We start from the raw sequence: 72,089 nt of genomic DNA, 5'->3' as shown, positions 1-72,089 counted from the left end.
TCAAGTTACCATTCAAGAATTTCACTATTTTCATATTTGAAGCTCATACTCTACTTTCTTCCATAATCCAAGTCTTTCAACCACTCAATATCCTTAATATCATGAAATAAGTGCAAAACTTACCTTGAATATGTAGGAATGGTCTTTGGATGAAGATACTTCACTTGAGAGAAAACCCTACTTCAATTCCAAGGAAATTTCTAGCTTCCATGAACCCTAGTTCACATCCTTGCACTTGATTCCACTAATTATTGGTATTGGAACTTTGATTTATCTAGGATTTATACTAGAGAAGTGTGGAGATTATTCTAGAGCCTTCAAGACTTGTGAGGAGAGTGAAATCTGAAAAATAAGAGCATGGTTCGTCTATTTATAGCTGACACCAGAAAATTCCAGAGAGGCGGTTCAATGAGCAGGTCGACCGTTGACAGGCTCCGTCAACTTGCACCTGCAAATACCTGATCGCAGAAACGCAAGGACGGTACATATCGACTGTCCGTCGACATGTCGACGGCCCGTCGACCGTGACTGGTGCCTGCAGACTTTTCCTGATTCAGTTGAGATTTCACCAATTTGATCTGTTTAACCTATAGTCCTGTAAATTACCAGGAATACCTGCTGATACACTTGTACACGAGGTAAGACACTTTCTATCTTAACTTTCTCCAACGAGCTTTCTTCTCTCACCTCAAATGTCTTTTGAATCATAATTTGAATCATTAAGCACCCCTTCTTACTTGTAGGAACACTATATACATCTTAACCTATATTAGTTTATTTACCGCACAACGACATGAAATTTTTAGAGGTGTAACAGTTTGGTACCTAGCCTTTTCATTTGACTAAAACAGTAGTAGGACTTTAAAAGAGAAGGGTTTTTGCTCATGTGTGCTATGAACAGACTGCTTTCCTAAAACCAAGTTGTGTGTGTGGTCTGGGCTATTGTTCCAATGGTATCTTACTTGTCCCCTTCCTCCTAGTTTGCCTGAGTGTGATAAAGTCTGTCTCATTGGGATATAATCACCTAGTACACTGAAAATCTGGGAAGCAACTTAGAATAAAAATGAGGTTTTGTGTCACTTTGCTTTGGTTTTCTTTGTTGTGATCACTTAGCTAACACTAGAAGTTAAGAGAATTGATTTGTGCTTTGGTTGTTTCACCGTCTGTCCTTGTCCTCCCCTTTTGTGCCTTTTGGTTTAGTCTGCATTCACAACATAATCAGGCTGTCTAAGTCAAAATGTTGATCAAGTTTGAAAATTACAAGAAACAGTTTTTCTTAGATGTTTGCTTTGTTACTGAACTTGCAAAAAGAAGTTGTTTCTTTAAACTTGTTTGGTTGACAGACCTTTTTGTGATATCTGTGTTCTTTAAACCTACCTATAGATTAGTCTTGAGTTATGAGGCTGTTTCACTCCAGACTTCCCTTTTAGATAAATTTGATAAAAAATGAATAGGTCCTCACTGCCATAGGCCTAACATAGACTGTAAGTTTTTTTTTTTTCTGAAACTTGGCAAGTCTTATAGTTGTGATTTGGTCCAAGTTTGGTTTGTGTCATGGAGTTTAGTGCCCTTTCTTTACAATTGCTTGACCTCACTGCTGTAATAAATTAGCCACTTAGGCTGAGGTTTCCTGATGATTGACCTTGCTTGGAATTTGATTGAGGTGTTTGTGTGTACACTTTAGGCTAGAAAGCCATTTGGACTCAGCAAAGGGTGTGATAGTTCTTGCATTTTCCTGGAATAAAACTATGTGTTTGGCTTGTGGGCTGGAAAGCCATTTGGCCTCAGCAAAGGGTGTGATAGTTCTTGCATTTTCCTGGAATAAAACTATGTTCTTGCATTTTCCTGGAATAAAACTATGTGTTTGGCTTGTTGTTTTCTCGTACTTTTCTTGTTTAAAGTCTAAAGTTCCTGTTACACCACGTAGTTTTGTACGTTGAGATCCGTTAGGTGTTAGCTGTTCAATTGTAGACACTGGAGTTATTTTCTAGGACATATGAGATTATATGCGCTAATCTTATGGTTATGAGGGTTTAAGTTCATGTAATAGGTCCTGGAAGGATTGGAGAACAAGGGAATTAAGGAAATTAAGTTTGTTGAAACTTTGGAGAAAATATGGGCAAGGTTTCGTACGATAATTTTAGCCTAACTTGCGAAAGGAATATCTCCTAGGATATCTGGAGATTTAAAGTAAAACAAAACCCTAAATTGAAGTTTAGGAAGTCTAGTTTCCAACACAACAAACCTGCGCGTCGATCCGACATTGGAATCAAACGTTATGAGCATTTAAATATGGACTGCCAACGCAGGAATTAACCGTGCGCGAACGCTCCTGGGAGTGGCGCGAACGCGAAGGGCAAAAATTGAATCAGTGCAAACCGACTTTAAAACAATATAAAAAGGGGGTTTACCCCTTATTTTCATCCATCTACCCCTCACACTTAACCCTAACCCCCTGGAACATTCCCTTAACTTCCACCTATAAAACTTTAGCCCAAATCAAGTGAAATCTCGGGATTTAGGTTCGGATAGCATATAGTTGTGATTATAGTATCGTATTGCGGTGAATCTTGGCTTGGACTTAAGGTGAATATTGAAGATATTGCGGTTCTAGTAAGAACAAGGTATGGATCTTTCCTTATTGACATTGATTTAGGGTTACTTACGAAGATAGAGCTATTAAATAGTCGTATAATAAATTGGTTGGTTGAGAAATCGGGTAAACATCGTGTGGGATGTTCTATTGAGTATATTGGTATTGATGATGATGTTGTTGATGTTAGTGTTGTTGTTGTTGTTGTTGTTGGCTGTTGGTATTGCGATTTCGGGCTAGGGGTATAAACAGGGGAGACGCTGCCTGAATTTCGGTAGATTCTAAAAGGAATTAATTTGAAGGCTTAAGACAAGCGTATGACGATAAACCTAACAATAGTATGAATGGTTTTATAAGTAGATTATGAGACTACAATTGATCTTGTGTAGATTGCGAGACAGGAAATAGGTTGGAAAGTCGAGAAGTAAGCTTCAGGTATGTTAAGGTTGTTCCTTCTTTTCTTGGCATGATTCCATATATGGTAGGAGCATAAAGAACCTTATGACTAGAGATTTGTCAGAGTAGAGCTTGTCATATTGTTGCATAGTTTCCGAGTGTTATGTTATTCTTTTTGAGGGGTCATATTCCGTCCCTACGTCCTTGAGTTTATAAATAAACATAAAAGACATATTACAGTATCCATATTTTTCAGCATATGCATGAGATACCACATGATACATACATATATATATATATATATATATATATATATATATATATATATATATATTTTCTTTAGCCTGGCCACTTGGTCAATGAGATAGATTGTCTGACCCACGGTCAGTGAGACATTTTCTTTAGTTTAGCCACTTGGTCAGTGAGATAGATTGCCTGGCCTACGGGTCAGTGAGACAGATTGTCTGGCCTACGGGTCAGTGAGACAGATTGCCTGGCCGACGGGTCAGTGAGACAGATTGCCTGGCCGACGGCTCAATGAGATTTTACAGTTGACTAGCCATTTGGTTAGTGAGATATATAATAGTATGATATTGCATCTCATATGAGACAGGTCAGATAAGATATTCAGGGCATCCTTTGGTCTCCAAATTGAATTGTATTGTTTTCAGTTCAGTTTCAGTTATCGTTTGCCTTACATACTCGGTACATTGTTTCGTACTAATGTCCCTTTTGCTAGGGGCGCTGCATTCATGCCTGCAAGTATAAATCGACAGATTGATAGACCTCCCCAGTAGACAGGATTTGATATCAGCTAATCGGTAAGCTCCCTTTTTATTCGGAGTTGCCAGGTCCTTGGAGTCTCTCATACAGTCACCCATTCCCTAGAGGCTTGTAGACGAGTGTTGTAAATAGTGTTTCTGTGTCATAGCCTTGCCGGCTTGTATATGTCTGCTTGAATACTGTTGGCTTTGTACAATCATAGCAGTCTCGTCGGCTTGCTCAGTTGTGTACATATATTTTGGGTGTATGTGTGCCCAGTTCAGACGAGATAGTCAGTATTTATTTATATATATCCAGTTTGCAGCTTCACCGGCTTGTTGGTATTGTCTGTATGTAGGTAGACCTTGTCGGTTCAAGTTGGGGGTTACTCCCCAGAGTTCAGGTTTAGAGTGGTTCGCTCGGGCCTAGTTTGGCATCGAGTGCCGGTGATGCCACTCCTAATTTGGGGCGTAAAAGTTCCTCCTTATGTTACATGGATTTGCATCCCTCAAACTGAGAATGCCTCCCTTTTTTGTGTGACTTCTTTGGCTTTTCAAAATCTTCAAATATATTTTGTAGTCTCCATGTCCCACTTGATATTGGATTCTGTCTTACTTGTGTGGCTTGATTCTGATAAATAAAATATTGTGTCCTCTCTTCTGAATTCTGTTGTCATTAGAAAAAAGAGTTCCTTCCCCCCATGCCTTTTCTAGGTTCAGTTTAGAAGCGTTAAAGACTGATTAGTTTGATCCCTCCTATTTTGTGACTAAGAGAATGCTTGTGCTCAGTGCTTGTATTTGGATTTGATGTCAACAGTCTCTGAAACCTTCATCTAGTCCACATGAACTAGTTAGTTTTCCATTGCTTGATATGGTGCCTCTGAGAAGTCTACCCCTAGCATTTACCACTAATTTCAGTCATCAGTAACCTATAGACCTGGACCACTGGGTTTGTTTAAGAAGGAAGGTGTGATAGGGTTGAATGTGTGTAAGCCTGCCTAAAGTCCCTAGTGTTGTCACTGGATGATTAGGGTGAGTATATTAAGATAAGGGAAAGGGTTTAGGAAAGAAAAATGTGAGCCTAGGAATGAGCTAGAGGTAAATGACCAGTGGGGCCCAGGATTCCTTTTTGCTAAAAGGAGACTCAGGAAATGGAGATGGGGGAGGTGATGACCCACCCTATCCTGTTTCCCTTTCAGGGGCCTGAAACTCTTGCTTCCATTTTCTTGAACCTTCCCCCCATGATCTTGGGACTCACAGAGGCTTTAGGTAGGGGAGAGTGGTTTGACTATGCCTTAAAGGGAAGGAAAAATTGCCTAGGATTGAACTATTCAGGCTATTTGTTGTGTGACCCCCTTTGCTCTTTTTTGTCTTAAAGGCCTTTGGTCTGCAGGGTCTAGGGGCTCCTGATGCTTTTTTTTTTTCTTGTTGAAACTTGTTGAAGTATTGTTTGAATCCCTAACTATCCATGATTGTATGTGTTGCTCCATGGCTGTATCTTGTCTTGGCCCCTCCTCTTGCATTAAGTTAAAACTAAGCTGTCCTAAGTCACTAGCCTGTTTCTAGCATTGTGTCCTACTGCTCCTATAACTATGTGACACTGATTTTCTAAACTTTCCTATTTTACATCTGAAGAGGAAACCTTTCTTTATTATGTTGTGATTTTGTTGGGCTGCTGCATTAGTGAGTGTGATTCCTGGACCCCAAGACTTACATTTGTCTCATGTCTGTTAACTTCCCTATTGGCTTGGCTTCTACCCTTTCCCATCTCCGGTGCCAAGAGTAGCTTCCCACACCACTTTGAGCCATTGGTCCCCTATGTGTTTTACATGACTTTCTTGTTTACTTGTTTCTTGTTTCTCTTCCTTCTGGAAAAAATAATTTTGCAAGTTCGATCATGAGTGATCATTTCTTTTTTTATTTTTCTTCAACATTACTACCTATATGGGATCATGTACACCTCTTTTCACTTTAATATGTCTGCTGGACATTGCTAGTCTAAGTTTGATTTTATTGAGGTTTAGATTAGTTAATCACATGTTGGGTATGAGATGCTTACATAGGTATAGTTTGAGACTGGTTGTCATTTGGCTAGACTATTTTTGGGGCCTATACAAGTTTTGGTTTGTTGCATTTTTTCCTTGGAAATTGCTTGTCTCCTTCCTCTGTATCTCTATCACAACTGCTGGATGGTTTTTTTCCCATTTAACAGTAGTTGTATTTGATTTGGTCAAGTATTGTGTTGTGATTTCCTCTAGTAGAATTGCCTCAATGTATATGCTTGTACAATGCCCATGATTGCTCCCTTAAGCTATTGGCGGATTATCTGTACACCTACAGCCTTTGATTTTATACTCTCTGTGTCCACTCCCAATAAGGCCCAAATAAATCTAAGGCCAATGGTGGTAATTCGGGGTTGTCTTAATCTCCCGGTGTTAGCCCTGCCTGGGGTTCTTTGAAACCCCTTGGAACTTATGCGACATCGGATATACGGGATCCAGACCTAGTCCCCATGCCATGCCTAAGTCTTAGGATAACTTGAGCTTTATTTAGAGTAGACAAAAAGGGAAAGTATGGAATAAGTGCGGGCTGCCTTATACATATGTATATGTGTGTATATTCTACATCATCCATGCGTGCGTATTTAATTTTAGTTATTTACCTTAGTGATAAGTTCAGCGATTATAAACTAACCGGTGTTTTCTTTCCTTTTCCCCCTCTCCTCCTATCACGCGACTACTCGGGTCAAAAATGCATGAAACCACCCTCTTGGTCCTAAGGCCCAAGTAGGAATACTACTTCAAAATAGAGTTCGAGAAGACAAAAGAAAGATAGCAAGGCACGCAGAAGGCCCAGTCATGGGTGAAAATGACCAAACTGGGGGCTTGGTACGCCCCTAGTCTAACCCTGTCTCCTTACATTTTGCGAATTTATTTTTTATTTATTTGATGTATTCATAAAGATGTGTATGTAAACCCGTATTATGGTGGAAAAACTTATAGTTGGAATTCGACGTCTTAGGACAACGGTTCTTATGCCGTTTAGTCGATTTTAGGTCCCCATGCGCATTTTCAAAAATCACGGACTTGACATAACGTTTATATAACTGAGTTTAAAAATTGGAACTTAGCAAAACTGTTTTCTTCAAACAACAAACTGATTTTACTAAAAAATCTCAAATGGCCGTCACATTTTATAGCAAAAGTTGTTTTCAAAACTAAGTTATTTAACTCAATCAGTTTTTACCACAATCAAGGGATTTTTCCACCTTAGCTTTCAATAAATGGGTCCAATGCCATCAACTTATACTTTTTCACCCTAAAAAACAATTGGTAAATTTTTTACAAGAATTGGATCAGTTTTAATCTGAAACCAGGTGTTCTTTTTTTATGAAATTACAAAATCATTTTGTTTAATTATAAAAGGGACTCCTAAAATACGATGTTGTTTTGGTCCATAGCAGGCCCAAATAAATGAGTATTTGCATACGAGATATACTCATTTTTAAGTATGAAAACGCCTTTATAACGTATAAAACCAATTCGTAATACATAATTCCGGATAAGGCTGGACGTACCAATACGGACCAACCCGAGCCAAGTGTATGAGTATAATAAGAACTTAATTTATAAAACCAAGACTCACTTTTACATTCTGTTTTTATAAACATATACTCCTTGTACATAAAGGAGACTATTTCTACACGGATGTTATAAATCCGGAACTACGATACCCTATATATAAGGGGAATATATTCAAAGTTGTTTCCAAAAAAACATGATATGCATGACAGTTCTTTTTGAGGGAAAGTAAAAACAAAATAAGCGGTTTAAACAAATACTTATACACTGAAATTCGAAGGTCAACCGTATAGTACGGATCCTTAATACTGGAGTGCCTAGCACCTTTCCCAGGGGATCATCAGAACCCTTACCTAGAACTCTAGATTACGAAGGTTTTTTCACTGCATTTGAATAAACCCTTCGAAATCGGTTTTTCTAATTTTCTAAAAATTAGGTGACGACTCTTTCTTCAAAACAAGTCTGAAAGACCGTCAGGGAGTTCGTAATAGCCTTCTTGCACCCTAAACCTGCGCAAAAAAGCGAACCGTTACAAAAATTTCAGAAATACCCAATATCAACTTGGAACTCTAGATCTCTATGCCGCACGTCAAAATAGGACTTTTGGCGACTCTGAGCCGTTTTCAAACGCTCATGGATCAATTTGACTTTCTCTATAGCTTGATTGACCAAATATGGTCCTAACAACTCCGTTTCACCAACTTGGAACCAACTAATTGGCGATCTACACCTTTGCCCATACAAAGCTTCGTATGGTGCCATCTTGATACTAGTGTGGTAGCTATTACTACAAGCAAACTCAATGAGGGGTAGATGATCATCCCAATTACCTTTAAAATTGATAACACACGTCCTCAACATATCCTCAAGAGTCTGAATGGTACGCTCTGCCTGGCCATCTATCTGACGATGAAAAGTTGTTCTGAGTTTCACTCTTGTGCCTAATCCTTTCTGAAAGGATTTTCAAAAGTCTATTGTGAACTGAGCACCACAATATGAAATTATTGACAAAAGAGTCCTATGTAATCGGACGATCTGCAAAATGTATAACTGAGCATAATCTTCTGCTAAATCTATAGTCTTCGCTAGCAAAAAGTGAGCTGAATTGGTAAGTCGGTCTACAATTACCCAAATCGAATCATGCTTCCGAAATGAGCAAGGTAAACTTTTTATGAAATATATATTTATCATCTCCCATTTCCAAACGAGAATTTCTATACTCTGAGCCAAACCACCAGGCCTCTGGTGTTCAGCATTCACCTGCTGATAATTTGGAGACTTAGCCACAAAATCTGCTACATTTTTTTTCATGTCGCTCCACCAATAAATCTCCTTAAGATCATGATACATGTTTGTATAACCTGGGTGAACGTAATACCTGGAATTTTAGGCTTTATACATAATCCGCTCTCTGAGCCCACTTCATCTAGAACACATAGTCTGGCTCTGTACCTTAAAGTACCATCATCTCCTCTTTATTCAAAAGTCATCGTCTTGTGTTTCTGAATCCTCTCCTTCAATTGTAATTAGTAGGGATCACAGTTTTTCCTTCACTTCGACTATTAAAGAGGATTCAACCCTATTCTGAACGACAATACCACCATTTTTCGGAGTCCAGAAGTTGAACTCCTAGACTTGCTAAGCAGTGGACTTCCATCTTCATAGTTTTCTTTTCTACCTCAACATGAGCAAAACTTCTCATAGAACGCCGACAGAGAGCATCGACTAGCACATTTGCTTTCCCTGGATGATAGAGGATATCAACTTCATAATCCTTAAGCAATTCGAACCACCTCCTCTGACGAAGATTCAGCTCTTTTTGCTTGAAGATGTACTGAAGACTATTGTGATCTGTGATAATATCAACATGAACTCCATATAAATATTGCGCCAGATTTTTAGTGTGAATACCACAGTGCTAACTCAAGATCATGAGTCGGATAATTCTGCTGATGAGACTTGAGCTGTCTAGACATATAGGCTATAACCTTAACGGATTGCATTAACACACACCCTAGGCCAATCCCTGAAGCATCACAATAAACAACGAACTATTCGGTCCCTTCCGGACTGGAGCTGAAGTCAACCTCTTGTTCAACTCCACAAAAATTTTCTCGCAAGCATCTGACCACTGAAACTTGACCTTCTTCTTAGTCAGTATAGTCAAAGGGGCTGAGATAGAGGAAAACCCCCCTATAAAATGCAGGTAATAGCCTACTAGACCCAAGAAACTTCTTATATTTGATACAAATATGGGTCTAGGCCAATTCTTCACTGCCTCTATTTTCTGAGAATCCACTTTCACGCCTTTGCCTGTGATGACATGGCCAAAAAACGCTACTAATTTCAATCAGAATTCACACTTAGAAAATTTCGCATAGAGCTTGCAATTCTGAAGTATCTGCAACACTATTCTAAGATGTTCTGCATGATCAGCCACACAACGGGAATACACCAATACATCATTGATGAACACAATAACAAACAAATCAAGATAGAGCTTGAAGACCATATTCATAAGGTCCATGAAAGCTGCTGGTGCATTCGTCAACCCAAAAGACATCACCAAAAATTCAAAGTGCCCATAATGAGTTCTGAATGTTGTTTTAGGAATGTCAACTTCTTTGACTTTCAACTGATGGTACCCTGATCTGAGGTCAATCTTAGAACAACACTGGGCACCCTGAAGTTGGTCAAATAGATCATCAATTCTGGGGAGAGGATACTTGTTCTTGATAGTAACCTTGTTCAATTGATGGTAGTCAATGCACATACGCAAGGATCCATCCTTCTTTAGGACAAACAAGATTGGTGCTCCCCAAGAGACATTTGGCCTTATAAAACCCATATTTAGAAGATCTTTCAATGCACTTTTAACTCTCTCAACTCTGCTGGAGTCATTCTATATGGTGGAATAGAAATAGGCTTATTGCTGGGAAGTAGATCAATTCCAAAGTCTATCTCCCTATCGAGAGGGACTCTGGGAAGATCCTCTAGAAAGACTTCTAGAAACTCTTTGGCAACGGGTACTGACTGGAGAGTTAGGGTCTGGGTATCTATATCCCTAACTCGGATTAAGTGATAAATATACCCCTTGGTGATTACATCAAAGCCTACCATATCCAACTATGCTAAGTCGGCTATGATACTGCAGTGATAGCCTAAAACTGGGAAACCCCTATAAATACATCTAGCTATAACTGACTCTCCAACTAGGGTGGACATTTTAAAGGGTTCATGTAACTTTTCTGGCTCTATCCTAAATTTTTTAGCAATAAATGGGGTTACATAAGATAAGGTGAATCATAGGTCAATAAGGGCGTAAACATCAAAAGTGAAAATTGTTAATGTACCTGTGACAACATCTGCGTGTACCTTTGTATCCTGACGACCCGCCAGTGCATACAAGCGGTTTTGAACTCTGCCAGTATTATTGGACTTTGCTGCACCACGCCCTGGTTTGGCCTGAGAGTTACTAGAGGCTGCTGAATTAGTGGACTGAGCTATATTACCTTCATTATTCTGCTTTGCTGATGAACAATCCCTCAAGAAGTGACCCTACTGACCACATCCAAAGAAATCATTTGTGCCCGAACAACACATTCGTGGGTGCTTCTTACCACACGTGTTGCAAGTAGGGTACTTAGGGACTCTGTAGCCCACACTAGCCTGTGACTGTGAGCCTACTGCTCTGAAATTCTGGCTTCTCTTGTTAAACTTAAACCTCTGAACTGAGGCACTAGCAGTAGATGGAACAGGTCCTAACAACCTATTCTTAAAGAACTATCTATTTCCACCTCCCCGAGATGCCTCATGACTGAAACCACTTGCAAACTCAGCTCGCTTACTTAATTTTCTGTCCTTTTCTTTTTGTAGCTTCTCTTCTTTCTTTATTCGATCTTCATTACCTTGAACAAAGGCAACAATCTTTGTAATGGTCATCTCTTTGTTTTGAGCGGCGCTATTGGCATCACTATACATGTCGGGTATAAGTCCCAACACAAATCACCTAACTCTGGCCCTTATATCAGGGACCATATACGGAGCATACTTGGCTAAGGAAACAAACTTGAGGTAATAGTCATTCACACTCATATCATTCTGCCTTAGTCTCTCAAATTCGTAGGACCTCAAGTGGCTGGAAGTGATCAATGAAGGCATCTACAAGCTCATCCCAAGCTACAAGAGACGCATCCTACCCGCAGGACTGTTCCTACTTCTCATACCAAATGTGGGCAATATCTTGCAACTGATAAGCTCCTAACTCTATTTCCTCCGTCTCTGAAACAAGCATAACACGAAAGACCTTCTGAAGCCCATCAATGAAATTTTGAGGGTCTTCTCCCTTAACAGTTCCTGTGAACACTGAAGGCTTCATATACATAAATTTATTGGTCTTAGAACTGTACGACCCTCCACTAGTACCTGCGCCAAGGGCCATTTCCTGACGCTGAGCTTGCGTAGCAACAATCTGGGTGAATAATTAGATAGCTCCCCTGATATCCATGTCTGAAGCACTAGGCTGAGGAGTAACGAGGGGACGAACCTCCGCAAGCCTTTCGGTAGGTAGGGGTGCAGAAACTATTGCAGTCGTACGAGTCTGAGGCTGCACTTCTGGAGCAATATTAGTAGTATCTCTCTAGCTGGTAGCTGAAGTCCTCTTGGTGTACTTTCTCTTTATAGGCATTTTTTGAAATATGTAATTCGCATAAGTTAGAAGAATTTCTGAAAGTACTGCTCTAACTGCACGATCTAGAGTATGAAAGAAGTCAGACAATCCTATATGTCTTGGTGGTCAACTATTTACATGTGTGGCGCGCACACACACATAAAAGAGGCTTCACTGGATGCAGCTTCATAGACTCCCTAGGACTCTGGAACCTAGTGCTCTGATACCAAGCTTTGTCATGCCTCGAACCATAGCCTGGGCATAACAAGGCACTCGATGCCTGACTGTATGTGACCAAACCAACTGGCTGGCTGAATCAACCTGTGGTATACACTGAATGCGATATATAACGCATTTGACCACTTTATATGACACACCTATATAGCGCTAATTTTAGATGCGTTTTGCATGGTGTATTTATGACGTTTTTGAATGACAACACTGATTGACAACACAATGCACATATTTGACCATTTTATATGACACACCTATATAGTGCTAATTTTAGATGTGTTATGCATGATGGATTTATGACGTTATAAACACAACGATAATTGTATGCATTGAGGTAATAAAATCCACATTTTCAGAATGCCTAGAAATATTACATTCAATAGTTCGTTTAGAAATAGACAAAAAGGCGAAGGTAGCTCAAGGAATCCCCATGGTAGGACAGAAACAAACACAATTGAATCTTATTTTGAAAAAGATATATTAAGATGTTTTCCTCATCAACTCCATCCGCATATGAAAATTCTTCTCATGATGCTCTGTTGCATCTGCCCACATCTAATTGTTCAGTGTGGGCTTAAATATGCCTTCTAAAAATTTGCCTTCAAGTGCCTTAAACAATAACGATGGTGGGCAAAGTGCAGCTGCCACCCATGCAAGGCCCACATATTGTTCAATATGCCAACATTTCTGTTTGATATAATGCATATACCCATTCAATCCTTAATAACGTGTTGCCTCAAATAGGTAAAAAAAACCAACCCCATGTCTCTGTGCTCTCATTAGCTGCAATTACAAAAGCCAAGGGGAATATAGACTCACTCGCATCCATTACAACTGAAATTAGTAGCTTGATGTCATATACCCCGTACACATGTGTGCCACCTGTTGATATTACTGGCCGACAACGTGTAAAACCATCAATGCATGGTTTGAATGCCCAAAACACAAACTGAAAAATATTACTAGCCACACCAGGTTTCGACTTGAGCTTCCATTCAACAACAGTACCAGCATTGAAGTGTTGTAGAGCTGCCATGTATCTCGAAAACGTCTTGAAAGAGCTGTCCCAATTGCCATAGATAATCTCATGTGCACGCCTACGCCAAAGATATGCCTTTCGCCTACTTATGATTTTGTGATATACTTTCAGAACGACTGTAATGTAGTCTTTAATTTTGAACATGGAGAAGTTTGAATATCAGCATTTAGCAACGAGGAACCTCGTATTAACATCAAAATTAAAATAAATTGAGCGAAAGTGGTACATTGGGCTTTGTGCATTGTCACTAACTAGCACAACATCAATGTTGTTGATATCTAGATTGAAATAATCATCTGGGCATTCACCCATATCACAAGTGTGCTTTGGGTAGAACTCTGACATCTTATCATCAGTCTCCTTATCACGAACCATCCATTGACAACCTTGATTTTTTCACCTACAAACCAATCGCCAAATTTTCGAGTGGAATGATCAACTTTAAACTCCCTTATCTTTTGGATGTAAAAAATCTTAACATTCCTTTGCAATGACTTTTTTGAGGTGGATATCATGCATTGTTCAATATAAACATCCTCTTTTACAAAATCGTTTAGCTCTTTCCACAATCTTTGACGAATATGATTATCATCCCTAGTGAAGACAAAGGCATCAGGCAACCTTGAAGATGATCAAAATAGAGAATCTCCTTGGAATGCCACTGAATCGGGGTTGCATCTAGCATCGATTCTTGCTGCCGAAATTGGCTTTGCAGCATCGACTCTTGCTGGTGAACTGGGTGCGAATTCAGTTCTTCCTGGTATGACAGATTTTGCATCATCACTTCTAATAGTTGTACTTGACTTTGAGGATTAATATCATCCTCATCCTCATCCTCACTTTCGCTTGCTGAAAAAGGGACTTCATCCTCTGATTCCTCCGCATTAGGTATGTCGCACTATCACTCATTGATGATTCTATATAATTCAGATAATCAACATCATCCAGTAAAAGTCTTTTTCCACATAAAATAAGTAAAATATATTAACTACCAAACATCAAAATATATATATTATTTAATATAAAAATGATGGACCTACCGATAAGAATTAACATTGCATGGGTTTGAGGAATGATCCACATTTGGTGCCACGAGCTCATTTTGTGTAAAAATTTCCCTACACAAGAAAGTAGAGTATCTTAACTACTAAACATCAAATATAATACTATTGGTGTTCAAAAAGTTGACCTACCGATAGTAATCAACTGCACTGAAACTTGAGGAAGGAGCATCATTTTGAATAGTTTGATAGGCTGAAGATGTTCCATCTTGATTCATCCATCCTAATTGAGAGGACTGCCTGATATTATTCATATCAGGTGTATAACCCCCAAAAATTACAATCAACATCACTATTATAAAACAAATAATAATAAGGCAAAATACATCAAAACACCCCTGAACTATACCCGAAAAGTCGATATCACACTTAAACTATACAGACGATCTATTACACACCTAATATATTTTAAAGTGATATTTTTTGCTCCTTAAAAGCTGATGTGGCACAATATTTTTTTTTTTTAAAAGAGAGGCGCGTTTTAATTATATATTATTTATTTTTCCTTTTTTTATTGTAAAATTCAATTTTTTTTAACCCCCACCCCACCCCTCATTTTCCCCACCCACCAAATTCATCTTCATTTTTTCTTCCATCTCCATCTTCCTTCCCTCCTGCTTAGCAAAGACATAAACCAAAATTTTAGATAAATTTGTTACTCCGTGAAAACCTTTTGGTGGGCACAAGTTTATGAAGAAATTGCACGAACAGTCCTTCAAATGTTCAGATTGTTAAAGTCATAAAACAATACATTGTTTAGATTTTACAAAGAAAGAGAGAGTACGTTTATGGGAAATTGCGGAGGAAAATATATAAACTTATGAAGGAAGCTAGTAGTTGTTGAGGATAGGAAGATACGAATATTTCTGGCAATTGCAAGGAAAGAAAAGAAGCATCAATAATTGTTGAGAAGATGCTTTTGTAGAAATTCTGGGCAATTGCAAAGAAAATACTAGGAGGAAATCATGATTAGTGAAACTCAGAAAACGAGAAAACAATTAAGCAAAGGCAAGTGAAGGACTATTCGTGCAATTTCTGTGGGGGTAGGGAATGAAGAAGAAATGGGGTGGGGGTGGGGATGGGATTAAAAAAATATGAATTTGGAGGATTGGTAGTGGTGAAATATGAATATGAGGATTGGTGGTGGTGAAACTGGTGGGGGATTGATGGTTCCGGTGAGATGGGGTGGTGGTGATGTTAGTGATGGGGTAGTGGTTGAGGGGTTAGTGATGGAGAAGAAGAAGAAGGGTGGCGGGGGGGGGGGGGGGGGGGGGGAGGGGGGTGTTATTTATATTTTACCATAAAGGAAAAATAAATCAACTAAAAGAAAAGAAAAATAATTTAAAATTTAAAAGAAATCTGATTTGGCGCTAACGTGGTGCTAACGTGGCAGGAGAGTGTATTACACTTTCCATTGTGCAAGTGGTCATCAGTTTGCAAGGGGTAAATAATTTCAGTTTTTAGATGTTAATGTGTGTAATAGGTCGCTCGTATAGTTTAGGTGTGATATCGACTTTTCGGATATAGTTCAGGGGTGTTTTGATGTATTTTGCCTAATAATAATAATAAACATAATGAATATTTACCACTATCCATCAAATTGCTGGCTTAAAGCTTCCAGAGACATTTTGAATACTCATGTCAGGATAAGTGCTAACATGAGTAGACTCCACATCAGCGACTTCAGACTGAATTTCCAGGCAAATTCTAGACAGGACTTCCTGATGAGTTCTATTTGGGGCTTCCCGAGGAGCTCTAGCCGGGACTTCAAGACGATTTATGGGAACCTTCTCGACATACATCTCAAGGACGTTCAAAGTGATACATTCCCTATAATCATCCGGCACCTTCAAATAATCTGTCAAATAGACATCGTCTATGATATTACACATGCCATAACTTACTAATCCTTGCAGTGAAAAAGATATTGGATATCTCCCTATTACAGTTAAATCAAATTCTCGCCTACTAACTTTAAGTCTACTATACAAGGCTTGGAGTAGTCTTGAATATTTTAGGTCAAGTGGAAAACTAACATGGTATTTTGGGGGGAATATCATAACGCAAACTATTAGACTCATAAATAATTTCTCTGTCCCAAAACAAAGAAACCCTAAAAGTTGGAATATCCTCCATTTTTTACTAATTTAGAAGTTGGATGAATTTTTGTGTTTACCTTTTGTCTACAATCCGCTTTATGTAAGGTTTAAATGAGTTTAAAGGTGTCATATAACGCAACAAATTATTGGGTCATGCAACTTTACGTCAAATCAAGTACGAATGGACAGTAGAATCTACTGAAAAATCAGTGTATTGCCTTGTATAACGCAGGAACCTGCGTTATAGATGTCAGTATAGCGCAGTAAATTACTGCGCTAAAGGACTTAATTGAGCCGTTACAGTTAGTCCTTTAACGCAGTAAGGATACTTTGGTACCACTTTTTTTTTCTTCAGGTATTTTGGTTCATTTCTTCGTTTTTTAGGTCATTTAGGTTCCGGACTCATAGTTTCACTCATTTTGAGCCTGTTTGGATGAACTTATTTTAAATGGCTTTTAAGCATAAGCCATAAGTTAGGAATTGTAGCTTTTGACTTTTGACTTATTTTGATTATTTTAACTTAAAAATAAGTATTTAAAAACACATTTTTACTTTATCCAAAACACTATAAAATGGCTTAAAAGCTATTTTAGCTTAAAAACACTTAAAATAAGTCAATCCAAACGGGTTCTTTATCCCCTCAAAAACCCACAAAACTGTCCATTTAAACTCCTTTTTGATCTCTCAAAACTTTTTTTAGTGTGTCCCTCTCGAGCTTTTGACCAATTTCATCCCTAATGTTTCATTACAACTTTCATTACATCCTTATGCTATCTAACTTAATCAAAAACATCCCTTAAGTTCTTAAAACTTGACAAAAAACATCCCTCAGTTAACTTTTCCATCCATTCCTAACAGTGCTTCCTTCTCTCATGCACTTTTTTTTTTTTTAAAGTTCCATAATGTCATTAAAGAAAAGAAATACAATAGACTTCGCAGACCGCAGTAAATCAGTAACAGCGATGCCTTCTTCTCTGGATATTCCGACCCAAAATCTTGTATGAGATTAATTTTCTCTCTCCTGCTCTGTTTTAGGTCGAGTCAATGGTTTTCTTGGTTACACTCCTCATCGGAAAAGAGATTTCTGGAAATATCAACTGTAACATCGTCATTTACTTCTCGATAATTAAAGACGAAATTTTTTTATTACAAAAAAAAGGTTAACAAGAAAACAGATGTTATTTCCAGGAATAGTACTGGTCATCGGCTTCGGCTATCTCGGGAATCAGCCGATACGTAATGATAATCCAGCACGGTCTAATCGGCACATTTTGTTGTAGGAATTGAACACTCTCTTACAGAAAATGAATCCAACATCAAGACTTTAATTTGAATCCCAAGAAGAAATCTACACCAAAAATCACATACCACTTCTAATTGTGGGCCTTCCTAAGTTTAGAACTCAAAGTACTTCACTGTTGGGTGTTTGGGTAAGGAACAACAAAAGCACGTATCTGTCTTGGAAATTAAGACTGTCTTTATACCTAAATTGATACAAAGCTTTGAATATCAGCGCACATGTCCTAGGAAGCCATCACGAAATAAATGTTTCAAGAGGTGAAACAAGTCTAACATGTTTTTGTTCTTTAATCCAGCGAAGAAGGCATCGGTGTTAGTCTGTTACTGATTTAATGTCGTCTGCGAAGTCCATTATGTTTCTTTTCTTTAATGAGATTATGGAATTTAACTAAAAAAAATAGTGCATGAGAGAAGAAAGCATCGTTAGAATGGATGGAAAAGTTAACTGAGGGATGTTTTTGGTCAAGTTTTAAGAACTTAAAGGATGTTTTTGGTTAAGTGAGATAGTATGAGGATGTAATAAAAATTGTGATGAAACAATAGGGATGATTTTGGTCAAAAGCGCTGTGCCTCTCACTCACTCTGTCTCTCTCGTACACATCACATATAAATACACAAAACAGAAAACAGAGTTGATAAGATTATAACTTTTGTTTATTCCTAGTTATATATATTACTAGTACTAACTAATACTATTATACCAAGTTGTACTCCTGAGTTTCCCAGTATCTGGCTGTTTTTATGATGGAGAACAGTAAAAACAGTGCTGGTTTTTCTTCTCCAAGAACTGATGCTTTTCCAGCTGGTTTAAGGGTTCTTGTTGTTGATGATGATCCTACTTGGTTGAAGATTCTTGAAAAGATGCTTAAGAAGTGTTCTTATGAAGGTTAAAAGACACCCTTTTTACCCTTTTTTTTTTTTGGGTTGTTTTATTTTGTTGCATCATCTTGTGTTTTCAAGCTTGAATTATGTTTTTACCACTTGAAAAAGACACCCTATATATCATTTTTTTTTTTTTTTACTTTGTTGTATGATTTTGGATTTTCCAGCCTGAATTCTGTTTTTACTACTTCAAGAAGACACCCATTTTACATATTTGTTTTAGTTTTGTTGGATGATCTTGGATTTCAAATAGTCCATTTCCTTATCTTGATTTTAAGGCTATATTTCACAGTTGGTTACCTTCTTTTTTTTTCTGTTATTTTTTTTTTTTCATTTCCAGAATTTTGATGCCCTTCTATGTGCATGTGAAAAGATGTCTAGTGTTCAGGGCTAGAAAGTCCTAGAATCATGTACTCCTGTATGAGGTTCCAAAGATAAGTTAAGTTATTACAGTACTCATATGTTGATTGTTAGAATATTTTCCATTGAATCATTAGAATGGAAGAGTGGATCAAAAAGTAAAATATGCCTTGTATGTTTGAAGTTCACTTTTGGTTCTATGCTGGTTTAGATTTTTTGTTTCGCAAAGTTTAATTACTACTTCAAATGAACATTTTTTACCTTGGGGAAAGCTCATGGATGCATCAAAGAGAATGGGGGAAAAGAAGATTAAGAAATTAATTCTTAGGATTTTCAGACTGACAGTCAATTATTGACATTCTATTTCACCTCCAAATCTATTACAAGTAATCATCTTTGTCTAAAGAAACCTTTTTGATGTTATTTTTAGGCAGACTGTTGAATATTAGATTTTGTTTCATAGCTCCATGGAATTGTTTCACCTCTTTGGGGATGTAAATGTATCCCTTCGAGTTCTGAACTTCTTCTAATTCGTCTATGTGGAGGTCATGCTTGAGTAAAAAATGAGTAAGCTGCTTGTGGTTTGATAATTTAATTGGTCTGGAGTTATTTGATGAAGTTAGTGCTATTTATTATAGCACGCGAACTCCTTTATCAATGGCTACTTCATCACATTTTTGCCACTAATATCAATTGGTGATTTCTGATTATCTTTGAATCAGAACTTTACAAATTCTCATACTTGTTTAGTGCAAAATTTTATTTTCTAACTCAGGAGTTAGGTCATTTATAACTAGTTGTGTGTCGTGCTTCTGGTTTTGATGTTGATGCAGTTTTAAACTAATAACTTGTACTGTAAGATAACAATACGCGTGTTGTCTCTCCAATTGTATTACTTTGGTGCTGCGGCAGAGAGCATATTGTTGCTAATGAGTTAATTGCTCATAAATTCCCATGCGCCACTGAGAAATTTCTAGACTGGGTGCTTGAATTATAGCGTTTTATGCATTAGTAAAACACAGACATCAAAGACTTCTTCATAGCTTATAGGAAATCCATTTATCTCTAATTTACAGTTGCTATCTTTTGGTTTTTGAAGACCTTATTACTGGTTTGTTTCAGTGATGACATGTGGTCTAGCACGAGAGGCTTTGTATTTGCTCCGAGAAAGAAAGGATGGATTCGACATTGTGATCATTGATGTTAACATGCCTGACCTGGGTGCATTTAAATTTTTGAAGCATGTTGAACTTGAGATTAATCTTCCTGTCATAAGTCAGTTCTCCTTCATTTAAGACCTCATATTTTCTAGTTCACTTTTATCCACAATTGCACTGATTTTTCATATACCTTTTCAGTGATGTCTGCTGATGGTGAAACGAACAGGGTGATGAAGGGTGTTCAACACGGTGCTTGTGATTATCTCTTAAAGCCTATACGGATGAAAGAACTTAGGAACATATGACAGCATGTACTAAGAAAAAAGATGCAGGAAGCAAGGGACACTAGAAATCATGAACTGGACCAACATGATGAAGTGTGGATGCTTAATGGATCTGAAATCCTTTCAGGAAAGAAGAGAAAGGATTTTGAGAATAAGCATGATGACAAAGAAACGTCTGATTCAAGATGTGTTGATTCTCCTTCCATGAAGAAAGCCAGAGTAGTTTGGACTGTAGATCTTCATCAGAAATTTGTCAAGGCTGTAAACCAGATTGGATGTGACAGTAAGTTCATTGAAATTTCTGTTTACTCTCAAGTAAGTTGCACCAAATGATGAAAACCAAAATTTTAGTTCCATTCATAAAGTTTTTCTCTACATATTTCTAGTAATTATTTTCTTGGGATATTGTGATAATGTTTTTTTTTTTTTTTTTTTTTTTAAGGTTTTGCAGAAGTTGGTCCCAAGAAGATCCTTGACTTGATGGGTGTCCCATGGTTGACTAGAGAAAATGTTGCTAGCCACTTACAGGTAAATCATTATTACAACTTTAGAAGGGTTTGGTTGTACTACACCAATCACATGTTTGTTTATTGGCAAAAGGTCTAATTGGGTAAAATAGTGGCACAATCCTCCATATTCGGGGCACAACAAAAAGAATTTGGGAAGATTTTTAAGTTATATAAATCTCCCGCCGTCTTTTCAATTTATGTGAATCTATTTAATTAGATATAACATTAAAAGAGAGATATTTGAAATTTCAGGCATTAAACATTACATAATATTTGTATGGTTATAAAACTTTGAAATAAAGTCTTAAATATAACTGATACTAACTTGCGTGAGACTTTTTTTTTTATTTCACAAACGGAAATACCAAAGTTTTGTGGACCCAAAAGTGTAAGGTTTTGAACTTTTGGTCCATCAACTTGTGAGATTAAAAAAAGACTCATATAACTAGTATCAATGAGATACAAAATAATTTTTTTTGTCAACCACTCTGATAGAACCTTTTTGGTGTTTGCTCCAAGGAACATTAATTTGATTAAAAGACTATTTGAAAGGCTAGGTTTTCTTGTTTCTAAACAATCACCTAAGTTTTCAAAGTTTTTGCCAATAGAAACAAAACTGAAAAATTGATCTCAAGCAGTACCCCTTCAAATTAAGTGATCAATTCATAAATCAAAGTATCTCTCTTTAAAACAGGAAATGATTGATCGTTGATGCTGGTATCTAATAAATGTGTCTGGTAAATGCACGTGGACATGAATATACCACACTTCTTATAGAAAGTTGCACCAATCTTTCTTTTTGATCTTTTGAAAACCGTGTTTATGCCAAGTATATTGGAGAATGCTTCCCTTCATTTTATTTGACATATAAGTGATAATTGATCAACACAAATTAATCAACCTTTGTCGGTCAAACATACATCAACAATAATAATATACAAAAGTTAAAGGAATCTCTTTTGTTCATTTGGGTCTGTTTGGCATGAAGTTTTTAATTTTTCATATTTGTTTAGTCTTTGGAAAATATTTTCTTTAAAAAACAGGTTCTTAAAAATCAAAAAATATTTTTTCTGGTATAAGGAAAACAAGTCCATAGATAATATTCCACGTTAAGTGTCGTCTTTCTGCCCGCCAACACAACCTCCTCTCCCCCCCCCCCCCAAAACTCCCCCTCCCAACCCACACCCTTTGCCCCCTAGCCCCCAGCCCTACCCTTATAGTGTTTGCTTAGATAATATGCAAATGTTCTTGAGCTAATATTTTCTGCGTACTTATCCAACATCAAAAAATAAGTAAAAGCACCATTTATTTTCCTCAAACTTTGCACCAAACACAGCCTTTGTTGTCGTCATTTTTGTGTGTGTGGTTTCGTTATCTTGAACTATTTGCCTATAAGTTGAGGTTACTTATGTAAATGGCTACAGTCATGTTAGTTCAACTTAGTTTTCTCTTACCTAAACATTTGCACTATGTTTCAAGACTTGAACTTTTCTCTTTTTAGTTGACTCCAGAGCAACAATATTTGCATTTGATGAAAGTGACGGAGCTATGTAGCTATTATTGTTTCTCTATTCTTCATCAAATTCAACTCAAATATCTAGATTTAGTTAATCAGGTATCATATTCTACAGCTTCAGTCTAGTCTATATTATGTTTTTGACCATCAAAATCTTTAGGAGAGACTTGTTCCAAACCATGTACCTTTTATCTTTTCTGTTGACACTGACTTGATCTTTCCTAAGGCACAATTGCATACTTGGTACCTACTCTATATATAGAGTATGATGTTTATCCTACTTTTTTTGGGCATTTTTCTACCTAGCTTGTAGATGTTGCATACTTTTATCAACTCCTCTAATTAATACGCCCACATATATGATTTTCTAAATGAAAACATGTTTTTAACCCTAAAATTATATAGCCTCGTCAATTACGAGTCATTCGCCTGGCACATAATTTCTTCTGTCAAAAAATAATGTCATTATAATGAAGTCCTATTTTATTTGAAGTCTTGTCTAAGTTGGAAGAAAATTACACATTTCAAAGAAGTAAAGCAGAAAAACGTACTGCTCCATCCGTCCCAAGTGGTATCTTTCAGATTTTGAGAGTTATACAACTTTTTTTTCGACCATGATTTTTTCATATGCCTTATAAATATTTTAAATTGTTAATTATAGTGACTTATAGTACTTTTTACATAGTTTCCAAATAAATTTAATTTGAAAAAATTTAAATATTTCATGTTTAGATTCACAGTCAAAATTGAAGAGTTTGACTCTCGAAATTTGCCATATAAATTGGGACAAAGGGATCACTCCATTTCTTATAAGCAAGGTATTCAAAAGATACAATTAATGTAATTAGATATTTGAAGAAAAAGGAAACAAAAAGACTAAAGTCAACTGTTATAACAACAGAAATAGCCGGTGCCAAATAGTGGTAATTTCACGAGTCCGGAACCTAAATGAACCCCCCCCCCCCCCCTCGCCCAAAAAAGAAAAAAAAAAGAAATGAACCAAAATACCCCATAAAAAAAAAAGTGGTACCAAAGTACTGTAACGGCTCAGTTAAGTCCTTTAGCGCCGTAATTTACAGCTTATACTAACATCTATAACGCAGGAATTTCCTGCATTATACAAGTCAATAAAACTAGGACAGAACCTCCATTTTCTAACACTTATCCATTCTCCTCCATTTTTTACTCTTTTGCCATACTTTACCCCACCATAAGTCATGTCTCAAAACTCCGAATCATCGTTTCATGGAGAACTCCACATATGTTATTGCGGTATATATTGCTGGCTCAAAATATCAAGGACCCAAGAAAATATGGGCCGTCATTTTTGACGTTGTAAAGTGCCCGAAGTAAGTTTATTTTGCAACCTTTTATAGAGTTTTTATCACATTGTCTACATTTTCTACTTTACAAAACTTATTTTTTATTTGTTATTCTATTAGGCAAATGGTGGGTGCTCAAATTTTCGGTGGAAAGATCAAGTTCCCCTGAATAAAACGGTGGCCCCAACGTTTAAAAAGGCACCGGATGATGGAGATACCGTGACTTCGCGAAGCAATGTAGATACTGTAAAGTTTGATTTGCCGTGTCTATTTAGGAGAGCTCTAGAAAAAATTGAACTTCTGGAGATGCTACTAAAATAATTGGAAGAAAAAAAGTTTTTTTTCAAGGATAATCTTAGAGATTCTCAACGCGAGACAAATGCTTTGAAAGAGAAAGTGAAAGTGAAATTTTGGAGGATGATTTGCAGTCTCTTGTTGTTGTTTGTAAGTTTGAAATGTTGCATTGTCGGCTGGATTTATTATTTCCTATGTAGTTTGTTTTTATTTTTATTTCACTTTTTATGTATTATGTATTTTCGATGGTTTTTCTAATGTATTATGTAATCATCACTTTTTATGTAGTAATTTATTTGTGTTTTCTATAAAAAATTGAATTGTTGCACTTTGTATGTAATTTTATGTATATAATGTTTGTCAACTCTAACACGCTTAAGTAAGTAAATAATAAAATATAATAATAAATGTAAAACTAAACTTACTAATATTCTTCTAAATAATGACATCATCATAAATTAAAAAAATAAATAAAATCACAATATTCTTAATCATCATAATTGAAGTTGTCAATATCGTCCTCAGATAAATATCTGGGGTTTTTAAGACAAATCTTCTTTCTGTAGATGTTAGTTCCCTACCGGTTGATGATGCTTGTTCTTCAGCCAACTTGAGCATGTAAAATCTACAATGTCGTGCTAGCATTCGGTTGTTCTCTTTCCTAATCAGCTTTATCGCAACCTCGCAAGAATCTTGATCAGTTTAAGGCATGCTCATTGAGAATCTTGTTGGGGTTGGAGCGTTGAGATTTTTCAAGTCACGAACAAGACGTTGTGATTCAGCGTATCGATATGCCCATTCGCGACATAAATCACAATAATATTCACGTGGATCTGCATAGTTCATCTCGCGAAAATCGTCATTAAGCTCTCTTAAAAGGTGGACCCACGAATTCACTATTATCAGTTGAGGAATCACTGCAATAGCTGCTATGATTTGAGCTGTCATCACCACTGCTATTCGGATCCTTTGGAAAGAATACCGACTAATCTACATTTTTACTATTCGACATTGAATTTTTAGTAGTTTACTAAGTAGCGAAAGGCTACTTATACAGGTATCAAACTCAATAGGGTGTGGGATCATGACTATGACTCCACCTACCTTATTTAAAATAAATATTAATAATATCATGGGGATCATCGTCATTAGACATCTCACAGTCTGAGTCGCACTTGGATGCGACGTAACTATTTCGACTATATCTAGCCCTACTGCAACGTATTTTCATTCGGTTGTTCTCTTCGCGAAAATGATTAAGAGAAAAATTCAACTCTTGTGGAGTGCCACGAGGCATTTAGTAGGACTTTTTGGGCATTTAAGCCAAATGCCCTCAAGTTTTGTTTCAGTGTTGTAGCCTCCCTAACACGTCAATTCCACTCATCTGTCATTGTATTGTTGTAACGTTGATTGTATCCGTTGTTTTGATTATTCAAGTATTCGAAATATTCACCCAATTCCCATGTCCTACCAATTGCTTCGAATATGTCTCCTGGAAAGAATGATGTAATACAACTAATATTTTTAAATTGTTTAAAAAATGACATAATAACTCTTCTTTGTGTGGTTGCTAGTTATTCGTCAATTACATTATATAACACAAGCTAGCAATCATATTGATATATAACTGTCACGCCCCCGAACCCTAGCCTGGGCGTAACACGACACTCGGTGTCTGACTGCATGTGACAGAGCATCCAACTGGTTGGCTGAATCAACATGTGGTATACACTGCAGATTGCGGAATATAACTTGCACATGCTGATCTACTAAAAGTCTAACTGAATAACCATAAATGCGAAAATACTGAGATAAGTCTGAAAGTATTAATAAGTAGCCAATAAGGCTAATACAAAAAGCCTGCTAAACATTTGACTGACTGCAACTACAGTCTATGAAGCTCTAAGAATAATAAAGCCTGACTGTTTACCGAGACAAGGCCCCGATATACCTGACTGACTAGAAATACTGAAAAGACTGTAAAACTATGATAGCGCCCCGAAAAACTAGGGCTCACCAAATAGCTAGTACGAGAATCCTAGCGCTCTGAGTCGTCAACCTGTAAATTGTTAACTGCATCGTGAGTTGCAGGCCCCAGGCAAGAAGGTACGTCAGTATATTTTGAATTGCACTGGTATGTAAAACAACTGAAAGAATAACTAGGTAATGAATGCTGAAACTCAAACTGAAACTGAACATAAGATCTCCCTGTTCTGATTGAGAAATCATAAGTTTATCTGAGTAAATAAGCTACGGCCTCAGGCCCAACATATAAGTGCACAAACTACAACCTTGGGCCCAAGTATACGTACATAACTATGGCGTCACGCCCAAGATGCATAAAGCAAAAACTACGGCCTCAGGCCCAAATACAGGTGTTCAACATTTAGGGATTTAAAATCAGGAACTGAGAATCATACTTTAATACATGATGATGAAATACTGAATCATACTGAGTTCCATGATACTGGAATACTGAATAGAACTAGACTGAGACAAGTATTCATAATAAACTGATTTGTCATAACTGAGGCTCCTAGGATATTGAACATGAGTCTATACTGATTACGAAATGAGTTCATGGTGTTCGGAATGATAATTATGAACGAATTAGGAAACTATGTCTTCTAGAGAATAGAAGTTCTACAACGAGTCATGGAACTAAGGCATAACTACTTTCATAGGCAAATTCATAATAGTCATAAATAATGAGATGTAGGGCGAATCATAAACATTCCCAACGAAGAGAGTTAGCCTCACATACCTTGACTCTGTCCTTCCAAGCATATCACAATGTTCGTCACCTCTTTCAATGATAATCGATGGAAATATATATATCAAGAAGAACCAATATTAACACTAATGCTCATGATTTAGTCACTTAGGCATTTTATCAAACACCTTATGGGCGTAAAGCTTCATATCCCTTATTAATGGTGTTTTCTTCACCCAATTCACTGTATACTACTTCTAGGTGATTCTACAATCCCAAAGAGATATAACTAACACCATTTATTCATCGCCCATATCATTACGACAATCGCAAATCAAATCCAAAATCCTAGCATAGTTCATATGATTCTCTTTATCAAACTCATTTACTATTCTCCCAAGAACTCATCAATTCATAACAATAAATGATTAGAGAGTAGAAGAATTATCTTTTTGAAGTTCAATCCTCTTGAGTTCGAGTTCTAGGGTTTCTTCGCTCAACAATGATGTTCCAATCATAAATCTATCGACTAGAAAGGTTTACTCAAGTTAGAAAGGAATTAAAGACTTGAAATCATCATAGATCTTACCGTGGAGGGTTCTTCAGGCTTGGGACTTGGTATTTCTTGCCTTAGGATGATTTTTCATGAATAGGGGTGTTGGAGAATGAACCCCAAGCTTAAATATAAGTTAAACGCGAAAATCCAAAAATTCATCCCACACGCGTTGGGCTCGCATCACACGCCCAACGCAAGGCATCACTCAGACTTTGGTCAGAAAGCAAGTTAACCCGCTTAGGGCCCACAACCATGGCCAATGCGCACGCACCCTTTGCGTGTCCCGTGGCCAATGCCCAAGCACCCTTTGAGCGTCACGTGGTCAACGCGGGTGGCCTACTGTTATACCCCATTTTTAACGGGTTAAAGTAGGAGTACAACATATTGGAGATTCCTATCTTGCTTATTTTAAGGAGTCGCCACCTAATTTATTAACTAAGGTAAAGCTAACTAAATCTCCGTTAATAGTCTGCTTAATCAGTGTGATTCTAGGTAAGGGTTCTATATTATCCTAAAGGGAAGGGGTTAGGCATCCTTTAGAATCCGTTAACTACGGTTATCCGACCAAACTTAGGTTAATTAATATATGGCTAAAAATGAATATTTTGAAAATATTGTACTAAAGTATATTTATTGAAATCTTACAAAATATGCATGCATGCGTAAAGCACTAAAGTAAAAAGTAGAACATCTATTAGTTTAAATTATATAAGTATAAGAACATAATTTGTGCCCTCCGAAGAAAATAAAATGTAGCTAATTTGTAGAAAGCTTCATACTGTTAAAAATAAAATATTGAGCAACATATGGGAAAAATGGTGACTTGATTTAATGAAATTGATAAAAGTAGTAAATTGACTTCTGGGCAAATTTGAAAAAATGTGATTTGATGTTTTTCTGAGAAGTCATTTGAACTTAAATTTTGACTTATGAAACAGGTAAAACTCTTTTTTGTGGACTAAAGCTTGGTTTATCGATTAAGAAGGTTTATAGAATTCCATTACCGATTCAAACTACTTCATTAATTAGACATGAATCCTAGGTGTCAAGTGGCAAAGAGTGACATAACATTAAAGCATATAACCCATACTAATTCTCCCAAGCATCACGAAAGAGTAGGGGGGTAGGGAACTACTTCCACTATTTTTGGCTTTTACGTAGTTAAGACAAGAGAAGATAATAGTCCAAAGAAAGTGACTCCGGGTCCACGCTCGGGAAGAGTCTTGCATTAAGACTCCATGTTTGCTCCAAAGTGTTCATGCAAATAAAACAAGACAATAAAGATTAATATGGAGAATCCATAGATCCAACTTAATGAAAGCAAAAGTAGACTAAATCTCAACAAAGACAACAAGAAAATAACGAATGGTTGGAAATCAAGACTTCTGGACTCAGCAAATTACTCTAAAGAAAAAATGGAAGTATTCTATATCCGTATCTAAAATCTCAAGTTGATTACTAGTGTATGACATATTTGGATGGCTATTCATATGTTTACTAATTAATTAATTAAACTATTAAAGCCATATGTACTTCCCAACAATGACGCCTCAGGTAAAATAATAATAATAATAATAATAATAATAATAATAATAATAATAATAAAATAAAATAAGTAATAAACCATAACCTCATTTAGATAAATACATTAAAATAAACTCCTAATACCATGACATCTAAAAGTTGAGAGAAACATTAATTCAGAATATAACTCACAAGTACATATTCAAGCTAACAGTATTTGGAAATTAAACATGCTACTAATACGTATTTGTGAGATGATGCTAAAAGGTATCTCCAACAAAATAGAAAAATAAAATAAAGTTTGCATCCCTATTCCATGTGAAAGGAAATGGAATCGAACATATTATTCTCTACCATATTAAAACACGATATTATATCCTACGATTTCGAGGGATGATTTTAGTACGGAAGATGAAAGCGAAACATAAGTAAAACATAGCTTCGTAACGCATAAAAATACCCAAACAAATGCAGCATATGCTGTACTCGGACTGTCAAAAAATGGATAGATCTATTTCATGATTTTTCTGAACAAACACAGCGATTCTAACATGAAAAGTAAAAGCACGGTGTCGGATTATTACCTTCCACAGGAGCAGTGAACGAGGCTTTGAGGTCTTAGATCCACTACTACTCCCCAAATAAAATGAGAATTAAAACTTATAAATAACTAAAGTAGATAGACAAGAATTGAGAGATTTGTTTTTCTCCAAAACTCCCTTTTTTTTAAAAAAAAGATTTTAGTCACTGGAAAACCTGTTTTTTCAAAAAATAAACGGGGGTTTTTAGATCTGTTCCCCAAACTTTAATTGTTCAAGGGATTTTTTTTTTTTGACCCCTGGAAACTTCCTTTTTTTCCTTTTTAGAGAATAACTAGCAATTCATTTATAGTGTTTGTCAAAGAAAAAAGAGAGGGAAGGAGCGTAGGGAGCGGGGGGAGAAGGAGCAAATTTAGGGGAAAAGTGACATGCAGTCAAAAAAGAAAAAGAGAAAATGTGTGGGCCCCCCCCCCAAAAAAAGAAGGAAATCAGATGAGGGAAAGTTGGACTTTTGTCCAAAGAAAAAAATGGAGCAGAGATGGAAAGAAAGAGACGCATGCTCTCTCTCTCTCTCTTTTTTTTTTTTTTTTTTTTTATTGAATAGGAAAAAGGGGTAGATAGAATTATAAAGAGTTTTCCCTTTGTAAAATAATATTTTGACGAAATAAAAATTATAACACATCGTTTTAAGATACGAGCTTCAAAATGAGTCTAATATTGATATACTTCCTAGCAATATTTAAAAATTCAAAAATGCGGTAAAAAATGAGCCGTAATTCGTACGTCATTTTTAATTAATAATTTTTCCGAGTTAGACGGGGCGGGCCTTGAAGAACGAAAATGATCGTTTGAATAGAGAATTAAATCTCTGAAAATGCCGATTTCTTCCAAAAGTTTTTCTTTCGTTTGACCAAATCGTGTGAAAGAGATGATGATTTTTAAAGACTTTCATCAAAATAGGCCTACAAATTCTGGTTTAGAAGTGAGAGAGATTGGCTTTTGTTCATAAAAGGGAAAAGAGGTGGGCGGTTCTTGCTGGAAAAGATGAAAAGTTTTGCACCTTAATTTTGTTTCTAGGTTTTGTTTGGCTGAAAAGGGCTTTCATTTGGGCTGGTTTGGGATTCATTTGGGTCAGTGGGGAGGAAAAAAAAATGGGCTGCTAAGGTTAATTTTGATAAAAGGGCTTAGACAGATTTGGGCTTAGTTAAGGGAATTGGGCTAGAGGCTAATTGTTGGTTGAAAATGGTGTTGGATTGAATTGGCTGAACTAGTGGCCTTTTCCTACAACAACATTTTCTTTAACTTCCTTATCTTAATAATTTTAAATATGTTATAATTATAACACACACACACACACACACACACACACACACACACATATATATATATATATATATATATATATATATATATATATATATATATATATATATATACACACACACACACACATACATAGCTAAATATAATATGAACATTATAACTAGAAAATATACATATAAACATATTACCTAAATAATAATACTAAGGATACGAATTATAATTTTAGTAATTAGCGTAGTGACTATTATTATTATTACTAATAATACGTAAGGATGATAGCAACATATGATTATAATAGTACTAATGTTAATAATAAGAGTAATAATAATAGTATTACCAATATAGTAGTTGTATTAGAAAATAGAAATAATTACGTTAATAAGTAAAACTTAATTATTAATGACTAGGAAGCGTAAAGAAATTATTTAGAGAAAAAGTGGGACAAAATTGGGTGTCAACAACTTGTCCCTCTTTGACCGGAAATGATGAAAGAGTTTTCGGCAAAGAAGTTGACGTAGTAGCCAATTTTGTCCCGATCAAAACGTGTTGTATCGAAAGGATTTGTGGTAAAGGTCCTGAAAAGGATTACGGGGTATAAAGGGAAGCCAAAAAAGTTACGGTCAAACTTCGTTTTCAAGTCGCCTACATTTTCGGGTTCGACAAGAATCAGACGGATAAGGCGATATCGATTTCAAAAATTGTCCCAGTGTCGAATTATGGAGTGACTGGGTTAGGCAATGAAAATTTCAGAGAAAAGGACATGACCGAACTTGAAAGAATTTGAAATACCTACATATCCACGGATTTGTAGAAATGTAGTGAGGGAGTAGATCTTTGACCTCTTGCTGACGAGCTTAACTCAACTTTCAGCAATTGCCCCAGTTCACTGCTTGAGATTATGATCCACGAGTTGATGTGCGATACCAACTTTAATCTTGTCATTTTCAAAAAGCCACAAGCTAAAAACAATAGTTAGCAATATATATGTAAATAAGACAGGGTTGAGGAAGTTTATACTTATAACCCATGTTTCGGAAGTTGAATCCACATCGTACTTTAGAGATGTATTGAATTTGTGGCTTCCACTTGAAGAAGAAATTAAGTCGACATCCACATTTACATTAACGAAAGCTAAATCCACATCCACGTCTGTTTTTTTTTTAGGAAAGATAAAACCATGATGACATCACATTTTAAGGGGAGCTAATTTATGACCATATTCAAGCTCTTATGTACAAAGTCCACTGTGCGTAAATATAAATCTACGTCCTTATCCACGAAATCCATGCCCGCGTCATAAAACTTATGATGTAGAAAAATGAATTCATGTCGTCATACACAAAAATCCACTATGCACAAATATAAATCCACATCCACGTCCATATTCCACGGTACAGAAAATATAAATCCACATCCACTTTCACAAACTTTAAGTGCAAAGAGATAAATCTACTTCCACGTCCAGAAGATCTATAACGTAAAAAAAAAAATCCACGTCCACGAAATTCACTGTTCTAAAATTTAAATCCACGTCTATGCCCCAAAATCCACAATGCAAAACATTAATCCACATCCACTTCCACGAACTTTATAATGTGGAAATATAAATCCACGTCCACATCCACATTCCACGGTACAAAAATATAAATCCACATCCACTTCCACAAACTTTAAGTGCAAAGAGATAAATCTACTTCCACGTCCACAAGATCTATAATGTAAAAAATAAATCCACGTCCACGAAATTCATTGCGCTGAAATTTAAATCCACGTCTATGCCCCAAAATCCACAATGCAAAACATAAATCCACGTCCACTTCCACGAACTTTATAATGTAGAAATATAAATCCACGACCACATTCACATTCCACGGTAAAAAAATATAAACCCACATCTTCTTCCATAGACTTTAAGGGCAAAAAGATAAATCCACTTCCACGTCCGCATTACACGATACAAAATATAAATCCACATCCACTTCCACAGTACCAAATATAAGTCCACATCCACTTCCACAAGTTTTTTAAGGGCGAGAAAAAATAAATCCACTTCCACGTCCGCATTCCACGGTACAAAAATATAAATCCACATCCACTTTCACAAACTTTATGATGTAGAAATATAAATCCACGTCCACAACGTTCCTAATGCCAAAAAGATAAATCCACTTCCATGTCCACATCCACAAAATCCACAGTGTGAAAATATAAATCCACGTCCATTTTCAAAATTGTATAATGCAAGAAAGATAGATCCACTTCCGCGTCCACAATGTTCATAATGCAAAAAGATAAATCCACTTCCACGTCCACAATATCCACAATGCAGAAAATAAATCCACGTCCACTTCCACAAAATTTTATGTAAAAAAAAATATAAATCCACTTCCACGTTCACATCCACGGTAAAAATATAAATCCACATCCACTTCTACAAATTTTATAATGTAGAATTTCGTGTCCATGTCCACAAGATTCATAGCATGGAAATTTAAATCCACGTCTACTTTCACAAATTGTATAATGCGAGAAAGATAAATCCACGTCCACGTCCACAATATTCATAATGCAAAAAGATAAATCCACTTCCACGTCCACAATATCCACAATACAGAAAATAAATCCACGTCCAATTCCACAAAATTTTATAATGTAAAAAAAAAATATAAATCCACTTCCACGTCCACATTCACGGTAAAAATATAAATCCACTTCCACGTCCATCCACGGTAAAAATATAAATCCACTTCCACGTCCACATCCACGGTAAAAATATAAATCCACATCCACTTCTACAAATTTTATAATGTAGAATTTCGTGTCCATGTCCACAAGATTCATTGCAAGGAAATTTAAATCCACGTCCACTTTCACAAATTGTATAATGCGAGAAAGATAAATCCACGTCCATGTCCACAATATTCATAATGCAAAAAGATAAATCCACGTCCACACAATCCACGATATTGAAATATAATCCATGTCCACTCTCACAAATTGTGATGTAGAAAGGTATATCCACGTTTATATCCACATCCACAAAACCATTCGTGAAGAGATATAATTTCACATCCTAATCCATGTCCGGAAGTTAAATCTACAATTGTCCCCACGATTTAACATATGATGCAACATTTCGATCCTGCCATCTCATTAAATACCACATTCTAAAAGAACTTGTTAGCGACTTGAAATAAATAAATATGTATAAAGTGATGACAAAATTGAGGAATTTAACCGATAACAGGTGACCATGTCCGTATCCACTTTGAAGAAGGTTAAATCCACGATCATGTGCCCTTGATCCATCCAGAAATGCCACGAGCTAAAACAACTGTTAGTGGTAAGAATATGTAAATAGCTGGGTTTGAAAGAATTACGCTCACCGCCCTTGGTTGAGAAGATAAATTCATGTCCACTGTTGCGATCAAAATTTCATGAAGAATGGAACAACGTCCACCATTTAGCGCAAGCTAAATTTTGTATCCACATTGAAGAATATTTCACTTTTGAAGAAAGCTAACTCTTTGATCATGTCCACAATTAACATTTGAAGAAGAGTCAAATATGTGCTACATTCATGTTAATTGAACCTGTCTCATCAAAGAAAAATTGTGAGTTTAAAAGAAAATTGGTTGACTTGTGCATATCGGGGAACTTGGTCCTTGAATTGATTCTTGTCTCAGTCGCGCCCACGTTCTTCGAGGCCCCACCGGATGTTTTGCTTTGCCAAGGAGTTTCAGTAATAAGTAATAAAGAACATCTTTTGAAATTAAGAGTAATGAGATTTGGATGACTTCGAAAGGGAATACTTAGTGGCTCTAATAGATAAAATAATTATGAAGACTCGAATTCAAACTTATCAACATTTTAGCAAGACATGGACGAACTTTATTTAAAGTTGTTGAACATTTAAGACCATTTTTGTGCTACTTCTAAAAATTGTCCCAGTTTCCAGTCCTGGAGGCTCTTGGTTCTAAACAATTGAAAAGTGAGAACTTATAATGAAAGTTTTTGGAAGCGATTTGACCGATTTCAAAATTTTATCCCAGTTTCAAGATACTAGGACACATGAATTTAAACAGTGGGAAGACCAAAATCTTATATAAAAATCCTTATGTATCTCATAGGGACCAAAATGGTTGGTCAAACCGAAGATATTGAAAATTTTAGAATAGAAGGGCCGAACCCGCCTTGGGTTGCCTACGTATCCCAAAGGAATCAGGCCAGACGTAGTTCGTGAATAAAAATAAGAACTTTTGAGGGTTTTTTTTTAATAAAAGGAGGGCCGAACCCGATGTGGTTGCCTACGTATCCAAAAGGAAATCAGGCCACACATAGTTCAAACCTACAAACAAAGACACTGAAATATTTTGAAAAGAGTGGCTGAACCCGATGTGGGCTGCCTACGTATCCAAAAGGAAGTCAGGCCGAACGTAGTTCATCATAACAAATGACAAAGTCCTAATTTAGAAAGGTCGTAACAAAACATAGAGGCGATATGACAAAAAAAACAAAAGGTTCTAGCTTATGCCTCCGGCCTATTACAAAAGGAAATTTAAACTTAAATTACTGAAACTCCCGGCGAATCGGGGCTAAGATACAAGTCCAATTCTTCAACTCAGGTCCTAGCTCGGCAGCCCATAAGTTCGGTGTTTCAGTAATGTCTTCAATTACCACAGCATGATCATCTTTGTCTTCCACGAACAAGTTCTTGTTCCCTTCCACAATATCATCATAGGCAACTTCAACAGTCAAATCTGAAGTTTTGGAGATGGCAGGTTTTGAGAAAGTTTGATCAATGGTAGGAATGGGTTTTGGCAAGAAAATCTCCTTTCCTTTATTCTTTCGTGCTTCCTTCACTTCTTCCTCAGTTGGTTCATATCCCAAACCAAATGTAAACTTTTGTGCAGGGAGAACTACAGGCTCAACCCGCCCATTTAATGTCTTCCCTAACCCAAATCCAGGTTGGTACCCATTTTTCAGCATTTCCTTTGCAACCATGATCGCGGCGCATGACATTTTTTATTCTTGAGTTTGACTCCCATCACCCACTTTAGTAACATTCACAACCTCCCAAGCATGGTAAGTTGTTCCATCAAACCCTCATGTTGCCTCAATGAACGGGATAAATTGCTCTCGATAGATGGACATGTCACATTCTCGTTGTACGCGTATTTGTTGTTGATCCCACTCAAATTTGACAATCTGATGCAAAGTAGATGGCACAGCTCCAGCCAGATGGATCCACAGACTTCCTGACAACATGTTGTATGTCGTGGAGATATCAAGTACTTGAAAATTCAGAATGAACTCAACAGGTCCAATCAGCACGTTTAACTCTATTTCTCCAATAGGACGCCTTTGAGCCCCATCAAATGCTCGAATATCCATATCACTTGTCTTAAGCTCGCTAATATTATATCCGATCTTCCTCAGACTTGTTAGTGGACAAATGTTAAGTCAAGAGCCTCCATCAATCAACACTTTAGACACAAACATGTTACGACACTTAACAGTTATATGGAGTGCTTTGTTGTGACTACGTCCCTCTGGTGGCAGTTCTTCATTATCGAAGCTGATTTGATGACTGTCAGGCAAGCGCCCAACCATTCCAGCTAATGTCTCAGTAGTTGTTTCGATTGGAACATATGCTTCACTCAAAATCTTCAAGAGTGCATTTCTGTGTACATCCGAACTCAAAAGCAAAGAGAGGATAGGAATCTGAGCATTGGTCTTTTTCAACTGCTCTACAACTAAGTATTCGCTGGCCTTAATTTTTCTCAAAAATTCTTCTGCCTCGGCTTCTGTCACAACCCTTTTGGGAGGCATATTGCTTTCTTTAGTTTGCCTCAATCTAGCTAGCTCTTCGGGAGTATAGCACCTTCCGGACCTTGTCATTCCTGATGTCTTAGTCTTGTCAGTGATCGTTTCCTTTCTTCAACACTCCATCACAGCTTGTTGATGATTCCATGGTACGACTTTGGTATCGAGCACTGGTAACTGATTTGGTGCCTGAACTACTTCCACAGGTGTTGATGCCACTCCTAATATCTTGACAGGTACAAAACCCCTTACCACTATAGCCGGAGAAGCAACGGCTACAAGACCATGATCTTCCATGCTATCCACAGGCACTATAAATTTGGCCAGATCGTCACCGCTTTCATCTACTCCAATCATATTTATCGAGGCTCCATCATGGGTCGGGAGTGGGTTGTTGTCCACGTTCGGTGCCAGTTGTTTGACCATGATTTGTTTTGCTTCAATAAGATCTTCAACCTTGTGTTTCAATGCGTAACAACGATCAGTGAAATGGCCTTTTACCCCCGAATGATATGCACACGTTTTAGTGGGATCAAAACTTCTAGGTAGTGGATCTGGAATTCTACCTTCCACAGGATATAATAAGCCTGAAGCTTGCAATCTTTCAAAAACAACGCTCAATGGCTCTCCTAACTGCGTAAAATTGCGGAAAGGTCTATTTGGGCGAGGTGCGGATGCATTGTTTGGATAATGAAATTGTGATGGTGGAGTTTGGTGTGTTGGTGGTCGTGAAGCTCGGTATGTTGGTTGTGTGTTGTAGACGGGGTAGGAAATTTGTGGTGATTGAGGCTGGTAAGATGAAAAAGCTTGGTTGTATGGATGTGACGAATATTTGAAATATTGTGAGTGGAAGGCGTTAGACTGGTACCGCGGAGGTTGTTGATGGTGGTATGAGGTGTTTCCCAGAGCCATTACCGCTGCCGCTTCCTTTTCTTTTTTCTTTCCATTTCCGAGAGCACCAGTTTGTATGGCCTTACTAGTAGACTGCAATGCCGCTAGACTTGTTATTCTCCCTGTCTTAATGCCATCTTCGATCATGTCCCCAGCTTTGATCACGTCTGCAAAAGTTTTTCTGCCCATTGTCACCAAACGCTCATAGTACTCCGGTTCTAGTGCCTGAATGAAGAAAGTAACCATTTCTGTTTCCTCCATGGGCGGGTGTACCCTAGATGCTTCTTCCCTCCACCGTATAACATATTCTCGGAATGATTCGGTTGACTTCTTCTTTAATTTTGTAATTGAGATTCTGTCAGGAGCGATCTCAACATGAAACTTGTAATGATCTACAAAAGCATTTGCCAAGTCATCCCAAGTATGCCATTTGGCTGTATCTTGCTTGGAATACCATTCCAAAGCTTTTGCACTCAAACTCTGATTAAATATTTTGACTCTTATCCCTTCATTCTTCCCCACACCAATCAACTTTTCACAATAGACCTTCAAATGGAAGAAAGGGTTTCCCGACCCATCAAACTTCTCAAATTTCGAAATTTTGTACCCTGGTGGCAATTCTACCTCAGGAAATGCACATAATTCTTCATATCTCACGCTTTGGTTACTACCGAGTCCACACAAACTTTTCATAGCATCTTCCAAACTTTTGAGCTTTCTATTCACCATTTCATCATTAACTGCCCTTGCCTCCTTTTCGACTTCGACATAATGATCAACATCCGTGTGACATAGTCCTTGGGTTTGTGTCATGGGTGGAGCTGTGGCATAAGTATATACCAGCGGGACTTGATGCGCATTGGTAACATCATGTGCTAGCGGTATGTATTGAGCCTTTGAAGAAGCGGTTGTAAACAAAAGAGGAGCATTTTGAGTAACTAGGTGGGCGAGGGGTTCGGAACGAACTGGTTGAGAAGTGGTAAAATAGTTTGCTTGGTTAAGTTCATCCAAGTTTGGGAATGGAGGTGGCATGGGCAAAGTCTGACGAACCCCATGAGATGGAGTCATATGTGACGGAGTTTGAGAAAATGACTGATTTTGAAGTACCATGCGACTTAGTTCAGCAACTCGTTGCTCTAGATGAGCAATGATCTCCAAATGTGTTTCTGGTTCATTAGAGGATGTGGGATCACTTGTGATCGTCAAACTAAGAGATGGCTCAGATGAAGTGGTTGCATTGATCAAACTTTGGTCCATTTTAGAACGAGTCTTTTTAGTTAACCAGGTGATTAGTGATGAGTTAAAGTCTGATTTCTTGGCTTTAGACCGTGTGAAATATGGATGCTCCGCCAGTTCCCCTTTAGCACAAGTCAACCTTTTGTTTTGAAAATAAGTTTAAAAGAAAAAAGATAAAATAAAAAAAGAAAAAGAAAACGAGTCAGTATACGGTAAGGACATATTATTGCACATAATACATCGCGTTCTATAATACAAGGGACCTCTTTATGCCAGAGGTAGGCCTAACGAACATTTGAAGGACAAATATGTCTTTTATGTATCATTCCATAACTCTTCCTAAAACTAATAATAAAAAATTTATTACATGCCAGTTAATAATACAATTCAAAGTTAATCTAAGATATCTAATACTTCATCTCCACTGATTTCCTTTGGTTGTCTTCAAACCTCCGGCATTAATTGGATGCTGCACGACGACCTGTAACAAAATGTTAGTTTTCCTGAAATATTTGTCTATAGAGTACTAGGTCCACATATTCCTCACATTTGTCCTTTAGATAATGCACATAAATAGTGAATAGTGTCACTTAGAGTCATAGACTCTTTTGGACATTTGGTAAGGTTGACTAATGAACTTAATACACCAAGGGTATTAAGTCTCCTAGGTTTAAAATGATGTATGTCCTTACAAGGTTTTGGTTTTCGCTCTACCCTAGGTAGACTAAGAGTTGGTTTCCTACGACACAAGGCTCTCCCAAGTGGACAACTTGGGAGTGGAAAGTCCGTGGCTGTCGACTGCACCGCCGATCGACTAAATCCACAAGATGGATCCAACTAAAGGGGTAATTTAGTAGTGCACGGCCGCGAACCGCGAAACCGCTTTAAGTGTGTGAATTTTCCAGGAATGGAGGAAATATGAACGGAATGCCAGTTTAAGGAAAGCAGTAACATAGAAAATTTGTCATAATAAAACAGCCATTTAAAAGCACATAAGAAAACAATAAAGCAAAAATAAAGGCAAAACACCCAAAAACATCCAATTAATTAATTATTAACCTAAGTTGTTATGGTTAACAACCTAAATTCCCAAGCAGAGTCGCCAAGCTGTTATACCCCATTTTTAACGGGTTAAAGTAGGAGTACAACATATTGGAGATTCCTATCTTGCTTATTTTAAGGAGTCGCCACCTAATTAATTTAACGGTGAATTACGACACCTAATTTATTAACTAAGGTAAAGCTAACTAAACCTCCGTTAATAGTCTGCTTAATCAGTGTGATTCTAGGTAAGGGTTCTATATTATCCTAAAGTGAAGGGGTTAGGCATCCTTTAGAATCCGTTAACTACGGTTATCCGACCAAACTTAGGTTAATTAATATATGGCTAAAAATGAATATTTTGAAAATATTGTACTAAAGTATATTTATTGAAATCTTACAAAATATGCATGCATGCGTAAAGCACTAAAGTAAAAAGTAGAACATCTATTAGTTAAAATTATATAAGTATAAGAACATAATTTGTGCCCTCCGAAGAAAATAAAATGCAGCTAATTTGTAGAAAGCTTCATACTGTTAATAATAAAATATTGAGCAACATATGGGAAAAATGGTGACTTGATTTAACGAAATTGATAAAAGTAGTAAATTGACTTCTGGGAAAATTTGAAAAAATGTGATTTGATGTTTTTCTGAGAAGTCATTCGAACTTAAATTTTGACTTATGAAACAAGTAAAACTCTTTTTTGTGGACTAAAGCTTGGTTTATCAATTAAGAAGGTTTATAGAATTTCATTACCGATTCAAACTACTTCATTAATTAGACATGAATCCTAGGTGTCAAGTGGCAAAGAGTGACATAACATTAAAGCATATAACACATACTAATTCTCCCAAGCATCACGAAAGAGTAGGGGGGTAGGGAACTACTTCCACTATTTTTGGCTTTTACATAGTTAAGACAAGAGAAGATAATAGTCCAAAGAAAGTGACTCCGGGTCCACGCTCGGGAAGAGTCTTGCATTAAGACTCCATGTTTGGTTCAAAGTGTTCATGCAAATAAAACAAGACAATAAAGATTAATATGGAGAATCCATAGATCCAACTTAATGAAAGTAAAACTAGACTAAATCTCAACAAAGACAATAAGAAAATAACAAATGGTTGGAAATCAAGACTTCTGGACTCAGCAAATTACTCTAAAGAAAAAATGGAAGTATTCTATATCCGTATCTAAAATCTCAAGTTGATTACTAGTGTATGACATATTTGGATGGCTGTTCATATGTTTACTAATTAATTAATTAAACTATTAAAGCCATATGTACTTCCCAACAATGACGCCTTAGGTAAAATAATAATAATAATAATAATAATAATAATAATAATAATAATAATAATAATTAAAAAAAAAAGTAATAAACCATGACCTCATTTGATAAATACATTAAAATAAACTCCTAATACCATGACATCTAAAAGTTGAGAGAAACATTAATTCAGAATATAACTCACAAGTACATATTCAAGCTAACAGTATTTGGAAATTAAACATGCTACTAATACGCATTTGTGAGATGATGCTAAAAGGTATCTCCAAAAAAATAGAAAAATAAAATAAAGTTTGCATCCCTATTCCATGTGAAAGGAAATGGAATCGAACATATTATTCTCTACCATATTAAAACACGATATTATATCCTACGATTTCGAGGGATGATTTTAGTACAGAAGATGAAAGCAAAACATAAGTAAAACATAGCTTCGTAACGCATGAAAATACCCAAACAAATGCAGCATATGCTGTACTCGGACTATCAAAAAAATGGACAGATCTATTTCATGATTTTCCTGAACAAACACAGCGATTCTAACATGAAAAGTAAAAGCACGGTGTCGGATTATTACCTTCCACAGGAGCAGTGAACGAGGCTTTGAGGTCTTAGATCCACTACTACTCCCCGAATAAAATGAGAATTAAAACTTATAAATAACTAAAGTAGATAGACAAGAATTGAGAGATTTTTTTTTCTCCAAAACTCCCTTTTAAAAAAAAAAAAGGATTTTAGCCACTGGAAAACCTGTTTTTTCAGAAAATAAACGGGGGTTTTTAGATCTGTTCCCCAAAATTTAATTGTTCAAGGGATTTTTTTTTTGACCCCTGGAAACTTCCATTTTTTCCTTTTCAGTGAATAACTAGCAATTCATTTATAGGGTTTGTCAAAGAAAAAAGAGAGGGAAGGAGCGTAGGGAGCGGGGGGAGAAGGAGCAAATTTAGGGGAAAAGTGACATGTAGTCAAAAAAGAAAAAGAGAAAATGTGTGGGCCCCCCCCCCCCCCCTCCCCCCCCAAAAAAAGAAGGAAATCAGATGAGGGAAAGTTGGACTTTTGTCCAAAGAAAAAAATGGAGCAGAGATGGAAAGAAAGAGACGCATGCTCTCTTCTTCTTCTTTTTTTTTTTTTTTTAATTGAATAGGAAAAAGGGGTAGATAGAATTATCAAGAGTTTGCCACTTGTAAAATAATATTTTGACGAAATAAAAATTATAACACATCGTTTTAAGATACGAGCTTCAAAATGAGTCTAATATTGATATACTTCCTAGCAATATTTAAAAATAAAAAAAATGAGTCGTAATTCGTACGTCATTTTTAATTAATAATTTTTCCGAGTTAGACGGGGCGGGCCTTGAAGAACGAAAATGATCGTTTGAATAGAGAATCAAATCTCTGAAAATGCGGATTTCTTCCAAAAGTTTTTCTTTCGTTTGACCAAATCGTGTGAAAGAGATGATGATTTTTAAAGACTTTCAGCAAAATAGGCCTACAAATTCTGGTTTAGAAGTGAGAGAGATTGGCTCTTGTTCATAAAAGGGAAAAGAGGTGGGCGGCTCTTGCTAGAAAAGATGAAAAGTTTTGCACCTTAATTTTGTTTCTAGGTTTTGTTTGGCTGAAGAGTGCTTTCATTTGGGCTGGTTTGAGATTCATTTGGGTCAGTGGGGAGGAAAAACAAATGGGCTGCTGAGGTTAATTTTGATAAAAGGGCTTAGACAGATTTGGGCTTAGTTAAGGGAATTGAGCTAGAGGCTAATTGTTGGTCGAAAATGGTGTTGGATTGAATTGGCTGAACTAGTGGCCTTTTCCTACAACAACATTTTCTTTAACTTCCTTATCTTAATAATTTTAAATATGTTATAATTATAACACAGACTATTTACTATATATATATATATATATATATACATACATAGCTAAATATAATATGAACATTATAACTAGAAAATATACATATAAACATATTACCTAAATAATAATACTAAGGATACGAATTATAATTTTAGTAATTAGCGTAGTGACTATTATTATTATTACTAATAATACGTAAGGATGATAGCAACATATGATTATAATAGTACTAATGTTAATAATAAGAGTAATACTAATAGTATTACCAATATAGTAGTTGTATTAGAAAATAGAAATAATTACGTTAATAAGTAAAAATTAATTATTAATGACTAGGAAGCGTAAAGAAATTATTTAGAGAAAAAGTGGGACAAAATTGGGTGCCAACACCTACCACTCTGAGCATTTTTGTGACGCTCATAACTTCTTGCTATAATCTCTGTTTAATCTAGTCTTTATATGGCTGGAAAGGTATTTCCGTGTACTACAACTTTCATTTTGGAACATTTTCCAAGTGCTAAACTAATCAAGGGGTTATAGGTGCCCGAAGTAGGCCTGTTGATCATTTTCGCAAAACTTCCAAACCTTCAAATTTTCTACTAAAACTCTAATGATACGCGTCCAGCCTTAGTTCTAAGTTACAGTTCTAAGTTACGGGGTGTAACATTATCTCCCTCTTGGGATCATTCGTCCTCGAATGATGGTCTGGGTTATAATTAATGCTGACTCGGAGTCTCTATGGAAATATGTGAACACTGAATACTGAATTGAATGACTACTGAACTAATTGAATGCTAAACTTGACTGAATACTGAAATACACGAGGGTTATAACACAAAATCTGAATGTAAAGGCAAATTACCTTCAACACTTTCGGCTTTCTCTTCAAATAGATAAGGTACTTGGACTTCATGTCCTCTTTGGCTTCCCATGTAGCCTCTTCAATTTTCTGATTACTCCAAAGCACTTTCACTGAAGCAATCTCCTTAGTTCTCAGATTGCGAATTTGACGATCAAGAATAGCCACTGGAATTTCTTCGTAAGTCAGGCTATCTTTAACCCCTATAATCTCCGTAGGAACTACAAGAGACGGATCTCCCATGAATTTCTTCAACATAGACACATGAAACACTGGGTGTACAATAGCTAATTCTTGTGGCAATTCTAACTCATAAGCCACTTGCCCGATCCTTCGCAGGATTCTATATGGCCCAATATAGCGGAGACTAAGTTTTCCCTTCTTCCAAAATCTCATAACGTCTTTCACAGGTGAAACTTTCAAAAATAACCAATATTAACTTGGAACTCTAGATCTTTATGCCGCACATCCGAATAGGACTTTTGGCGACTTTGAGCCGTCTTCAAACGCTCTTGGATCAACTTCACTTTCTCCCTAACTTGATCGATCAAATATGGTCCTAACAACTCCGTTTTGCCAACTTCGAACTAACCAATTAGCGATCTACATCTTCGCCCATACAAAGCTTCGTACGGTGCCATCTTGATACTAGCGTGGTAGATATTATTATAAGAAAACTCAATGAGGGGTAGATGATCATCCCAATTACCTTTAAAATCAATAACACACGCCCTTAACATATCCTTAAGAGTTTGAATGGTATGCTCCGCCTGCCATCTTTCTTAGGTTGAAAATTTATGTTGAGGTTCACCCTTGTGCCCAATCCTTTCTAAAAGGATTTCCAAAAGTTCACTGTGAACTGAGCACCACAAGCAGAAATGATGGACAAAGAAGTCCCATGCAATCGAACGATCTCCTGAAAATATAGCTTAGCTGTCACGACCCAACCCCATGGGCCATGACTAGTGCCCGAGCTGGACACTCATATACGTACCTGTTAGATGTAGTCAAACCAGATCTATGAAACAGTATGGAAACTCGCATAAGAACCCCAAAGGTTCATAACGTCATCATATATATACATACTCAGATAACCTGTCTCCTGAGGAGTCACAACTAATCAAAACATAAAATGATACGTAAGCCGACAAGGCTGCCACTACATATCAATATCATGCGCAAGCCGACAAGGCTGCCACTACATACGAACATATCCATAGCACCTCGTATAGACATAGCTGAACATACTTATACACAACCCACACACATGTCTACAGACCTCTAAGAGTATCGATAGCGAAATGTGACGGGACAGGGCCCCGCCGTACCCCTGGGTAAACATATACGTACATCATAAGATCTGTACCAAAAGTCTAGGCTCCGGAACAACAGAGCTCTCCAAGACAGCTGAGTGGAAGTCCTATGCTGAAGGGTCACCAAACCGACTATTTGTACCTGCGGGCATGAAACGCAGCCCCCCAAAGAAAGGGGGTCAGTACGAGATATGTACTGAGTATATAAAGCATGAAATGCAATAAAGAGGATCATAACTGAAATAGAGATTACCGGAAACAAGTATGACTTTTAATATATCAATACCCTTACCTTATGAAATGAAAATCATGCATATCAATATCATATATCATATCCGGCCCATTATGAGACTCGGTGAATAAGGCCGCCACATACCATCCTTGGCGCCATAATCACATCATCACATCATCACACCATCACATCATATATATATATATACCGTATCCCGGCCCTCTAGTGAGGGACTCGGTGAACAATGCAGTGAAATTGTGTACGAGAACGTATCCTGGCCCGGGACTCAGTGAAAGATGTATTGAGGCATGCACGAGTAGAGTAGTGAGCAACCATATGCAAATTAAATCATATCTGAGACTCAATAAGATAATCAAAATGAACCATCATTTGAAAATTTAGACGATAGTCATATCAAGTACCTTTCGAATGTCACTACGGATTATATTAAAATAGAACTTCTGGAATCATATACACGTATCAAGACATAATGAAATAGCTTCTGGAAGTCAAGAACATTAGCCATCCTAGTGGCTCTAAGAATAGGAGCTTCTTTGGAGTCATATATATACGTCGTCTGTTTGTTTCATAAAGATTATGCCAAAAAGAAAAAAAGGTTAGCTTTACATACCTTTAACGCTTATTTAAATGTCCAACGACTACTTCTCAAGCTCGTACGTCTAAAATTAAGATAACATAAGCCACAGTTAGATCATCCACATCACTTACTAACCAATCCAACTACGAATGAAACTTAACGAAATTCGGGCAGCATTTCCCCTGAAAACTTAACAATCCTCGAGATTCCAATATAGCCAAACATCAATCAAAATACCAACAACAACAACACCAACAATTTCATATCCAACTAGAATTAAATCCATTCTTAAATCACTTCCAAAACAGCCCAATATACATTCATATACCAATGCTTGTATACACTTCTTTATTTTCGTATATCTATAGTATAACAACAAACACAACAATAACAACTACAGCCAATTCCACGATATTTCAACCCACAAAACCATTCATAACAACCACCAAACAGCCCCAAAATATTGTCACAAAACAGCCACCGATCCATAAATCTCAATAAAACAACAAATGAATTTATAACGCTATTTTCTCCGTTCTAATCCGTTAAAACTCTAAATGAACTTATTAACAATGAAAAAGGGACCTTAATCTTACCTTAAGTATGCCGCAACCACATCAACACTCTTCTTCTTGGCTGATTTTTAGCTCAAATTGAAGGCAACGCAACGTACAACACTTTTCTCTTCATGAGCTTCGGGATTTGGGGCTCGAATTTTGATCAACACTTGGTTTTTCTCTCTAAGGCTTTCCTCCCTCTCTCTCTAGAATTTTCTAGGTCTTTTTGGTCTGAAAATGAGGAGGAGAAGGCTGAAACTTCCCTTATATAACAAGGGAAATGGGCCTGACCCGGATTGGAATCGGGTTGGGCCCATTTCACTTCCCAGCTTGACCTTTCTGCCTTAAAACGTCCATAACTCTTTATCCCGATGTCACATACAGGCCCACGACCTATGGTTGGAAAGGTATTTCAATTATATACAACTTTAATTTTAGGAGTTTTCCCAAATTCCCAAATAATGATGGGGTTATGGCCTCCCGAAGTCAGATCACTCGAAAACGTAACTTAAAAACATCTTTTTGGAGGGCTTACACTTGGATTTAGGTCAAGGGTCCTTCTTGAGTTGTGTTTAACTTCACATATATTGTCCATATAACTTATCATATATCCTTTATAAGAATCCCATCATGTGGGCCCCACCCCAGCTTACGGTTATGAGGGCTATATATCTTTTAACGTATTATTCCAATCATATTGTACGAATTCTAAATATCATACTCATGCTACTACAGTAGAATTTCATTCTTTATACTAGTGATATTTGCTCCTCCTCGAGCTCACATTAAACCGTCTGTAGCCTTAGTAACATGAAATTTTCTGGGGTGTTGTTGACACCCAATTTTGTCCCGTCTCTCCTCCGAAATACCTATTTGCGATTCTAATATTTTGGGAAAATAAAAAATATACATTATGTTTTACTATAATTATTAGCCTTTTATCAATACCGGCATTGCATTATTCTATTACAGTTACTAGCTATCCTCATCATCATTTATCATTTATCACATATTATTATTATTATTATTATTATTATTATTATTATTATTATTATTATTATTTATTACTATTATTATAATTCACAATTTTCTATCATTTCGACATTTTACCAGCTTACGCACACGCATCGCATTTATCTTTGCATAATTAAATAATAGTATTTATTTTACTGTGGATTTTCGAAATATTATTGCACGGCTATTACAACGCCATTTTTTTATCTGAGCATTAATGATTGCATATTTTATATAAATAATATTTTAATATAAATTATTTAAATAGGCCTTTATTTTCCCAATCAACTCATATTATTTTCGGACCAATTCACAAAACCAGTCCACATTTTAATTTATGTGGCCACATTTTAATTCACCCCAGCCCATCCTTTTAATTTTGGCCAGCCCATTCACTTAATACCAGTCCAAAAGAAATTAAACCAGCCCATTATCCATTAACCCGGTCCAACCCAAAAAAGGGACCCGACCCGTTTTCTTAATTAATTGAAAACGGGTAGGGTTCCTATCCCCTTCATTTTCCCTTTCCCATTTTTCCGCCGCGCTCCCCCCTTCTCTCTCTTCCCTTCGTCTCTCTTCTCTCCTCTCCACCATGCCGCTCCCCCCCCACTTCCGTTTGTCCCCCCCACGCTCACTGTCATCCCCCACTTAATCTTGTCTCCCCCGCTCCTCTCAAACAAACCCTAATTCGCCCTATATATAATCGTTGTCCAAGTCAAGAAGAGGGGGGATTTTTGGGGATTCATAGGAGGATTTTTTTTTGGATCGTGAAGAACCCCCAAGGACGAGATCTTCGATTGATAAAAATTTCCCCCAAACACAATCTGTTTTTTTTTTACAGAAGGAAAACCCCCAAAAAAACCCCTTGCAAAAAAGAGGAGACGGACTGGAAAATCCCCTAAAAAATACAAGTTCGGGAACAAGTTGGAAACCCCCACAAAAATTCCCCTAGGAAATTTTATTTTAGCAGTCACGATCCCTTCTTGATATCGATTACAAAGATTCAAAGTCATTTTTGTTTTTTTCGTTTTGTCTCTGGAGTTATTTCCAGTTCGAGTGTATACGAATTCGGGATTCGTGGTATTTTGAGGTAGATCGAAGAATCCGAAGCTTCATTTCGCTGCACCCGAAGAAGGTGAATACCCTTCCTGGAAGTCTCTTTAGTAATCGTTTGTGTATTTTGAACCATTCTGTCGATTTGTTTGCGTAGTCGTATTTTAATTTCGTTTGCCGTTATTCTAGTTGTAATAAGCATGTTCAGTCCATGTTTGGTTTAGTTCTGTGATGATTTTAGCTTTGCATGTACGTTTGGATTAACCTTTGTGCTGCAGGTTTACCTTTGTTTGCTTATATGTTATTAGATTAATCACATGTTAATGTGGATCAGATGATTTGTCAATCCTGTTCGTGTGCATTAGCTCTATGATCAGTTGGCTTAAAGAAGTTTACTTTGATTCATCCTGTTGTCAGTATGGTCTACTGTTCTTGTTTGATATTGGAGCAGTTTGGGAATGCTATAGTTGGTTCGGTTGGCTGAGCCATAGTTCCATATTGATTTATAATTCATAAAAAACATGATTAGATTTATTGCTCTAAATGCGTCCACGGTTAGGTTTATGTAGTTTGTTTGGATCATTCCGTGCTTCAGTTGGTAATGCATAGTTGGTAGACAACCTTATTGTTCATCATGTGATTGGCAAATTGATTCAGTATCTTATTCTAGCATATCTGTAATTCTGTTTTTCAAAACTGGGTAGTCCATCATGATTTTTAGTCGATTATGTTTAGCCTAATGGGTTTGATTGACAGTTGGGTCAGTCTAAGATATCTTAAATGTGTTTATTATGTTAAGGTATGCATTTTCCTCACAGTTAACTGCATCCTACTTGGTCTGTGATGACTCTATATGTACTAAGTGTTTGACTGTGGTTGTGTTGAGGATGACATGCCTGCTGAAATAACTAGTGGTTCATGATTTATAATGCATGTTTTAAGGATTGTAACTCATTGGATTAGCTCGTACATCCTCCATTTTAGTTTTTTTTTTTACATTCATCATCTGGTAGTTAGAAATGTTATTAAGCGTGTCGTATGAGACTAGCATGAAGGTGTGATATCTGTTTCCCTTATTCTGTGCTGAACTGCACATTCATGATTATGTTGTCAAGTATTTTCCACTTTATCTTTTAGTTCAGTATGGCCCCTGGGAGTCTTTGTTTGGCCTGTGAAGTACTGCTATCGGTTTGGTTGGTGGCAGAAGTTTATTGTTGTCTGAAACAGGGTTCACATAACCTTAATAAGATTTAAAATGTCTTGAAAGGTCTCGTCTATTTGGATTGTATGGAGACAGTATTGGAATGACTTCGGTAAATATATTAAGGTTTTGGTTGGTTAAATCATTGCAAGACGTTAACTGGAGTCTTAGCTAAATTCGAATCTTTCCTACTTACTTATATAAGGTCGATCTTTGAATTACCAGATGATCATACTGAAAAATGTATCTTTTTTACTTAGGCTTGAACTTGTTATTTGCCTCATTAGAATGGCTTAACTCTTGTGGTATAGTCATGTTTACCTTAAATGAAAGAAGGGGGGAGGGTGCACAACCGTGTGAAATGCCGTGATGATTTTTTCTTATTTGAATTCGTATACGTTAATGTATCTAATACATCCCCATGAATTGCGTATACACGAAATATACTCAAAATATACATATTATATATCATTTACTGATCTATTTTGAGCTTATATTTTACCTGTTTTACCATATTCGTTGAGTGTATATTAATCCTTTTTCCTTTTATCTTTTGCATGAAACTCGCATACGAGTACGAGTCTGAGAGACTCGTTCTTCTCCTGCATTCGTTGTTGGGCTAAACGCCCAACGAAATCCTCTCAAGTCATCCTCCATCAAGCCAATCTGCAGCATCAATATATAAAATCTATTGGGCTAAGCCCAATAGCAGCAACAGATTTGCAGTGGCCAGTCAAAATGGACCAATCCATTTAATTTCCTGTTGCTGAGCCCATTCCCAATTGCAGCATTTTTTGTTTTAGAATGGGCTGAGCCCATTTAAATTACATCTATTCCTCTATTTTGCTGTTGTGCGTTTAATTTGTATTGCATGACTAACTCGTTATTTTGTTTTTATCTTCATAATTTAGATGAACCTTAGATGAATTAGTAGGTTTAGTTTTAGTGATGGGTAGTTAGGAGGACTAATAATTAATTCCATAAGTTATTCTCTTCTTTTCATGTTAAAACTATTAATATTTATTTGGAATAATTAATTCCATAAGGTCTAATATTTATTTGGAATAATTAATTCACAAAATGCCATGACTATATATTTTAAGTTAAAAGGAATCATATTTTATTCTTACTATCTAAACATTTCAAAACGTCATTAATATGCAACTATAAGTTCAAATACATTCTATGAATAATTTTTCAAAGTTTATCCAATAATACACTTCTTTTATCTAAGTATAATTAATATAAAAGAATGAAAACTCATACTCTATCCATCACATTTTAAAGAAAAATAAGTTTAGGTATTTTTACATCACCATATTGATATAATATAAAATTTTGTCTAAAGTTCACATTTTGCTATAGACGAGTTGTTATATTTTTTCAAGTCCTATTTTTTAAGAACATTATTACATTTTTCATTCAAGGTTTTAGCATGTTCGAGTCTTATTTTAAATAGCCTTTAAAATCTTCTTGTATGCAACGCATCATATTTTCTACAAGTATTATTTCAAACGACAGCATTATTACTTTCATATGAAGTCTTAGCAATATTTTAAGCTTTATTTAAATAGCATCTAAAATCCTCTTTTATGCAAACTATCTTTTATAAGTTTTATTTCTAAATAGTATTTGATTTAAAGCCTTAGTAATATTTACGAGTTTATTTAAAATGGCATTCAAAGTCCTCTTTTATATGAATTTGCATCTTAATTAATTAACCTAAGTTTGGTCGGATAACCGTAAGTTAACGGATTCTAAAGGATGTCTAACCCCTTCCCTTTAGGATAATATAGAGCCCTTACCTAGAATCACACTGGTTAAGTAGACTATTAATTGAAGTTTAGTTTTAACTTTGCCTTAGTTGACCTTTAGGTGTCCTAATTCACCGTTAAATTAATTAGGTGGCGACTCCTTAAAACAAATAAACAGGAATCACCAACACGTCATACTCCCTAAATCGGACCCGGTTAAAATGAGGTGTGACAGCTTGGCGACTCTGCTGGGGACTTTAGGCTCTTAACCATAACAACTTAGGTTAATAAATCATTTGTTGGATGTTTTGTTTATTTTGCTTTATTTTGTCTATATTGTTGCTTTATATGCTTTTAAGTATTTTTATTCCTTATATGTATTTTCTGTGTAATATGTTATTACTGCTTTCCTTAAACTGGCATGCCGTTCATATTTCCTCCACTTTTGGAAAATTCACACTATCACACGTACACGCGAGGTGTGCTTAGCGCACCCGCAAATTTCTTCATAGAATCCAAATTTTAAGGGAGTTGGCGCATGCGCGGGGGTGCCCGAATAACGGGGACCGCGTAGCCTTCTCACTCGAGCAGTCCGCTCGGGAACCTTGTGTCTAGCAAACCCATTCTTAGTCTACTTAGGGTAGAGCGAAGCCAAAACCTTGTAAGAACATGCATCATTTTAAACCTAGGAGGCTTAATACCCTTGGTGTATTAAGTTCATTAGTCAACCTTACCAAATGTCCAAAAGAGTCCATGACTCTAAGTGACACTACTCACTATCTATGTGCATTATTTGAAGGATAAATATGTGGAATATGTAGACCTAGTACTCTATAGATAAGTATTTCAAGAAAAACTGACCTTTTGTTGCAGGTTGACGTGGAGCATCTAAAATTAATGCCGGAGGTTGAAGACAATTAAAAGAAATTAGTGGAGATAAAGCGTTAGATATCCTAGATCAACTTTAAATTGTATTATTAAACTGGCATGTAATAAATTTTATTTTCTTGTAAATTAGTTGTAAGAAGAGTTATGGAATGATACATAAAAGACATGTTTGTCCTTCAATGTTCGTTAGGCCTACCTCTGGCATAAAGAGGTCCCTTGCATTATAAAACGCGATGTATTATGTGCAATAATGTGTTTATATGCAATAATATTATCCTTACCGTATACTGACTCATTTTCCTTTTCTTTTTCTTGTTTTTATCCTTTTTCTTTTTAAACTTATTTTCAAAACAAAGAAGGTTGACTTGTGCTAAAAGGGAACTGGCGGAGCATCCATATTTCACACGGTCTAAAGCCAAGAAATCAGATTCTGACTCACCACTAATCACCTGGTTAACTAAAAGGACTCGTTCTAAAATGGAGCAAAGTTTGATCAATGCAACCACTTCATCTGAGCCATCTCTTAGTTTACCAATCACGAGTGATCCCACATCCTCTAATGAACCAGAAACACATTTGGAGACCATTGCTCGTCTGGAGCGACGAGTTGCCGAACTAAGTCATATGGTACTTCATAACCGGTCATTTTCTCAAACACCGCCACATATGACTCCGTCCCAGGGAGTTCGTCAAACTTTGCCTGTGCCACATCCATTCCCAAATTTGGACGAATTTAACCAAGCAAATTATTTCACCACTTCTCAGCCAGTTCGTTCCGAACACCTCACTCAAAATGCTCCCTTTTTATTTACAACCACCTCTTCAAAAGCTCAATTCATACCGCCAGCACATGACACACATCAAGTTCCGCCGGTGTATACTTATACCACAGCTCCACCCATGACACAGATTCAAGGACAATGTCGCACAGATGTTGATCATTATGTCGAAGTTGAAAATGAGGCACGGTCAGTTAATGATGAAATGATAAATAGAAAGCTCAAAAGTTTGGAAGATGCCATGAGAAGTTTGCGTGGACTTGGTAGTAACCAAAGCGTGAGATATGAAGAATTATGTGCATTTCCTGAGGTAGAATTGCCACCAGGTTACAAGATTCCAAAATTTGAGAAGTTTGATGGGTCGGGGAACCCTTTCTTCCATTTGAAGGTCTATTGTGAAAAGTTGATTGGTGTGGGGAAGAATGAAGGGATAAGAGTCAAACTATTCAATCAGAGTTTGAGTGGAAAAGCCTTGGAGTGGTATTCTAAGCAAGATACAACCAAATGGCGTACTTGGGATGATTTGGCAAATGCTTTTGTGGATCACTACAAGTTTCATGTTGAGATCGCTCCTGACAGAATCTCAATTACAAAATTGAAGAAGAAGTTCACCGAATCATTTCGAGAATATGCTATACGGTGGAGGGAAGAAGCATCTAGGGTACACCCACCCATGGAGGAGACAGAAATGGTTACTTTCTTCATTCAAGCACTAGAACCGGAATACTATGAACGTTTGGTGACAATGAGTGGAAAAACTTTTGCAGAAGTGATCAAAGCTGGGGACATGATCGAAGATGGCATTAAGACAGGGAGAATAACAAGTCTAGCAGCTTTGCAGTCTACCAGTAGGGCTATACAAACTGGTACTCTCGGAAATGGAAAGAAAAAAGAGAAAGAAGCAGCATCGGTGATGGCCTTGGGAAACACATCATACCGCCATCAACGACCACCGCGATACCAGCCTAACGCTCACCACTCACAATATTTCCAATATTCTCCACATCCCTACGACCAAGCTTTGTCATCTTACCAACCTCAATCACCACAAATATCCTACCCTGTTTACAACACACAACCAGCATATCGAGCTCCACGACCACCAACATATCCAGCTCCACCATCACAAACTCATCATCCAAACAATGCATCCGCACCTCGCCCAAATAAACCGTTCCGCAATTTCACACCATTGGGAGAACCACTGAGCGTTGTTTTCGAAAGACTGCAAGCTTCAGGCTTAGTATATCCCGTGGAAGGTAGAATTCCAGATCCATTACCCAGAAGCTTTGATCCCACTAAAACATGTGCATATCATTCGGGGGTAAAAGGCCATTCCACTAATCGTTGTTACGCATTGAAGCATAAAGTTGAGGATCTTATTGAAGCAAAACAGATCACGGTCAAACCACCAACACCAAATGTGGTTAACAATCCACTCCCGACCCATGATGGGGCCACGATAAATATGATTGGAATAGATGAAAATGTTGACGACCCAGCCGAATTTATAGTGCCTGTGGATCGTGTGGAGGATCATGATTTTGTAGCCGTTGCTTCTCCGGCTGTAGTGATAAGGGGTTGTGTGCCTGTCGAGATATTAGGAGCTTCATCAACGCCTGTGGAAGTAGTTCAAGCACCAAATCAGTTACCAGTGCTCGATACAAAAGCCGTACCATGGAATTATCAACAAACTGTGATGGAATGTCGAGGAAAGGACACGATCACTGACAAGGTTAAGACATCAGGAATGACAAGGTCGGGAAGATGCTATTCTCCAGAAGAGCTAGTTAGATTGGGGCAAGTTAAGGAAACCAATGTACCTCCCAAAAGGGTCGTGACTGAAACCGAAGCAGAAGAATTTTTGAGGAAGATCAAGGCTAGTGAGTACTCAGTTGTGGATCAGTTGAAAAAGACCAATGCTCAAATTCCTATTCTCTCTTTGCTTTTGAGTTCAGATATGCACAGAAATGCACTGTTGAAGATCTTGAATGAAGCATATGTCCCAAGCGAAACAACTAGTGAGGCGTTAGCTGGGATGATTGAGCGCGTACTTGACAGCCATCGAATCAGCTTCGATAATGAAGAATTGCCGCCGGAAGGATGCATGCATAACAAAGCACTCCATATAACTGTCAAGTGTCGTAACATGTTTGTGGCTAAAGTATTGATTGATGGGGGTTCTGGACTCAACATCTGTCCATTAACAAGTCTGAAGAAGATCGGATATAATGTTAGCGAGCTCAAGACCAGTGATATGAATATTCGAGCATTTGATGGGGCTCAAAGGCGCCCTATTGGGGAAATAGAGTTGAAAGTGTTGATTGGCCCTGTTGAATTCATTATGGATTTTCAAGTACTTGATATTTCCACGACATACAACATGTTGTTAGGTAGACCGTGGATCCATTTGGCTGGGGCCGTACCATCTACTTTGCACCAAACTGTCAAATTCGAGTGGGATCAGCAACAAATATGTATACACGGAGAAGGGGACACGTCTTTCTATCTAGAGCAATCCACCCCATTCATCGAGGCAGAAGGAGGGTTCGACGGAGCAGCTTACCACGCTTGGGAGGTTGTGAATGTCACTAAGGAGAGTGAAGTATGTCAAACTCAAGAGTTCAAAAGATCATGTGCCGCAATTATGGTTGCAAAAGAAATGGTGAGAAATGGGTACCAACCTGGATTTGGGCTAGGGAAAACACTAAATGGGCGGGTTGAGCCAGTCGTTCTCCCTACTCAACAATTTACATTCGGTTTGGGATATGAGCCAACTGAGGAAGAAGTGAAGAAAGCACGAAAGAATAAAAAGAAGGAGATTGCATTGCCAAAACCTATTCCTACCATTGATCAAACTTTCTCAAAACCTTCAGATCTGATTGTTGAAGTTGCCTATGATGATATCGTGGAGGGAGTCAAGAACCTGTTCGTGGAAGATGAAAATGATCATGCTGCGATAATCAAAGACTTTGCTGAAATATTGACTTTATAGGCTGGTGAGCCAGGACCTGAGTTGCAAAATTGGACTTCTATCTTAGCCCCGGTTCGTCGGGAGTTTCAGTTTTTAAGTTTAAATTTCCTTTTGTAGTAGGCCGGAGGCATCAACTAGAACATTTAGTTCCTTTTGTCATGTTGCCTCTATGTTTTGTTACGGCCTTTTTAAATTAAGATTTCTGTCATTTTGTTTGCAACGAACTACGTTTGGCCTGACTTCCTGTTGGATACGTAGGCAGCCCATATCGGGTTCGGCCACTCTTTTCAAATCATTCCAGTATCTTTGTTTGTGGTTGGAACTACGTTTGGCCTGACTTCCTGTTGGATACGTAGGCAGCCCACATCGGGTTCGGCCACTTTTTCAAAATATTTCAGTGTTTTGTTGTATGGGTGGAACTACGTGTGGCCTGATTTCCTTTTGGATACGTAGGCAACCCATATCGGGTTCGCCCCCCCCCCCCCTTTAGTAAAAAACAAAACAAACTCAAAAATCTTTATGTTCATCACGAACTACGTCTGGCCTGATTCCTTTGGGATACGTAGGCAACCCGAGGCGGGTTCGGCCCTTCTATCTTAAAATTTTTATCTTCAGTTTGTCCAAACATTTTGGTTCCTATAAAATACATAAGGATTTTTATACAAGACTTGGTCTTCCCACCGCTTAAATTCATGTGTCTTAGTATCTTGAAACTGGGACAAATTTTTGAAATCGGTCAAATCACTTTCAAAAAATTTTCATTACAATTTCCTCACTTTTCGATCGTTTAGAACCAAGCGTTTCCAGGACTTGAAACTGGGACAAATTTCGAAGTCGGTCAAATCACTTTCGAAAACTTTCATTATAAGTTCTTATTTTTCAATTGTCCAGAATCAAGCATCTCTAAGACTGCAACTGGGACAAATTTTTAGAAGTAGCATAAAAGTGGTCTTAAACAAAAGTCCATCCATATTTCTAAAATGTGAATAAATTCAAAAATCGAGTCTTCTTAATCATGTTACATATTAGAGCCACTAAGTATTTCCTTTCAAAGTCATCCAAATCTCATTACTTTTATTTTCAAAATACATTTTTTTTATAACTGAAACTCCCCAGCAGAGTCGCCAAGCTGTCACACCCCATTTTAACCGGGTCCGATTTAGGGAGTATGACGTGTTGGTGATTCCTGTTTATTTGTTTTAAGGAGTCGCCACCTAATTAATTTAACGGTGAATTAGGACACCTAAAGGTCAACTAAGGCAAAGTTAAAACTAAACTTCAATTAATAGTCTACTTAACCAGTGTGATTCTAGGTAAGGGCTCTATATTATCCTAAAGGGAAGGGGTTAGGCATCCTTTAGAATCCGTTAACTTACGGTTATCCGACCAAACTTAGGTTAATTAATTAGATTGAATAAGATGCTTGAAGTTTTTAAGAAAAATAGGTTGTAAATGTTATTAGGGTTTTAAAGGAAACATAATGATGCTATTTAAACTATCTTGAAGAAAAATACATAGTAGTCCACTTAAAAAATAAAACTTATAAATGTTGTTGAGTTTAAAATAATAATTTTATTGTAAAATGAGAAACTTGCAAAATATAATGATTGGTACATAAACTCCGAGTAATATTATATCATATGAATGCAATGGCATAAAAATCATGGACTTATTTATAAATAGAATGCAAAAGATGATGAGTTTTTCTTTTCTTTTAAAACTTTATATAATTATGCTTAAAAAAATATATATATAATTAGATGAACCTTGAAAACAATACTCATAAAATATATTTGAGTTTATTATGTGTATTAGTGATGTTTGAAATGTATGTGATAGTAAGAATAAAATATGATTCACTTGACTTAAAATATATAGCCACGCCGCTTTTGCAAATCAATTATCCCGAAATAAATATTATACATTATAAATAGTTTTAACATAAAAAGAGAATAAATCTTGTGGGATTAATCATTAATTTCCTTAAACTGTCTACCCATTACTAAGAAAAACTATCCATATTAATTTCCATAATTTACCTAAGCTAAGGGAAAATACAATAAGGAAAAAAAAATGTTAATCAAATAACACATAAGTCAAAGGCACAAAAATAAAGCAGAAGCATAAATAAAGTTAAATGGGCTCGGCCCATTTTTTAGGACTGCTGCTGTCAGGAATGGGCTCAGCCCATTTTTTAAGGCTGCTGCGACTGCTCATTCTGATTGGGCATTGGCCCAGAACCCTTTTTCTTTGTCTGCGGACAGAACTGACACGGAGGAGATGTGGTTGGGCTTTTAGCCCAACACAGAATGCAAGAGAAGAGTGAGTCCCTCAGACTCGTATGCGATGTCATGCATAAAAAATGAAAGGAAAATGATTAGTATTTAATAAAATATTAAGGCCTAAATAAAGAAACTAAGTATGCATATTGAATTAACACATAGTGCAATAATAGGACACTTAGAGGAAATGTTCAACCCAAACGATACAATAATAAAGAAACGGCTGAAACCCATATAGTCTATTTTATATCACTGAATAACTTAGTTGGTGCTCAAGAAATGAAAGCCTTCGAGTTGCTGCAAATTCATATCACTGAAGCCAAAAAAGATCCATCAAATGACATACTGCAGTTTTTTTTGCGCTCCAGTAATTGGTAGTTTGATAAGTAATGTTAAACAGCAATCTTTATACGCAATTTGAAAAAATAAACTCCAAGAAAACCAAAATACACATCCCCCTTGCATGTCAGATGGAACTTAACTGATCTCTGGAAGCAAAATAGATTCATTTTTATCACATTTTTTCTCTTAGAAAGCTAATCATTTGCCGCAATTTAGGAATGTTTAACTATGTTTCTATTGGGATGGACATACGAAAATGAATTTCTATCCTTTACCCTTCTCCTACTCTTACAGAACTAGCACCGCATTAGAATTTCACATCCAACAGGTTAACGATTAAAAAGTCACAAAGACGGGCATTTCTTGGTATTAACTTTTGATACAAGTTCGCAATTCACATGATGTTTACCCACAAATAAATCTCTCATTGTTAACACAAGACAGGCATTGAAAATTAGATATTTTCATGTGATTGCACAAAATAGTAGAGCCAACCCTTATAGATAAGTTTTTGAAGAAAGGTACAGACTCTTTCAATAAAATATTCAACCATCACAGTTATATTTTATCAGAGGGAAAGACAAAGGGCTGGGAGCAGATATGCATACATACTAGTGCCGATGAACATAGGCAAATAAAGATCTATGAAGACATACATGATATTTCGAATACTGAAAAATCAGTTATTTTAAAAGGGATTAATTGAGCTAAACTTCCAGCATTGTCTGATTCATTAAATGAAACTCATTCAAACACTCTCGAATATCAGGCAAGATCATAACTAGATCTCATGGATTCAGATGCTCAACAAGGTTAAAGGAGAATAGAAATGCAATACTGCATAAAGGTTCAATTATACAGAGGCATGAACACTCAATATACTCACATGAACTACATACGGACACAAACATGCTTAATAAAACTAAAATTAGCCGAACTGAATTAAGGCATGAACATGTAAGATTCGTACAGGGTAATCAAACATACTCAGTCATATTTATAAGTTTAAGCAGGGATCAATTTATGTTTTAAAAGAAAGACAAACTTCAAATGACAAGGCAGAGAACAGAAGCTCAACTTTCAATATTTTTTAAGGAATACGAATTAAAAAAAATCTTAGGATATAAACTACTGGGAAATCAGCAGCAATGAAACTGATATCTAATTAATGATGTCCAAGAGCACAGGTTGTCCAGGCAGCAAATATTCAAGATTGATCATACAAATAAGATTATATTTTCTTGCAATCTTAAGTTAACTCTACCAATCTACATTCTCAATGGAAGATTTAGAAAAGAGAACTCTGAGTATAAATAATCTTCAGTTAACATGTAAAGGATGAAAGAAAGGGAATAGGCATGAATTAAATAACTTAAGTTGGTTTCAGACTACGATGAGCATACTTTCAAACTTACAAACCAAATATCTTACAAAACCAAATAACCCTGATGAGTATCTTTTCAAACTTACAAATCAAATAACTTAAGCTGGTTTCAAATGATGAAAAACGGAAGTATGAAAATATTTTAGCCATATTTGCTTAAGGAGAAAATAAATTTCAGAATTTACACACCAACAGGGGAATCTTCATAACGCATAACAAAACTTCAAGCATTCACTACCCAATATCGACAAAGAGTTTCAATTATTGATCACAAGCTTCAGCAGAATGCCAACACAAATTTTAAATAGCCAAGGGTCGAACTTAAAAGGTTTCTGACCCAAATAGAAAAGATATTATGAGGTTATAGATACTAAAACAGACGACAAATTGACAACGAAGTCCACATGGTCTAGACACATGATCAAACTAATCTCAAACACGCGTAATTCAACCAAATCAAACACAAACAGGAATTAAATCACAACTGATCAAATGAATCACGCAAGTAGCTTAAGCACTCAAACATTTATTAAAAAATAACTAATGGAAGGGGTATTACCTCCTTCGGGTGCAGCGAAGTGAGGCTCGAGCTTCCGATATACCTCAAAACACTTCAAAATTCGAACTCGCGTGTATTCAGATTCAAACGAACACCCAATTTTGTCCCGTCTCTCCTCCGAAATACCTATTTGCGATTCTAATATTTTGGGAAAATAAAAAATATACATTATGTTTTACTATAATTATTAGCCTTTTATCAATACCGGCATTGCATTATTCTATTACAGTTACTAGCTATCCTCATCATCATTTATCATTTATCACATATTATTATTATTATTATTATTATTATTATTATTATTATTATTATTATTATTTATTACTATTATTATAATTCACAATTTTCTATCATTTCGACATTTTACCAGCTTACGCACACGCATCGCATTTATCTTTGCATAATTAAATAATAGTATTTATTTTACTGTGGATTTTCGAAATATTATTGCACGGCTATTACAACGCCATTTTTTTATCTGAGCATTAATGATTGCATATTTTATATAAATAATATTTTAATACAAATTATTTAAATAGGCCTTTATTTTCCCAATCAACTCATATTATTTTCGGACCAATTCACAAAACCAGTCCACATTTTAATTTATGTGGCCACATTTTAATTCACCCCAGCCCATCCTTTTAATTTTGGCCAGCCCATTCACTTAATACCAGTCCAAAAGAAATTAAACCAGCCCATTATCCATTAACCCGGTCCAACCCAAAAAAGGGACCCGACCCGTTTTCTTAATTAATTGAAAACGGGTAGGGTTCCTATCCCCTTCATTTTCCCTTTCCCATTTTTCCGCCGCGCTCCCCCCTTCTCTCTCTTCCCTTCGTCTCTCTTCTCTCCTCTCCACCATGCCGCTCCCCCCCACTTCCGTTTGTCCCCCCCACGCTCACTGTCATCCCCCACTTAATCTTGTCTCCCCCGCTCCTCTCAAACAAACCCTAATTCGCCCTATATATAATCGTTGTCCAAGTCAAGAAGAGGGGGGATTTTTGGGGATTCATAGGAGGATTTTTTTTTGGATCGTGAAGAACCCCCAAGGACGAGATCTTCGATTGATAAAAATTTCCCCCAAACACAATCTGTTTTTTTTTTACAGAAGGAAAACCCCCAAAAAAACCCCTTGCAAAAAAGAGGAGACGGACTGGAAAATCCCCTAAAAAATACAAGTTCGGGAACAAGTTGGAAACCCCCACAAAAATTCCCCTAGGAAATTTTATTTTAGCAGTCACGATCCCTTCTTGATATCGATTACAAAGATTCAAAGTCATTTTTGTTTTTTTCGTTTTGTCTCTGGAGTTATTTCCAGTTCGAGTGTATACGAATTCGGGATTCGTGGTATTTTGAGGTAGATCGAAGAATCCGAAGCTTCATTTCGCTGCACCCGAAGAAGGTGAATACCCTTCCTGCAAGTCTCTTTAGTAATCGTTTGTGTATTTTGAACCATTCTGTCGATTTGTTTGCGTAGTCGTATTTTAATTTCGTTTGCCGTTATTCTAGTTGTAATAAGCATGTTCAGTCCATGTTTGGTTTAGTTCTGTGATGATTTTAGCTTTGCATGTACGTTTGGATTAACCTTTGTGCTGCAGGTTTACCTTTGTTTGCTTATATGTTATTAGATTAATCACATGTTAATGTGGATCAGATGATTTGTCAATCATGTTCGTGTGCATTAGCTCTATGATCAGTTGGCTTAAAGAAGTTTACTTTGATTCATCCTGTTGTCAGTATGGTCTACTGTTCTTGTTTGATATTGGAGCAGTTTGGGAATGCTATAGTTGGTTCGGTTGGCTGAGCCATAGTTCCATATTGATTTATAATTCATAAAAAACATGATTAGATTTATTGCTCTAAATGCGTCCACGGTTAGGTTTATGTAGTTTGTTTGGATCATTCCGTGCTTCAGTTGGTAATGCATAGTTGGTAGACAACCTTATTGTTCATCATGTGATTGGCAAATTGATTCAGTATCTTATTCTAGCATATCTGTAATTCTGTTTTTCAAAACTGGGTAGTCCATCATGATTTTTAGTCGATTATGTTTAGCCTAATGGGTTTGATTGACAGTTGGGTCAGTCTAAGATATCTTAAATGTGTTTATTATGTTAAGGTATGCATTTTCCTCACAGTTAACTGCATCCTACTTGGTCTGTGATGACTCTATATGTACTAAGTGTTTGACTGTGGTTGTGTTGAGGATGACATGCCTGCTGAAATAACTAGTGGTTCATGATTTATAATGCATGTTTTAAGGATTGTAACTCATTGGATTAGCTCGTACATCCTCCATTTTAGTTTTTTTTTTTACATTCATCATCTGGTAGTTAGAAATGTTATTAAGCGTGTCGTATGAGACTAGCATGAAGGTGTGATATCTGTTTCCCTTATTCTGTGCTGAACTGCACATTCATGATTATGTTGTCAAGTATTTTCCACTTTATCTTTTAGTTCAGTATGGCCCCTGGGAGTCTTTGTTTGGCCTGTGAAGTACTGCTATCGGTTTGGTTGGTGGCAGAAGTTTATTGTTGTCTGAAACAGGGTTCACATAACCTTAATAAGATTTAAAATGTCTTGAAAGGTCTCGTCTATTTGGATTGTATGGAGACAGTATTGGAATGACTTCGGTAAATATATTAAGGTTTTGGTTGGTTAAATCATTGCAAGACGTTAACTGGAGTCTTAGCTAAATTCGAATCTTTCCTACTTACTTATATAAGGTCGATCTTTGAATTACCAGATGATCATACTGAAAAATGTATCTTTTTTACTTAGGCTTGAACTTGTTATTTGCCTCATTAGAATGGCTTAACTCTTGTGGTATAGTCATGTTTACCTTAAATGAAAGAAGGGGGGAGGGTGCACAACCGTGTGAAATGCCGTGATGATTTTTTCTTATTTGAATTCGTATACGTTAATGTATCTAATACATCCCCATGAATTGCGTATACACGAAATATACTCAAAATATACATATTATATATCATTTACTGATCTATTTTGAGCTTATATTTTACCTGTTTTACCATATTCGTTGAGTGTATATTAATCCTTTTTCCTTTTATCTTTTGCATGAAACTCGCATACGAGTACGAGTCTGAGAGACTCGTTCTTCTCCTGCATTCGTTGTTGGGCTAAACGCCCAACGAAATCCTCTCAAGTCATCCTCCATCAAGCCAATCTGCAGCATCAATATATAAAATCTATTGGGCTAAGCCCAATAGCAGCAACAGATTTGCAGTGGCCAGTCAAAATGGACCAATCCATTTAATTTCCTGTTGCTGAGCCCATTCCCAATTGCAGCATTTTTTGTTTTAGAATGGGCTGAGCCCATTTAAATTACATCTATTCCTCTATTTTGTTGTTGTGCGTTTAATTTGTATTGCATGACTAACTCGTTATTTTGTTTTTATCTTCATAATTTAGATGAACCTTAGATGAATTAGTAGGTTTAGTTTTAGTGATGGGTAGTTAGGAGGACTAATAATTAATTCCATAAGTTATTCTCTTCTTTTCATGTTAAAACTATTAATATTTATTTGGAATAATTAATTCCATAAGGTCTAATATTTATTTGGAATAATTAATTCACAAAATGCCATGACTATATATTTTAAGTTAAAAGGAATCATATTTTATTCTTACTATCTAAACATTTCAAAACGTCATTAATATGCAACTATAAGTTCAAATACATTCTATGAATAATTTTTCAAAGTTTATCCAATAATACACTTCTTTTATCTAAGTATAATTAATATAAAAGAATGAAAACTCATACTCTATCCATCACATTTTAAAGAAAAATAAGTTTAGGTATTTTTACATCACCATATTGATATAATATAAAATTTTGTCTAAAGTTCACATTTTGCTATAGACGAGTTGTTATATTTTTTCAAGTCCTATTTTTTAAGAACATTATTACATTTTTCATTCAAGGTTTTAGCATGTTCGAGTCTTATTTTAAATAGCCTTTAAAATCTTCTTGTATGCAACGCATCATATTTTCTACAAGTATTATTTCAAACGACAGCATTATTACTTTCATATGAAGTCTTAGCAATATTTTAAGCTTTATTTAAATAGCATCTAAAATCCTCTTTTATGCAAACTATCTTTTATAAGTTTTATTTCTAAATAGTATTTGATTTAAAGCCTTAGTAATATTTACGAGTTTATTTAAAATGGCATTCAAAGTCCTCTTTTATATGAATTTGCATCTTAATTAATTAACCTAAGTTTGGTCGGATAACCGTAAGTTAACGGATTCTAAAGGATGTCTAACCCCTTCCCTTTAGGATAATATAGAGCCCTTACCTAGAATCACACTGGTTAAGTAGACTATTAATTGAAGTTTAGTTTTAACTTTGCCTTAGTTGACCTTTAGGTGTCCTAATTCACCGTTAAATTAATTAGGTGGCGACTCCTTAAAACAAATAAACAGGAATCACCAACACGTCATACTCCCTAAATCGGACCCGGTTAAAATGGGGTGTGACAGGTGTAACATTAGCGTAATCTTCTGCTGAATCCATAGTCTCCACTGACAAGAAGTGAGCTGACTTGGTAAGTTGGTCTACAATTACCCAAATCGAATCATGCTTTCGAAACGAGCATGGTAAACCTTTTATGAAATCTATATTTATCATCTCCCATTTCCAAATGAGAATTTCTATACTCTGAGCCAAACCACCAGGCCTTTGGTGTTCGGCTTTCACCTGCTGACAATTTGGAGACTTAGTCACAAAATCTGCTACGTTCTTTTTCATGTCGCTCCACCAATAAATCTCCTTAAGATCATGATACATCTTTGTAGAGCCTAAGGGAATTGAATACCTGGAATTGTGGGCTTCAGACATAATCCGCTCTCTGAGCCCACTACATCTAGAACGCATAGTCTGCCTCTATACCTCAAAGCACCATCATCTCCCCCTTGTTCAAAAGTCGTCATCTTGTGTTTGTGAATCCCCTCCTTCAGCTGCAATAAGTAGGGATCACTAAACTGTTTTTCCTCCACTTCGGCTACTAAGGAGGATTCAGACACATAGGCTATAACCTTAACGTGTTGCATTAACATGCACCATAGGCCAACCCCTGAAGCATCACAACAAATAACCCTTCCGGTAGCATCAAGATTGGAGTTGAAGTCGACCTTTTTTTCAACTCCACTAAACTTTTCTCAGAAGCGTCTGACCACTGAAACTTGACCTTCTTCTGAGTCAATCTAGTCAAAGGGGCTGAGATAGACGAAATCCCTCCATAAAATGCTCGTAATAGCCTGCTAGACCCAAGAAACTTGTTAGATCAGATGCTGAGGTGGGTCTAGAATAATTCTTCACTGCCTCTATTTTTTGAGAATCCACCTTCACGCCTTCGTTTGAGATGACATGGCCCAAAAACGCTACTGATTTAAACCAGAATTCACACTTAGAAAATTTCTCATAGAGCTTACGATCCTGAAGTATCTGCAACACTATTCTGAGATGCTCTGCATGATCAACCTCACTACGAGAATGCACCAATATATCATCGATGAACACGATGACAAACAAATCAAGACAGGGATTGAAGACCTTATTCATAAGGTCCATGACAGCTTCTAGTGCATTCGTCAACCCAAACGACATCATAAAAAATTCAAAGTGCCCATAACGAGTTCTGAAGGCTGTTTTAGGAATGTCAACTTTTTTGACTTTCAACTGATGGTACGTTGATCTGAGGTCAATGTTAGAATAGCACTGGGTACCCTAAAATTGGTGAAATAGATCATCGATTTTAGGGAAAGGGTACTTGTTCTTGATGGTAACCTTGTTCAACTGACGGAAGTCAATGCACTTACGCAAGGATCCATCCTTCTCTAGGACAAACAAGACCGGTGCACCCTAGGGTGAGACACTTGGCCTTATAACACCCATATCTAGAAGATAGCTATGCTTTTAATTCTCTCAACTCTGCTGGAGCCATTCTATAAGGTGGAATAGAAATTGGCTTAGTGTCGTGAAGTAGATCAATTCAAAAGTCTATCTCCCTATCGGGAGGGACTCCGCGAAAATCCTCTGAAAAGACTTCTTGAAACTCTTTGACAATGGGTACTGACTAGAGAGTTGGGGTCTGGGTGTATGTATCCCTAACACGGACTAAGTCATAAATATACCCTTTGGCAATCATCTTTCTGGCTTTGAGATAGGAAATAAATCTACCCCTAGGTACTACTGAATTGCCCTTCCATTCTATGACTGGTTCATTAGGAAACTCAAATCTTACTATTTTGGTTCTATAACCTATGGTGGCATAACATGAATCCAACCAATCTCTCCCCATGATTATATCAAAGGCTACCATCTCCAACTCTACTAAGTCGGCTACGATACTGCAGTGATAGACTAAAACTGGGCAACCCCTATAAATACATCTAGCAATAACTGACTCTCCAACTGAGTTGGACACTTCAAAGGGTTCATGCAACTTTTCTGGTTCTATCTCAAATTTCTTAGCAACAAATGGGATTACATAAAATAAGATGGATCCTGGGTCAATAAGGCGTAAACATCAAAAGTGAAAACTATTAATGTACCCGTGACAACATATGCGCATGTCTCTATATCTTGATGACCCGCTAGTCCATACAAGCGATTTGACCTTCGCCCGTATTACCGTTCTTTACTGCACCATGCCCTGATTTGGTCTGAGAGTTATGAGGGGCTGCTGAATTAGTGGAATGAGCTACATTACCTCTATTATTCTACCTTGCTGATAGATAATCCCTCAAGAAGTGGCCCTACTGACCGCAACCAAAGCAACCATTTGTGCCTGAATGACACACTCCTGGGTGCTTCTTACCACACGTGTTGCAAGTAGAGTACTCAGGGCCTCTGTAGCCCATACTAGCCTCTAACTGTGAGCCTATTGCTTTGAAATTATGGCTTTTCTTGTTAAAATCGGACCTCTGAACCAGGGCACTGGCGGTAAATGGAATAGGTCTTGATGACCTGTTCTTAAAGAACTGTCTGTTTCCACCTCACCGAGATGCCTCATGACTGAAACCACCAATAGACTTAGCTCTTTTACTGAATTTTTTGTCATTTTCTTTCTGTAGCTTCTCTTCTTCTTTCATCTGATCTTCATTACATTGAAAAAGAGGCAACCATCTCAGTGATGGTCATCGTTTTGTTTTGAGAATCGATATTAGCATCACCATACAAGTTGGATATAAGTCGCACACAAATCGCCTAACTCTGGCCCTCATATCAGGGACCATATGTGGAGCGTACTTGGATATGGAAACAAACTTAAGGTAATAGTCATTCACACTCATATCATTATGCCTGAGTCTCTCAAATTCGTAGGCCTTTGCCTCCCTGACCTCAAGCGGCAGGAAGTGATCAATGAAGGCATCTACAAGCTCATCCCAAGTTGCAGGACACACATCCTCCCCGCAGGACTGTTCCCGCATCTCATACCAAATGTGAGCTATATCCTGCAACTGATAAGCTCCAAGCTCTGCTGTCTCTATCTCTGAAGCATGCATAACACGAAAGACCTTCTGAAGTCCATCAATGAAATTCTGAGTGTCTTCCCCTTTAACAATTCCAGTGAACACTAGAGGCTTCGTATGCAGAAATTTCTTGGTCCTAGAACTGTATGACCCTCCACTAGCCCCTGCATTAGGGGTTGTTTCCTGACGCTGAGCTTGCGTAGTAACTATCTGGGTGAGCAGCTGGATAGCTACCCTTAAAATTATGTCTGAAGCACTGGGCTGCGGAGTAACTGGGGACGGACCTCCGCATGCCTTTCGGTAGGTGGGGTACAATTTATGTTGTAACCCTCTGAGTCTGAGGCTCCACTTCTGGAGCAACATTAGTAGTAGCTCTCTGGCTGGTAGCTGAAGTCCTCCTAGTGTACTTTCTTTTTGCGGGCATTTTTTGAAATACGTAATTCGCATAAGTTAGAAGAATTTCTGAAAGTACTGCTCTAACTGCACGATCTAGAGTATGAAAGAAGTGAGACAATCCTATATGTCTTGGTGGTCAGCATGTGTGGCGCGCGCGCACACACATAAAAGAGACCTTGCTGGACACGGCTTCATAGACTCCCTAGGACTCTGAAACATAGTGGTCTAATACCAAGCTTTGTCACGCCCAGAACCATGGCCTGGACGTAACACGGTACTCGGTGCCTAACTGCATGTGATCGAGCGAACCAACTGGCTAGCTGAATCAACATGTGGTATACACTGAATGCGGAATATAACACGTTTGACCACTTTATATGACACACATATATAGCGCTAATTTTAGATGCGTTATGCATGGTGGATTTATGACGTTTCTGAATGAAAACACTGATTGACAACACAATGCACGCATTTCACCACTTTGTATGACACACCTATATGGCACTAATTTGAGATGCGTTATGCATGGTGGATTTATGACGTTATAAACACAACAATAATTGTATTCATTGAGGTAAAAAAACACCATATTTTCAGAATGCCTAGAAATATTACATCCAATAATTGGTTTAGATATAGACAAAAAGTCGAAGGTAGCTCAAGGAATCCCTATGGTAGGATAGAAACAAACACAATTGAATCTTATTTTGAAAAAGATAAATGTTTTATCCTAATCAACTCCATCCACATATGAAACTTCTTCTGCTGATGCTATGTTGCAGCCGCCCACATCGAATTGTTCAGTGTGGGCTTCAATATGCCTTCTGAAACTTTTCCTTCAAGTGCCTTAAACAATAACAATAGTGGGCAAAGGGCCACCCATGCAAGTCCTACATATTTCTCAATATGTCAGCATTTCTGTCTGATATAACGCATATACCCATTTGATCCTTAATAACGTGTTGCCTCAAGTACGCCAAAAACAAACCCCATGTCTTTGTGCTCCTATTAGCTGCAATTACAAAAGTCAGGGGTAATATAGACCTATTCGCATCCATTTCAACTGCAATTAGTAGCTTGATGTCGTATATCCCGTACACATGTGTGCCATCTATTAATATTACTAGCCGACAATAAGCAAAACCATTAATGCATGGTTTAAATGCCCAAAACACAAACTGAAAAATATTACCGGCCACACCAGGTTTCGACTTGAGCATCCATTCAACAACGGTACCACCATTGCAGTGTAGTAGAGCTACCATGTATCTCGACATCATTTTGAAAGATCCCTCCCAATTGCCATAGACAATCTCATGTGCACGCCTACGCCCAAGATATGCCTTTCGCCTACTAATGGGTTTGTGATATACTTTCAGAAAGGTTGTAACACAGTCTTTAATTTTGCACCTGGCGAGGTTTCAATATCAGCATTTAGCAATGAGGAACCTCATATTAACATCAAAATTAGAATGAACTTGAGCGAAAGGGATACACTGGGCTTTTGTGCAATGTCACTAACAAGCAGAACAACAATAATAGTAACATCTAGATTGAAATGATCATTTGGGCATTCCCCATATCACAAGTTTGCTTTCGTTAGAACTTTGAAATAGTCCACATCTTATCATCAGGCTCCTTCCCGCAAAGTATCCCTTGACAACCTTGATTTTATCGCCTGCAGACCAAACACTAATATTTTTATGTAGAAACATCAACTTTAAACTCCCTCATATTTTGGATGCAAAAAATCCTAACAGCCCTTTGTAATGACTTTTTCGAGGTGAATATCATGCCTTTTTCAATATGAACGTCCTCTTTTATAAGATCGTTTGGCTCTTTCCAATATCTTTGATGAATATGAGTATCATCCGTAGTAAAGACAAAAGCATCAGGGTAGGGGTGGGCATTCGATTTTTCGATTCGATTTTTTCAAATTTCGGTTCGGTTCTTCAATTTTTGGTTATGGGAAAGTGTGTACCGAACACCGAACCGAATTAGTTCAGTTCGGTTCAGTTTTTTCCAAGTTCAGTTCAATTTTTCTAATTCATTTTTCTTGTATGGGCCTGATTAATGAACTATTTTTTTGCTTATAAAATGAGCTATTTTATGTTTTTTTGTTTTAAATTCAAATTGCTATTTTAAGGTTAAGATCTCTAAGTTTTGTGTTCCAAACTACAGTCTTCTTGAAGTTTTGAGAAGAATTCACGATAACAGTGGACTAATCTCACGAAGGTGTAACACCTCGTAAATCTGTACTAAACCATATTCATGACTCAGGAGGTTAGAAATCCAAGAAGGAGAGTGTTTGAATCGAAAACATGTTTCAGTTCAGAAAAACCCTGCGTTATGCTTCAAGGGACGGTCCGAACGTGTGTTGCGGTCCATCATTCATATCGTAACGGGTATGCTTGAAAAATCACCGTCTCGTAACTTTTGGACCAAAGGAAGGTTCATCATTACGGACCGTATCACATGTTACGGCCCGTAACGTGTCACCGTAACCCACCCTCAAAAAATAGACCAACACTGGAAATTTCATTCGCATTACGGTCCAGTGTTACGGACCGTAACATGTGTTACGGCCTGTAACGGGTGTCTGTAACCTAACCTCAAAACTTAGAAGCTCACTGGAAATTTGGCCCACGTTACGGTCCAGTGCTAAGGACTGTAACCTGTGTTACGAACCGTAACACAGTCCGTAAAGGTGCCGCGACTGAGATAATTAAAAAGATGGGAATTCAGTTTTATTTCATAAGTCTCATTCCTCTCAAGCCCTAACACGGAAGTTCTCTCCTCTCAACTTCTCCAAGCATCAAGGTAAGTTCCTTAAGACCATCCTAAGTGAATTCCACCAATTTCCCCTGAATTCTAAGTAGGAATTTCATGTTCTTAACATAGGGTTTTCAAGAAAACCCAACCCTGAATTCTAAGTAGGAATTTCATGTTCTTAACATAGGGTTTTCAAGAAAACCCAACTAAAGGGAATCCAAGAATAGGCTTTGGGATTCTTCTTCCAAGAACAAATTTTTACTACAAGTTGGAGCACTACCAGGTATGTAGGGTTGCTATCTACGTGTGAGAACATCATTGTTCTTCCCCACGCTCTTCTTCCATAAGTATGAGACTATACGAAAACTAGGATTTTTAGTCATGTTCATGATAACCCTAGGTCCATGTCCCATGATTATATTATGCATCGAATTATTATTAATTCTTCATTGAGTTTTTGATATTTCATTATGATTATTGAAAATCTGTCCGTAATCCATGAAAACCCATGCTTTGCATTCCATGGGTTCTTACATGCAAGTTTATGAATTATTATATTATTTTCAAGAACTACTCTACATGTTTTTACAAGTTTCCATGCAATAATACTACGAATGATATCCATGTACATGCAAGTTATGATTTCATGAAAAGCCATGAGCAGCAAGTGCCACTTATTTTCCATGTTCATATTTTTTGGAGTTGCATTAATTACCGAGAAGGCTTCAAGCAGCCTGAAACTACGTAGCCACCGTAAGATGAGGATCAC

The 72,089-nt window shown here is 36.9% G+C and overlaps 1 long non-coding RNA gene and 1 pseudogene across 1 annotated transcript; one reads left to right on the top strand and one right to left on the bottom strand.

Moving 5' to 3' along the window:
* Nucleotides 1–18,375: 18,375 nt before the first annotated feature.
* LOC132641248 (two-component response regulator ARR11-like) lies at nt 18,376–24,386 on the top strand (annotated as a pseudogene).
* A 14,489-nt stretch (nt 24,387–38,875) lies between these two features.
* Nucleotides 38,876–41,996, bottom strand: LOC132641247 (uncharacterized). The gene is made up of 2 exons (XR_009582766.1): nt 41,578–41,996; nt 38,876–39,148 (listed from the first exon to the last, which is right to left on the bottom strand). It is a non-coding gene; the product is annotated as an uncharacterized LOC132641247 (long non-coding RNA).
* Between the last annotated feature and the right edge of the window lie 30,093 nt (nt 41,997–72,089).

The sequence above is a fragment of the Lycium barbarum genome, chromosome 5, assembly GCF_019175385.1.
Source record: "Lycium barbarum isolate Lr01 chromosome 5, ASM1917538v2, whole genome shotgun sequence".
NCBI classification, from domain to species: Eukaryota; Viridiplantae; Streptophyta; class Magnoliopsida; order Solanales; family Solanaceae; genus Lycium; species Lycium barbarum.
The sequence above is the reverse complement of the archived record's forward strand: the minus strand, read 5'-3'. Positions and strand labels throughout refer to the sequence as shown.